Source organism: Mastigoproctus giganteus, chromosome 3 (genome assembly GCF_048544385.1).
Source record: "Mastigoproctus giganteus isolate SK-2022 chromosome 3, ASM4854438v1, whole genome shotgun sequence".
Taxonomy (NCBI): domain Eukaryota; kingdom Metazoa; phylum Arthropoda; class Arachnida; order Uropygi; family Thelyphonidae; genus Mastigoproctus; species Mastigoproctus giganteus.
Window position 1 is genome coordinate 82,892,028 of NC_143577.1, and position 70,008 is coordinate 82,962,035.

General features: G+C 36.4%; 1 protein-coding gene across 1 annotated transcript; it reads right to left on the reverse strand.

The window, feature by feature from the left end:
* Positions 1-2,879: 2,879 nt before the first annotated feature.
* Positions 2,880-50,584, reverse strand: mad2 (mitotic arrest deficient 2). The gene is made up of 5 exons (XM_090370028.1): positions 50,333-50,584; positions 34,874-35,020; positions 29,255-29,369; positions 18,929-19,032; positions 2,880-3,046 (listed from the first exon to the last, which is right to left on the reverse strand). Exons 1-5 carry the CDS (start codon positions 50,406-50,408, stop codon positions 2,880-2,882), a joined length of 609 nt encoding a protein of 202 aa, XP_090226154.1. The 5' UTR covers positions 50,409-50,584.
* Between the last annotated feature and the right edge of the window lie 19,424 nt (positions 50,585-70,008).

Sequence of the window (70,008 nt, forward strand, 5' to 3'; positions counted from 1 at the left end):
AAAACCAGAGCTGCAACAACATGAGTGCCTTCAGGATACCATATTCATGCAAGATGGTGGTGCCACCCCACATCCACCGCTGTATCCAAAGATTGCTAAGGCAACACTTTACAGACGAACAGGTCATCAGCAGTTGTTTCCAGACATCTTGGCCACCCCAATCACTGAACCTCACCCCATGCTACTTCTGGTTGCAGGGTTTTTGAAGAACCAGGTGTATCGGGAAGGATGTCAAACTCTGGCAGATCTGAAGGACAGCATTAGATGTCATGTGCTGGCTATTCCAGTTGACATGTTATGTTCTGCTGTAGGAAATGCTGTTCTTCGAATGGAAACTGTTGTTGACCAAAATGGAGGACACACTGAACAATTGTAGTGCTGTTCAAGTGATTTGTATTGCCACAGCACCATATAGTAACAAATTTTGTAACTAATTTTTTTTTTCCAATAAATGGCGAGCGCATTCTTTATTTGTATCTGTTGTCCAAATTTCTCTTCAGTATGAGCCTTAGAACTCACTCCAGAGCCCTCTACATAGGGATACTTTAATTTTAACAACCCTGTACTAATAATGTAGAAGTTGTTGCATTTGTGGATTTTTTGATGATTCAACTACTTTGATTGTGATCATAGTAAATCAAACTTACAAGCAGAAACTTGTTTAGCTGAATTTTTCATAGTGGGTAGGTAATAAGGCTTAATCATTGACCTCATTACATTCAATGAATTTTCCTAAATAGGGATTTCATAAACAGAGGACAGCAAATTTTCTCAATTTTTAACGTTATATATGAGAGTAAATGTCAGAAGGTAATTTGGTATATGAATATTTGCTTCCTTTTTGCATATGTCCTATTCTATGGTTTCCTGCATATGATCTTTTGCCTGTAAAGCTGTTAAAAACATATCACTATACTATTTTTATACATATGTTTTGCCCTTGCCATGGGTAAATTTAGGTTTTCTTAAAAGTTAGAAACACTGCATTAATCTTCCAGCAGGTACATAAATCTTTTACACAAAACAGTTACACACTTCAAAAAAGGGATATTATATTTTATAATCTTAAAAATTGGCGAGAAACATTTCAAAATTGTTTACATTTTTCATGACATCTTTATTTTTATTCTATTAAGAACACATGTGAAAAATCCAATTTCTTATATTGAAAATGTACATTTTAATTAATTAAAAAAAAAAAAACACAGGGATGCCAGGGGTCCGGTTTTAACCTGGACAGTTTGGCATTTTCCAATCTCTTTCCAATCTGCCTGGAAAGCAAGGTGTCAAGGATTTCAGGCCCTGCTGTGGGTTTTCATGGAACAAATGAATATATGTGCTGTGTAAGGGTAACTAAGAGTAAGAATACGTGCAGGTATACTCGCATATACACTAATATATGCAATTTTATATATTTGTTTTAATTTTATATATTTGTTAGTTTAATTTTAATTACATCCAGTTTGTATTACAGCTGTGTTCTCAACTTTTAATAAAATTTTGCAATCAAGGTTGCTGTATATGTAGAATTGTATTCTACAATATTTATTATTCTCACATTGCTAAAATAATAAAGATTCAACTGTTTCAATGAAATTTTAATTTCTATGGTTGGATAGATGAGCAAAATAGTTTCTGCAATGAATCTGCATGAAGTAACATTCCATTTTTTATATTTCTCTCAATTGTCTGGATGTGAAAGATGTTCCTTCTCTTAAAAAAAATTGATAAATGCTGCACAATCAAATTTAAATCATGTTGTGCCTAATTATTTTAGTGTATACATAGTTTCAGTTCAGTTCCATTATATGTTAGATTAGTATTTCTTATTATTATCTACTTCCCTTTGAATGAGAATTTGTGTGTGACACACACACACACACACACACACACACACACACACACACACACACACACACACCCCTTTCCCAGTGTCTGCCCAGTATTTTTATGGAAACCATCAGACAAGTCTACCTACTATGAAGTAACTGATGCCCATGCATGAAACCAGATTACTTCACTCTATTAAAATTAATGTTTATTGAATATATTAAATATATTGCTAGTTTCATGATTTCCACCAGAAAGGGTAAACAGCAATGGAAATAATCATCAATGGAAATTCTCCCTTGATTCTGAATGCAGTGACTCAAGGGAGAATTTCCACTGGTGATCCTACAGTGAGCCATGGTATTATCATGTGCATTGGCTGTGGCAATAATGTGGGGGCATCTCTAATGGTAATGTATTTCTGCAAATGTGCTGGGCCTCTCCAGTTAGTGTCCAACGCTCATATATCAGAAGGTTACTGTAGTAAAGGATAACACTTGAAGAAAATAAAAATTGCACATGTTTAACCTGGTATTTATTCATATAATATATTTTAATATGTTTTTCTAAAAGGAAAGAGTCTTGCAATATGGCTATAAAACAAAATTTAAATCTCTTGGCTTTATAATCTATTCATAAATTAAGGAAAAGTTTTGTTTTCACACACAGCGATGGTGATTTCTTTTGCAGTATACATATTATATTTTTGGTTCATGATTTGTACTGATAAGTTTTCTGGTGACAGCCTTAGAATTGTCAATGAAATGTCAGATCATCAGTAATTCACATCCACATAAACTGCAATACATTGAAGGTATACAGACATGTCCTTAAAAAAACATTAAGTTAAAAATAGCTTTTATTCTCAAAATATACATAGGCACCAATTGCAAGAGTTTTTTTACTTTAAAAATGATAAATACTAAAAACAAAAAAATAATAAAAATTTGTACAAAAAAAAATGGAGACCTTATTACAATAGTTGCTCACAGATCTTCTATTAGCATCTTCAAAATATAAAACTTTACAAAATTATAACACAAATGTCCTCAATCTCCTGCTCGATAGTGAACTGCTGTATTTACTTTATGAACTGAAGTTGAAAAGCTCCGTAACTGTACCTGCTCACAATTTGGAATTAAGCAAGCTGATGACTCTGCCCATTCCTTAGGAATTTGTACGTTTTTGCTTGTATAAAGCAGTACATCAAAAGAACCTAACAAAAACAAAGTAAATATTAGCGAATATCATATTAAGATAATCCACAATTAACTTGAAAACATTTTCACTTGAATGGAATGCATGATAACGGAGTAATCAACTTAAACCTGCCTCAACTTAAGCTTCATATCAAAACATTGAACATAATAAGTTAGCAATTATGCATTAAATAAAACTGCATTTTTTTTTTTAACTCTTGGCTATCAATCTCTTTAATATAGCTAAATCAAACAGCAACACACAGTAGTAATAATGCTCAGAGTCTCATTTTATTAATGAGAGTGATATTTATTTGGAAATGTCCAATGGCTAATTCAGGTAATGAAATGTAATAAAATAGATATTACAATAAAGAGTTGATGGGTCAAAATTAGGATTAAAAGTTTTGTTTTTATACTATATTGCATTTTATATTATAAAAGCAATTTGAAAAGTACCCAAATGGGAATTATACATTTGCTAGGATAACTGTCTCATCTGCCAACCAAATGCATTCAAAGGCTGCAAACATTTCTGTTTCTTCATAATTTTGGCATCTATGGATGCACTCAGCCAGTAGAGGAGAAAAGGTCTTGGTAAGCACAGTATATTATCTCTTCAAAAACTTTTCATAATATGGTATACCATGTAGTACAAAAATTACTAAGTAAAACTGTTATATAAATAATTATTTGCAGGCATACAAAGATCATACAGAAAGTATCGTTATAAAAATTTAGTGATAAACATGGTGCTTTGTGGTAGCTACACCTAAATTCCACAATACCACTGATCATTTCAAATCTTCTAATGTCAACGTTTGCTCAGATCATGTTATTCAACCCCTTTATCCTTTATTCCACACTCCACCTTAAAATCTCGTCTTTTATCCAAACCTTGGTTTTACAATAAATGTGCTACAAGATAAGAATGTTGCATACTGCAATTGGCTTGAATTCAAATCTTCAGGTTCATTTTCTGCCTACACCAAAGCTCACAACAATTGTAAAGCAGTTATTAATCGGTCTAAACTAACTAGTATATAATGATCTTGGTAAACTGCCTCCTAACATTCTCAGTGCACTCCATTCAATGCCTTCTGTGGTCTTCCATCAAAAGGACGACCAAAGAATTCTGAACAAATTTCATGTCAAGAAAACTGCAGGTCTTGATGGCATTTTGCCAATTGTTCTCAAACCTGTGCTCCTCAACTTATTTCTGTTCTGTGTCACCTTTTTACACTTTCTTATTCCACAGTTGTTTTCCCTTGTGCTTGGAAATTTGCACATATCACTGACCACCAGTATGGATTCTGTCAGTGTCAATCCACTGGTGATATACTGGCTTATGTTACCCATTTATAGACAAATTCAATCAAAAATTTTGGTGAAACTTAAGCAGTTGCTCTTCACATACAAAGGCTTTTGATCATGTTTGACATAAAGGTCTTCTAAATAAGTTTCCATCTAATGGTTTGCCAACTGTTTTTTGTAATTGGCTATCCAGTTTTCTCTCTAACTGCTCACTGCTGGTGTTCCCCAAGGTTTGGTTCTTTCTTTCTTCCACTCTTTTCCTCTTGTATATTAATAACCTTCTTCTATTAACCGGAAATCGTGTACATAGTTTTGCTGACATTAGCACATTACATTCCAACCTTTCAGTTTCACAAACTTGTCCTGCACAAACAGCTCCAACTTCTCAAATATCCACCAATTCCTTAAATGCTGATAACTAGTTAATTCTCCAGTAGGGCAAAGATAACTTAGTTGATTTAAATCCTTCTAAAACTCAGTCCTGTCTTATCTCTCACAAAAGTGATTCTTCTGCTCCTATGCTTATCTTCTATGACATCCAGATTTCTAGACAAGATCAGATTTCTATTAGGGATAACCCTAAGTTCTAATCTCTCTTGGCATAAGCACATTACAAATATTGCTTCCTATGCATCTAAAAAACTGAGTTTTCTCTTTCATTCTCAGCATCATTTTTTCCCTTAAACAGCTGTTCATTCTGTACAAATAGCAAATCCACCCTACCATGGAATATTGTTCCCACATCTGGGGCAGCACCCCTAAAACCTCTCCCAGGCTTCTAGATTCCATTCAAAAGAGGGCAGTTAGGTTAATATATGACTCATCTCTAAAAGAGTCTCTCTACTCTGTCTCATAGATGCTCGGTTTCTGCTGCATGACTTTTCTATAGATACTTCCATGGGCACTGTTCTTCTGAATTGGCTTTTGTAATTCCCCCTCTCACTTCCAATGCAGTCTGAACACAAGCCACAACCAATCAACACCCTTTACTGTCCAACTTCAAACTCACAAAACCAACTTGTCTTCTTCCTCATTTATTCACTCAACTTCTGTTTTCTGGAACAACCTTCCTTCATAAGTAATTCCAGAAAATTGCGATCTAGAGAAATTGAAGTCAATGAGTATCTTCTTTTGTCTTCTTAACCTTCAATCCATGCATGGTACTAAGTAGTATAGGTTCTCATACCTCTTGTGCTTGGGATTTTCGTAAAAAAAAAAAATAATGTATAATTAGTGGTGGTTTTAGTAATAATACATTATAATATGCTGTTGTGTTATTTTTAAATTCAGAAAATTGTTTATATAAAACATTCAAGGTATTTGCAAAGTCACAGAATATTGGCACTAATGACATTAAGAATAGGAGATCTGACATTTACTTAACAAGTTTAGGGCAATGTTGGGTAAAAGTTGCAAGTTCAGATTGAATTTGGAAGTGTCTGAAATTCTGCACAGACACGATAGGAGGGAGTAGATGCCGAGAGTCTTGTCAATCAATTCACCCCTGAAGAGAATTTGCAAGGCTCATGGTGTAGAATTTTTCTTGGTGTTATATGCTTGTTAACAGGAGAGACTGTTTTTACTGGGATGGGACACACTTAAATAGAAGGAATGCAAGAATATTTGCTGATGCTGTCAAGGCAGTGATAGGTAGGTTGGAAAATTTCTAGCTTGGGAGGGGGCGAGATACAGACTAATAGATTAACCAGACCACATGCAGAGGCGAAGATGACCCTTGCACTGCTTCTATTGGAAAATTCAGCCGCCTGGAAAGCAAGGTGTCAAGGATTTCAGGCCCTGCTGTGGGTTTTCATGGAACAAATGAATATATGTGCTGTGTAAGGGTAACTAAGAGTAAGAATACGTGCAGTTATACTTGCATATACACTAATACTAGGAGCACTGTGAATAAACTTGATGAATTTGAAGTACTGATTAAGTAATCAAATGCAGACATTGTAGGGATAACAGACAAAAATGGTGCCATTCAGATATAAGTGATGCTGAATTTCAATATGGGGAGTACAATGTACACAGGAAGTACAGACAGGGCAGGAGGGGTGATGCTCTTAGTTAAGAAGTATGTCAAATCTAAGGGAGTAAATCCAGTCGACATGGGTGACCAGGCAATGTTGAGTCAGTTTGGTGTAATATAAGTACAGGTAACCCTCATATAACATGGTAGTTAGATTCCTGTAAAATCTCATATAGTTTTTATAGCTTTTTTACTACAGGAATCCCTTGATTAGCACAAGACTCGGATTAGCGCGGTTTATATTTAGCTATCAATTTTCAATTAGCACGAATCAAAATTTCGATTAGCACAGTATTTTGGCTTGGCCTAAAGAAACTGAAGCAGGTAATGCTATAAAAGTCAGTACTAAGCTACGAATGTAAATACACTGCTAAAGTATGCATAACATTAGAGAACATTATAGAAACACATCGCTTGTTTTCTTAGTGAGTTACGGCTCTGTTCACAAAAGGAAGTTACTGTTTATCACATCGCTTGTTTTCTTAGTGAGCACGCAGCTCTGTTCACAAAAGGGAGTTACTGTTTATTTCACGTCACGTCATACCTTCTCCATCGAGAAATAAGCAAAAATGAACGCAAGATACAGTAAGAAGCTAGTTTGTTTTTCTACCATAAGAAAATAAAAAGGAAATGGATTATTTCAAATGTGTATTATTACAACAATTGAAATATTTTCTAACATTATGCACTCTGAAGGACAACACTGGCTGCACTCCATTTATTACGTACATGCAGATCAGTTACTTTCAGTTGTTCCTGCCTTGTTAACATGCAGACTCCTGTGTATCTCCCGCCATTAATTACTGTGCATACTAATTAATTACATTAATTTGTATTAAATTCTTTATATATTACGTAATTATTAACTATGGATAAAAGGAAAAGTGTATCTGACAGTGTCTCTGGTAAAAAGAAAAGTGATAACGTTAGATGAAAAAATTGAAGATGGCGATAGCAAAATACAAATTTCTCGACATCTTGAAATGTCTGAATCAACTGTTTGGACGATTTTAAGTAAACCAGTGCATATAAGGAAAAAGGTAAGCTTGCTTCATCGTCAGCACGCACACAAACCACAAGAAATAAAAGTGTTACGATGATTGAGATGGAACGTCTTTTAGCCATTTGGATAGAAGATTGCAGTCAAAAAAGAATTCCAATCTGCACAATGACCATAAAAACAAAAGTATTGATTATTTTTGCAATGTTAAAGGAAAAGTCAACAACAGAAAACTTGGGTAGAGCGGTAACTGAAGAAAATGTTCAAGCAAGTTCTTCAAAAGAAAAATTGCTTGAAGTGGAACCGGAAGAAAATTTCACTGCCAGTAAAGGCTGGTTTGAAAAGAACAGGATTGCATAACGTTGCATTGACTGGGGAAGTGGAAAGTGCAGAAAAAGATGCAGCCACGAAATACCGCGAAATTTTAAAGAAAATTGTTGATGACAGCGGCTATGCAGATCAACAAATATTTAATGTTGATGAAACAGGCCTTTTTTGTAAACGAATGCCAAAAAAAAACAAAGGTACAACCAGGCTATAAAGTTTCCAAAGATAGAATAACACTTTTATTGGGAGGCAATGCAGAAGGCGATTTGAAATTAAAACCCATGGTTATTTATAGAAATGAAACTCTTAGATCTTTCAGTAAAGGTTTTAATAAAGCAAGCCTACCTGTTGTTTCACGCTCTAATAGAAAAGCTTGGGTCACGAAAGCTTTATTTGAAGAGTAGTTCACTAGCTATTTTTGTCCGAAAGTTAAGGCCTACTGTGAAGAAAATAATCTTGCATTCAAAATTTTATTAATTTTAGACAATGCCCCGGGCCACCCGCCAGCACTTTCTGATTTGTGTGAAAATGTGAAAGTTATTTTTTTACCTCCAAATACGACAAGTCTTTTACAGCCTATGGATCAAGGCATAATCACTACTTTTAAGGTCTATTATTTACCAGAATATTTGCGCAAGCAATTGAAGCAACAACTGGAGATGGTGCAGTTTCTTTAGTTGAATTTTGCAGAAATTACATCAGGAAAGCAATAGGCAATATTAATGAGTCATAGTCTGAAGTAACATCCAGCAATATGAAAGAAGTTTGAAAGCATATTTTGTCACATTGTGCAAATGATTTCCGCAGTTTCACTCATGTCAACACTGTTATTGATGAAATAGCAAATATTGGAAGAGATCTAGGCTTTGATGAAATTGACAACAGTGATGTTTGCAAATTGCTGGAATCACATTCAGAACAATTAAATGATTCTGACCTCCTTAATACTGATGAACAACGAGCATATGACGAGGTGGAAATTTGTGAGGAAGAAAATGTTCAAGAAAAGAAGTTGACATTAAAAGAACTTGAAGGAATATTTCATGCAGCTGAAAATTTGAAACAACTAATCATGGATGCAGACCCAGATATCGAGTGCAGTATGCAAATTCACAGGAACATTGAAAAAGATGTGTATCCATACAAGCAAATTTATGATGAAAGGAAGAAAGAAAAGTCTGTGCAAATCAGAATAGTCTGTAAAAAGACACTGTTTCAATGGTAGAGTATGTTTTAAAAGAGAATAATGAAGGCGTGCAATAGCAGTTATTTCACTTTTGCAGTTAGGCTGCACTTGAAAAAAAATCAACGTACAATCTTAATGAGCATCTTTCACTGAGACTTCTTGTTCAAGCACAGTAGGTTCCTCATCTTCATCACTACAAATTTCAGAAGATTCCATTACATCTGCAATGAGTTCCTTTCATTTGTGCATATCCTGAAACATTCAATGTCTGCATCCACTTCTGCTTGATCTTTGAAGCATAAATTTCCCTGTAATTTCCCTATAGGCAATGACACACACGCTCAAATATTTCTTCCCTATTATTGGACTGCTCTTTGCAATTAAAAGAGGAAGGAGCATGCGAAACTTCCCACATTGCATCATTCAAGGCAGTAAATCCAGTATGTTTGAAGCAGCTGGCAATTTATTTTATCATCAACTTCATCCCACACAGAAACAAATTCATTGCCTGCAGGATGTCAATTTCGTATTGATTTTTGCTTTCAAGACAGCACAATTTTGTTTAATAGCATTCCTCGATAGTTTTTCTTGAAACATTGGATTACACCTTGATCAAGTGGCTGAAGGACCAATGTCATATTTGGTGGTAGATACTCAATAGTGATTACAACATACACTGTGCTGCCACTTTATTAGGTACATCTACTTAGTAGCGTGTTGAGCCTCCTTTATCCTTCAAAACAGCCTGAATTCGTCTAGGCATGGATTGAACAAGATGCTGAAAACGTTGTGCAGGAATGGAGTACCATGCAGACATGAGTGTGTCACGCAGTTCCTCGAGATTTGACAGAGGTGTAGGCCTGCAGCAAACAGCTCTTTCCAGCTCATCCCAAATATGTTCAATAGGATTGAGATCTGCAGAATGAGCAGGCCACTGTAGCAAAAAAAAAGTCATTGTCATGTTCCTGGAACCATTTCATGGTGATTCAGGCTTTGTGCACCGGCGCATTATCCTGCTGGAAGTAACCATCTGACTGAGGATGAATTGTCAACATGAACGGATGCACTTGGTCAGCAACAATTTTTAGGTACAATGTGGCATTCAGATGTGAATCTATGGGTAACAATGGACCCGACGCGTACCAAGAAAACATTCCCCACACCATAACACTGCCTCCACCACCTTGCACAGTAGTCGTCAGACATAATGGGTCCATGAATTTATGTTGTTTTCGCCACATTTTGAGCCTTCCATCAACGCGATGCACCAGAAACTTCGACTCGTCAGACCAAGCAAATGTTTTCCAATCCTTGATAGTCCAGTGCTGGTGTTGCTGTGCCCACAGGAGGCATGGTTTCATGTTCTTCATTGATAACAAAGGTATGCGATGTGGCCGTCGGCTGTTGTAACCCATTCACAACAAAATGCGACTAGTGGTCCATTGCGATATTTTGTTCTGCGCATCAAGGTTGTATTCTGATGTGATGTGCGACATTGTGGCCCGTCTGTTTGCTTGCACAATTCTAGCCATCCTCCTCTGACCTCTCTCATCAACAAGTGATTTTCTTCCAAAGGAGTGCCGTTGAGAGGATGTTTTCTGTTCGTTGCACCATTCTCGATACACCCTTGAAATGGTTGTGCGTGAAAATTTCAGAACTGCCATTTCAGCGATGCTTGGTCCAGTACGTCTTGCATCTACTACCACGGCACGGCACGTTCGAAGTCCATTAGATCACTCCTTTTCCCCATTCTTGGTACAGTTTGTATGCTTAACTGATGCTAGAAAGGTTGTTCTGCTGCATTTATATTCCCAACTGCAGCCACATGACTTGCAACATTGTGGGACAAACCATTTCTGTGCACAGCAGGGGCATATCTAATAAAGTGGCAGCACAGTGTAGGTCGTTTACTTGGCAATGAGGGGTACAGTTATCCACAAACAGCAAAATTTTTCTATTCTTCTCACTCATCCTGTGATCTAAGTCTGATTCATTCTTCGTAGATTTGTGATGTCATCCACGCTTTTTGGTTTGCTCGATATATAGTCAGTAACATCTTCAAAACTTTAAAGCACCAAGGTTTCTGGGCTTTCCCAATGATTAAAAGAGGAAGCTTCTCTGTGCCAGACACATTTGCTGCTAGAAGAACAGCAATCCTTTTTTTTCTACCACTACATTTCTTGCCTTTAAATGTAAATGTTTTATCCGGTAGAAATTTAAAAAAACAAAAAAAAAAAAAAAAAAAAAAGAAGAAAAGAAAAGAAGAGTCCAGTTTCATTGCCATTGAAGATGTCATTTCGGTCATAAGTCAGCAAAACATGATGAGTCTTAAAATTTCTGGAACCATCCATCTGAACTTTTAAATTCTTCAATTTCCATTAGATGTGCAAATAATTCAGCCTTTTTACCATTCACGGGAAAGTAATTTTGCATGCATCAGAATTCCTAAGAGTACTCTGCTCACTATTCGGAAAGAATAGTGAACAGAGTACTCTTAGGAATGCTGAACTGTTTGGCGATGTCAATCTTAGAATGCACACCATTATCTGCAGCATGTAAAAATCATACTTTTATCTGCAATTGGCAAAGTTTTCCGCTTTCTTGGAAGCATACCAATAAACATACTCTAACTAATGAAATGAACTTCTAGCTAATGTTCGCTTCATTACTGCATTGCGAGAAAAGAGCGCAGGAAATCTTAACAAATGATTTCTCGCAGTGAGGCTGCAAGCCTGTCAATTACTTCAATATATTTGAAACATTGTCATTTTTAAAACACAAATACTGTAATAAAAAAGTAAAAATTCAGATTAACAGATAGGAATTTATCGCTGTTAAAGAGAAATCTTTTTATTTTCAATGTCATTATACTGAATGTAAAATAGAATTAGGTTAATGAGAAATTGGCCAGGACCAACCACGTAGGATGTTGTGTTGGGACATTAAAAAGAGGGTTTCTATAAAGAGCTTCGACTATATTAACACTTCATCGTGACATTTATTTCTGAGAAAGAATGACTGAAATGATCCAAAGGAAGCCAGAATAATCAATTCTGAACACAGGTAATACAGAACAAGTGACTGGAGTAGTTATTTTTTATTTTTTTATTTATTTATTTATTTTTTTTTAGTTGTTGGCGCATCAGCTTTTGTGGCCATAATGCACCTCCCAAGGTTTTTTTTTTGCAGTACTCTGATCCAAGCCCAAGGCGGGATTCGAACCCGCGACCTTTGGGTTGCCAGGCAGGCACTTTACCAACCAGCTAGCCCGGTCGGCTTATTTTTTAATATATGAAAACTGTAATGCATTAGAGAAGGTAGAATCAACATGTATCCAATTATGGAGGATACAATTAGAGCTTACAATACCGGTCAAAATCTTAATACCAGTATTTTGGTATTTTTAACTTATGAAACCAGGATATCGGTATTCCAAAAAGAAATGTTTTTCTCAATAAATTTTGATGACAGTTAGGTGCAATAAAGTAAGGAAAAAACAAGTACTTTAATTACTTGAATTCAAGTTTTAAATAAACATTTATTGCAATAATAAATATTCTGAAAAAAATCCTTAAAAATAGTTATTCTAAAAACAAAAAAAGCACATATTGTTACTGCAAAGTTTAGTTATGTTTAAGCATCCACACTACCTGTCCGAATAAAGTGAGCTCTTAAGAAACATAAGCAATCAATAGTATGATCATTTAAAATGGATCTAATTTTGGTACATACAGTATTTGATTAGCAGCAGAAAACGCCCTTTCAGATTCTATTCTGGTACTGAGATAATCGTAGACAATCTCAGTCCATATTTTCTAGGCTTTGAACTTTTTTAGAAAAAATAGTTAAAAGTATTTCATTAATTTCCGACTCAAGTTCATCTTTTAAAATCTCATTGGAGTCAGGCAATTTCTTATTTTGGAAAGAATTTGCGGAACACTGATGTTCTGTTCCATGTTGGTCTTCCACATGGTTGAATTATGTTCATCACTTTCTGAATAAGAAAGACGTTTTATTCAGCGAAGTATAATTTTCACTATAGTATCTTTACTGAGTCTGGGAGAGAGCAAAGAGTGGGGATAAAGAATAAAGAGGAAAGAGTGCAGTTAAGGAATTCTTCACATATACAAATGCAAATAAGAGAAGAACAAATCAGATAGGATGCATATGTAATTGCGTGGGATAGTATTAGATACCCCAACTGATGTTGCAGGTGAACTCGACAGTCAATTTGCATCGATATTTACAGAAGAAAAACCCTTCACGTCAATGAGAAATTAGGGGAGTGAATTTGAAAAAAAATTTAATTAATGATGTTGAAATTTCACATGTTGATTTAATGAGAAAACTTTCGCACCCATAGGCGAGTAAGACTCCTGTGGTTGATGGCATATACCCTATAATCTTAAAGGAGGCGGCAAGTGAGTGCATTGAACCATTAAGGCTAGTTATGAGTGTCACTGGACTCAGGTAAGATTCCGTTGGATTGGTGTAAATTGGAACACAAAGGCGGTTCTAGGAGTGTAAAGGGAAATTACCGACCGGCCAGTCTACTTCAGTAGTAGGGAAAATCATGGAGGCAATGATCAAGGGTGGAATTCAGGATCATTTAGATGGAAATGGAATTCTATAGAATACACAGCATGGTTTTGTAAAGGGAAAATAATGTTTAACAAATCTGGTTAGCCATTTTGACAGATCACTTGTGAGCTGGATTTAGAGAATTTCGACATTTTTTATTTAGATATCAGCAAAGCATTTGACTCAGTCCCACTTTAGCGGTTACTTTATAAGTTGGACCAGGCTGGAATCATAGGGAAAATCCTTAGATGGATAGCACGATGGCTTGAGGGCATCAGGCAGGGGGTTGTGATAAATTCTTCAAACAGGCCTCTGAGGTTGGGTATATTCATACTGTAGTATTTTAGTGTTTTGCACCAACCTTGCGTAGAAATAAAAGCACAAAGGAAACTAGACTTTTAATAACTGTGTTTATAATAAATTATAATAACCTGTATTTACAATAAATTTAACTTTACGATAAACTATACATATAAAATATTAAAATCTGCTACATTATGAACAATAAAATGCATTAAAATATACTAAGTTAAAAGCGATAAAAAACCATAGCTTTCAAAGACTCCAGCCTTCTTCTTCAGCGGTATTTTCTTATTCTGCAGTACATCTTTAAATATCAGCAGGTTCATGGTACTCATCACGTGTTTCATTCTCACGTGTTCCGTTCTCTTGCGTTGTGGAACCGGAAGTGGCTCGAGCGGAGTCATACGGAACCGTTCATCCCTTCTGAGGATAGTGGCCTCAAAGAGGGGATGAATCCGCGTACCTCTATCTCTATTAATGTTGATTGTAGAACAGATCCGCAAACTCTCGAGCCACTTACGGTCCCAGAACTCATGCGCCTGATCGGTGATGATAGCATCGTCCGGGGAGATCTGGTGCTGCTTCTCCCAAAAATGCTCGGCCACGGCGGACTTGCCATACTCCGCATTTCTTATTGCCTTAGTGTGTTCCCCCAGACGATCTTTGAGACGGTGTTTTGTTTCCCCTACATAACACTCCCCACGATCCGGGCATCTAATGCTATATACGACCCCACTTGTGTTCTCTTTTTGAATGGGGTCCTTAACCTGAGACACGATTGTGTGCAGCCTCCGCCCCGGAAGCTGCACATAACGTGTCTGGTACTTTCTTAGTATTCTAGCTATATGATCAGTCAGACCCGGATAATAGGGAATGTATGCAGTGGATGTTGGTGTAAAAGACTCGCCTCTCCTCTGGTTTCCTTTAACATATTTTTCTATAATCCTCTGGGGGTAGCCACATTTTGCAAGATCCGTCGTGACACGTTCATACTCTAACCTCCTATCATCGGAGGTACTGCAATGTGATTTTGCTCTATCAACTAATGTTCTTATCACACTGTTCCTATGATCGTTGGTCTGAGCTGAGCTGTAGTGCGAATACTGCCCTTTACACATGGATTTCCTATATACCTTAGTCTTTAGCTGTCGGTCTTCCCTACAGACCAACACATCTAGGAACGGCAAAACTCCTCCTTCTTCTGCCTCCGATGTAAATTGTATGAATGGGGAGAAGCCATTTAAGATGTTCAACACCTGATCTTCACTCCCCTTCCGAATAATTGAAAACGTATCATCTACGTACCTTTTCCAGGGGCGCATAGGGAGAACACTAACATTAAATATTCTGGCCTCGAGCTCCTCCATAGCTAAATTAGCTATAATTGCGCTAATGGGAGAGCCCATGGCTGTACCATTAACCTGCTTATACATAGTATTGTCAAACACCATAGTGGTGCTTGAGAGGCATAACTCTATTCCTTCCCCAATATCCTCTAGCTTTAGCTGTGTCCCTCCGTAATGCCATGAGTGCACACCACACCCCATGGTCAATCGGAATACATGTAAATAGCGATTTCACGTCGAAAGATATCATGATTTCATTCTCTTCTATGCGTTGGCTTCTAATAAAATGCACAAAGTCTTTACTATCTTTAATACTATATTTGGAAAGTCCCACTTGTGGAGATAATAATTTGGCTAAGAAACCAGAAAGTGCATAGGTTGGACTGCCTATAAATGAGACAATGGGTCTAAGTGGCACATCTGTTTTATGAATTTTGGGCAAGCCATAAAACCTTGGCATTTGGCTACCTGTAGCATGCAGCATCCAATATTGCTCCTTAGAAATTTTGTTAGACTTAAGCCAACCCTGTACCAATCTGTTCACTTGTCGTTCCAAACTAAGAAGTGGACTTTTCTTAATAACTTTATAGGTTGTCTGATCTTCCAACAAATCTAACGCTTTATTTCTATATGCTTCCTTATCAAGAACCACAGTCGCTCTGCCTTTGTCCGCGGGTAGGACTACAATGCTATCATCTTGTTTAAGGCTTCTTAGCGCTAATTTTTGCTTCACATTAAGATTGGAGGGGGCATTTTTAGCTTGACTGAGGATAGCTGCTACTTTTACTCGAATTTCATTAGCTGTAACTTCAGGAAATTTGTTTATAGCCCTTTCCACGCCCATTGCTATTTCCGCAACGGGTAATCTGGGCGGCACCACGGCAAATTTCGGTCCTAAATTTAGAACTTCCAACTGCTCTTTAGTTAGTTGTTTATCACCCATATTCACCACAAAACCACTTATTATCTCCACTAGTGGGACTTTCCGAATATAGTATTAAAGATAGTAAAGACTTTGTGCATTTTATTAGAAGCCAACGCATAGAAGAGAATGAAATCATGATATCTTTCGACGTGAAATCGCTATTTACATGTATTCCGATTGACCATATGGTGTGGTGTGCACTTGTGGCATTACGGAGGGACACCACCCTAAATACTAGAACACAGCTAAAGCTAGAGGATATTGGGGAAGGAATAGAGTTATGCCTCTCAAGCACCACTATGGTGTTTGACAATACTATGTATAAGCAGGTTAATGGTACAGCCATGGGCTCCCCCATTAGCGCAATTATAGCTAATTTAGCTATGGAGGAGCTCGAGGCCAGAATATTTAATGTTAGTGTTCTCCCTATGCGCCCCTGGAAAAGGTACGTAGATGATACGTTTTCAATTATTCGGAAGGGGAGTGAAGATCAGGTGTTGAACATCTTAAATGGCTTCTCCCCATTCATACAATTTACATCGGAGGCAGAAGAAGGAGGAGTTTTGCCGTTCCTAGATGTGTTGGTCTGTAGGGAAGACCGACAGCTAAAGACTAAGGTATATAGGAAATCCATGTGTAAAGGGCAGTATTCGCACTACAGCTCAGCTCAGACCAACGATCATAGGAACAGTGTGATAAGAACATTAGTTGATAGAGCAAAATCACATTGCAGTACCTCCGATGATAGGAGGTTAGAGTATGAACGTGTCACGACGGATCTTGCAAAATGTGGCTACCCCCAGAGGATTATAGAAAAATATGTTAAAGGAAACCAGAGGAGAGGCGAGTCTTTTACACCAACATCCACTGCATACATTCCCTATTATCCGGGTCTGACTGATCATATAGCTAGAATACTAAGAAAGTACCAGACACGTTGTGTGCAGCTTCCGGGGCGGAGGCTGCACACAATCGTGTCTCAGGTTAAGGACCCCATTCAAAAAGAGAACACAAGTGGGGTCGTATATAGCATTAGATGCCCGGATTGTGGGGAGTGTTATGTAGGGGAAACAAAACACCGTCTCAAAGATCGTCTGGGGGAACACACTAAGGCAATAAGAAATGCGGAGTATGGCAAGTCCGCCGTGGCCGAGCATTTTTGGGAGAAGCAGCACCAGATCTCCCCGGACGATGCTATCATCACCGATCGGGCGCATAAGTTCTGGGACCGTAAGTGGCTCGAGAGTTTGCGGATCTGTTCTACAATCAACATTAATAGAGATAGAGGTACGCGGATTCATCCCCTCTTTGAGGCCACTATCCTCAGAAGGGATGAACGGTTCCGTATGACTCCCGCTCGAGCCACTTCCGGTTCCACAACGCAAGAGAACGGAACACGTGAGAATGAAACACGTGATGAGTACCATGAACCTGCTGATATTTAAAGATGTACTGCAGAATAAGAAAATACCGCTGAAGAAGAAGGCTGGAGTCTTTGAAAGCTATGGTTTTTTATCGCTTTTAACTTAGTATATTTTAATGCATTTTATTGTTCATAATGTAGCAGATTTTAATATTTTATATGTATAGTTTATCGTAAAGTTAAATTTATTGTAAATACAGGTTATTATAATTTATTATAAACACAGTTATTAAAAGTCTAGTTTCCTTTGTGCTTTTATTTCTACGCAAGGTTGGTGCAAAACACTAAAATACTACAGGTTGTGATAAATGATTATTCCTCAGATTGGGTTAATGTAAGAAGTGGGGTTCCCCAAGGATCAGCATTGGGACCACTGTTGTTTTTGATTATCTTAAATGACATCTATGAAGGGATATAGGGTGTGATGTCTAAACTTGCAGATGATGTAAAGATCAGTAGAGTGGTTAATGATCGCCACCAAGCAGAGCTTCTTCAGAGTGACGTAGATAGACTTCCGGGATGGTCAGAAAAGTGGCAGCTATATGCTTTAATTCAGCAAAATGCAAGGTCTTAACACCTGGGGAACAGCAACCCCAAAATAACTTATACACTTGGTGGAGTGGATAGCATTTAATATATGCATTAAATATCACAAATTTAGGAACTAAAGTCAATAGTGGAGGAACGGGACTTGGGAGTTACGATACGGTCAGACATGAAGTTGTCCGAGAATTGTGGACAGGTTGCAATGTTGTATGGTGTCCTATCGATGATTTATCGAACATTTGCTAGTAGAGATAAGGACGTCATAATCACATAAAGGTGATTTTATAACCTTTATGTGATTAAATTATAAACTATTTTTTTTAAATTAATACCGGAAAACTGGTATTTCTGTATCAATACCGGAAAAAAATGACCGAGATCCCGGTAACGTAAGCCCTAGATGCAATACTATGATGATATTGATGACAGTGTGCTATTCCCTTTTCTGGTACCTATTGAGGAAAGCAATTTAGCACAAAAACCACATTTTTGTGCTAAATGGTGTTGATATTAATATCTGATTATTCATAATTTATGCAAGTCCATTGAGAAAGCAGCGAGTATTCACAAAATGTAGTTGTGTATGTGTGTGCGCGCGCTATGAATTTTAGCATAGTTTTATTGCTTGTCATTTTTAAGTAAGAGACGCTTAGTTTTCGGCACTTTGTTAACGAACAAGCAAGAATTATGGAAGTCTTCATTAATTGCAATGGTGTCTTTTTCGCATATTTATGCTACTAGCTTATAAAACCAAGAGAACTGTGACAAGCTTTTTAAACATTGTATAAATGGTTCATACACATTTTGAACTGCTACAGATTTAATGATTTTCAATAAATATAAACAATTCAAAATTAATAGTCCAAAATTCATAACTGCTGCAAATTGAATAGTGGCAAAATATAAAACTTACATGCATCCTCTAAGAGTGGCAAAAATGTGACACTACTAGTAATTTGTCGTATTACATCCCTTATTTCCTTCTGAATAGTCTTTATATCTTTTTCCTTGGTTATTCTATTCAATGGAATAACAAATTTGGTAAATTACAAAAAAAATTTATTTACATAATTATACATGGTAATTATAGTCTCACAATCAATACTAACAACCTACTATATTCACAAAAAAACTAATGAATTTATATATGACATTTGTGAAGGCTTTGCCATATATGGCAATGGCAAAATAAATATGATAATAGTTGGTTGGTTATTTGGTTTTTAGGAGCATTAACAACTAAGGCCATATTGCTCCGGGAATATGCGGTGGTCATTCCCTGACCTTTCCGCATCCTCCGTATTTGGTGGTGACGGGCTCGAACCCTAGTCTAATCAAGAAGTGTGTGCTACGCACTGCTGCTCCTTCCCACCTGGCTACGGAGGCGCCATATATATGATAATAGCAATGCCAAGTAGAGAATATGAAACGACACAAATACACACTTTGCCATATCATTCTAACAAGCAACATTATGTGTATAAACTTGAATTTCCACCATTGTGTTGATTGTATATGATACTTTACATAAAAAATTATCCCCTTGTATAAGGCAATGGTCAGGTCACACCTTGAGTACTATACAAGTCAGGAGGCCTCATTTTAGGAAGGATGTAGAGCTGCTGGAATGAGTACAGAGAAGGGCAACAAGATCAGTGAATAGAACAAAGGGTTGCTCTTACAAAGAAAGGCTTTAAGTTTTGCAAATTACAGTGTCTGGAGACTAGGAGCCTGAGAGGTGACTTGACTGAGGTGTATAATGCCTTGAATGGTTTGAGCAAGCTCAATGCTGATGGGATCCTTCCTCTTGTCCAGATTAATTGCCTGAGGGGACATAAATTCAAATTGAGGAAAGACAGTTGTAGAACAGATTTGTGGAAATTTGCCTTTAGCCAGCGGGTGGTTGATTGTTGGAACAAACTTCCATCTGTAGTTGTAAAAGTTGACAGCTTAAATAAATTCAAGGCAGAACTAGACAAACATTTGTAATGAATGGATGGGTGAAATGGGAAGGGTTTTTTTTTTTTTTTTTTGGCTGATGCTGTATAAGCTTGCTTTCTTGAATCATATGCCTCTACTAAGGCTAATGCTAAAATGAGTTATTCACATATACAATTCATGTTAATTTCTAAGCATTACTTTATGCAACATTTTTGTGCAGATTTTTAGAATAAATCAATATGCTATTTCTATAGTCACTTTCATGACAGGCAATATCAATGATATAACTTATTTGCTTAACCTAATCGTCTTAATCATTGGTACACAGTCATGAAATATTGGCTAACAGTCATCTTTGTTTGCAATTTTCATGTTAGCAAATTTGTTGCAATTGTCAGGACACTTTCCCAGAAAACCAAATTATCCCATGGAAATGCACAGTGTACAGAATAACCAATGTTTCATTCTAATTACAGCCAAAAAGTAGCATACAATCAGTGAATTTTAGCATATATACATTTGAAGTAATGTCGATAACTTGGACACAGTTTTTTCACAAAATCTGTTGGTCCCATTTAAATGAATATATGCAACAGCAAAAAAGCACATTTTGTGTGAAGCACAATTACACTCTGAAAAAATTAGATTATGCTGTGCTGTTTCACATGGGCATTTGGTTGGCCTTCTTTCCTTTACCAAGCTGTAATTAAATGTTGTCAAGAACATACTACAGAGATCATCTCATTACTGAATGAAAATGAACTGCACTGCTGGTTGTCCTGTATGGTAACAGAGTGGACATGATACATCACCATCTGTCACTCATTTGGAGCATATACTGGGTTTGATTCCCATCAGCAAGCAGAAGAATTCCTAAAGTTTACTTCAATCAAGGTTGCAATTAGTTAGTCTCAGGTGTGTGTAATGCTAATCTCAGCTGGTATAACTTATGGGTTTTCACCCCATAAGTTATTCCAGGTTTATTAGCCCACACTTTCAATGGCAGTCAGTATTGATGATAAAATATACCTGCTTAAACATCAAGTACAAAGCGATGAAATATTGGATAATAGTCATCATCTATGTTTGCTGCAATTCACAGGAGAACATCTCTCAGAAAATAAGATTATCTCATGGAAGTGCACACAACAAGCAAACTGCCGGTGAAAACACTTCTGCAGACAAAACACACCTATCAATACAAGTGACAGCTCTAGTGTCATTAAAGAATAATTTGAATTATCATATTTCATCAACATATATATTTGTATTGCTCAGTCATTCTCCATGGCAGCTTAGTTGTCATGATACAGCACTGTCCATCACTCATTTTGAGAGGTCTGAGTAAAATTCCTGTCAATAACTGGAGGAAGCAGGATTTCACTCATGAGTTATTCCATGGTTTTCAGCCCACACAAACAAATTACTTGGTGAATATACACTTTCTAGAGACAAATAAAAATTACAGATACAAGCAACAAGCTCCAGTGCCACTAAAATGATAATATAAATTAGAAATTTTCAATGCTGGTAACACCAAGATGGAACAATGTACAAATGCATGTGTAACAAATGTCAATCCTGAAAGATACTTTTGGTGTCCACCCAATTTTCAAGAATTTATGGCCACCATGATGCCTGGCCAAGTCTACACCTGAGCTTTTTTTTTGGAAATATTTTAAATAGAATGTTTATTGCAAATGACCCTCCTACATTAGAGAAATTCTAACAAAATACTGATATAGTCATTTCAAATATAACTGAGGCAACTTGGTCATGTTTTGAAAAATAGGATGAAGAGTGGATTTGTGTTGCACAGGAGTAGGTCATGTATAACATTTATGTTTATGAAAAATGTATGTAGTAGTAGTAGTAGTACAGGCATGTGATGCAAGAAAGCAAGCTTATGTAGCAACAGCCAAACAAGCAAAAAAAAAAAAAAAAACCACTCGCACATCCATTCCCTCTAAAAGTTTGCCCAGTTCCTCCTTGAATTTATTTAGGCTATCAACTTTGACAACAGATGGAAGTTTGTTCCAGCAATCAACTACCTGCTGGCTAAAGGCAAATTGCCGCACATCTCTTCTACAACTGTCTTTCCCCAATTTGAATTTATGCTCCCTCAGGTTTATCATCTGAGCAAGAGGAAAATCCCATCAGAATTGAGCCTGCTCAACCCATTCAAGGCCTTATACACCTCAAACAGATCACCTTGCAGTGCCTAGTCCCAAACGCTGCAATTTGCAGAACTTAAGCCTTTCTTCATAAGAGGACCACTTCATCCCCCTCACCAATCTTGTTGCTCTTCTCTGTACTTGCTCAAGCAACTCAACATCCTTCCTAAAATGAGGCCTCCCGATCTGTATGCAGTACAAGGCCTGGCCTGACTACTGCCTTATACAAAGGGATAATCATTTCCTTTTCTCTACTAGCAAAATTCCCATATATCATTGACAATACCCCATGACCTGCTCTGGCAGCCTGTCTGCACTGCTCAGAAAACTTCATATCTGACTGCACAATTACTCCTAGATCTTTTTTACTTTCTACCACCCTAAATGTAGTACAACACAGTTGGTATGTTTCTCTGGGGTTACTTCTACCCACATGCAGTACTTTGCAATTGTCAATGTTAAACTTCAGTTGCCACTTCTCAGCTCATCTGCCCAACTTTTCTAGATCCTGTTGCAGTGGCACACTGACATTACTGTCATTAACAAGCCTGCCAACCTTTGTATCATCTGTATACTTGGACATTAAGCCAGATATACCTTCATCAATAAATATACAAAATAACAGTGGGCCCAACACCAAACCCTGGGGGACTCCAGTAATAACATTAGTTCATGAAGAGTAGTGTCCATTGATTACCACTCTGTCTTTTCCCACTCAATCAACTTGCCCTTAATATGTAAAAAACCTATAACATCTAAATGCTTTATGACTTCATCATAGTAATTAAAACAAGTTTGTCAAGCAAAACTTTTACTTTGCAAAGCCATGGTGTGATCACTTTAGAATTGCACTCTTATCAAGTTATATTTGTAATGCATCCTTAATCACCAATTCCATTATCTTGCCCACCATAGAAATCAAACTGAGCAGTCTATAATTACTCAATGCAACTTAGCCCTCTCCCTTATGAATTGGTAAGGTTTACACTTCTACAGTCCCAAGGAATGATCTTAGTAGCAACCCTAATGGTATGATAATTCCCTTTCTACATTCTTTAACTTGATCAACTCATCTATTCCTGAAATCTTACTTGCTTTCAGCCTGTTTTTTGACAGGGGGCTTGGGCTTCTCCTGAGATCACCATGTCACTAATCTTACTGAAATCTGGCTCTCTTTCTCTAATCCCCCCTCCATTCAAATGTGCTTTCATGCATATTGGCAAATATTAACAATTCATGATTTATAACAAAGAAATGAGCAGTGCTTCAGCTACAATATACAGTATACAGACTGTCTGTGATATGTATGCAAAAGAAATAATAATTGCTGGATTTTCATTGGTCCAATTTTAATGAAATTTGGAAAGACTCAATCTTTCTAAAGGATCCAAATATAAAATTTCATGAAAATCCATTCACTGGGTGTTGAGTTATTACATGAAAATGAAAAGACAAAGAGATAATAACTGCCTGATTTCGAGGCAAGATCATATATCCCGAATGGGGCTAACCCTGACTTCTAATCTCTCTTAGCATAAGCACATTACAAATATTGCTTCCTCTGCATTTAAAAAAACTGGGTTTTCTCTTTTGCTCTCGGCATTACTTTTCTTCCAAACAGCTTCACTTTGTACAAATTGCAAATGTGCCCTACCATGGAATATTGTTCTCACATCTGGGGCAGTGCCCCTAAAACCTCTCTCAGGCTTCTAGATTCAATTCAAAAGAGGGCAGTTAGGTTAATTAATAACATCTCTAAAAGAGTCTCTCCACTCTGTCTCATAGATGTTCTGTTTCTGCTGCATGCCTTTTCTATAGATACTTCCATGGGCACTGTTCATCTGAATTTCTATGATTCTCCCCCTCTCTCTTCCACCAATGCAGTCTGAACACGTGCCACAACCAGTCAACATCCTTTTACTGTCCAACTTCAAACTCAAAGAACCAACTTTTCTTCTTCCTCATTTATTCGTTCAACTTCCATTTTCTGGAACAACCTTTCTTCATACATATTTCCTGAAAATTACAATCTACAGAAGTTCAAGCCTAATGTCAAGTATCTTCTTTCATCTTCTCAACTTTCAACTAAGTATATGCATGGTACTAAGTATTATAGGTTCTAATACCTCTCATGTTTGGGGTTTTCATAAAAAGAAAAAAAAAAAAAAATTCACTGCCTCTACTCTGCCAAACAGTGACTGGAGGAGTCCGAATAGTGTGTATGTTGGGGAAAGGCACCATTGAGGCTATAATGCCAAATTAAGTACATTCTTGCTGTGTGTGTGTCATATACAAACACTTCACTACTTCATAAATGTTCCCCTCCTACTTTACTACCGCACACATCAAGAATAGTCAAACTAATAGAACAATCTTAACTGCAAAATGATCTAAACCTCTGAAACACTTTCTCATTCATTTCACACGGCGCCTCCGTAGCCAGGTGGGAAGGAGCAGCAGTGCGTAGCACATGCTTCTTGATTAGACCGGGGTTCGAGCCCGTCACCACCAAATACGGAGGATGCGGAAAGGTCAAGGAATGACCACCGCATATCCTGGAGCAATATGGCCTTAGTTGCTAATGCTCCTAAAAACCAAACAACAACAACAACATCATTCATTTCACAAGTATACATGGTATCAGTTTCAATCTCAATGATGTCCATTTCTACCTGGAGTCCACCAAGCCCTATTTACTTTTCTGAAAGGATCCCAATTATTGGTTGCATCAGAAACTGGTAACGTCAGTTGTCCTAATTATCCACTGTACAATTCCTTTCACTTTAAAGGTGGTACTTGAACATATGTCTGCTCTGATATTCCCTGTCAGACAGTAATTTGAAATCTTCTCTTTGATCTTCTCTGCTTAAAATCTCTTTCCCCCATTCTGTCAAATTCATCTGCTGCCTATATCATTCTAATCACTTGGAACTCTGATCACGTGGAACTAATCACTTGGAACCCTGATATCGTTTTCTTAAAATTTGACTTTCTCCAGTCCAACTTTCCTAACAGTGAGGTAATTTTCCATGATGATTTTAATATTCACAACTGCAGCTGGCTTCCATTTTCTAGTCACATGGACCCAACCAGTCGAGATGCTGAAGATTTTGCAATTACTAATGACTGCTCAGATTGTTCATTTACCTACCAGAATACCAGACAATCCTAAAAAGATATCCAATACCTCAGATCACAACTTGGTCTCTTCTCCAATGGGCCCTTCTGTTGTGGCCATATTCAGCTTCGTGTTGTTTGGTACAACAAGAATGTGAAATGGAATGATTTGCGAGATCTCTATTCTTCTTATTCTTGGTTGGTTTACTGTTTTAAATCTTCTGATGTAAATGTTTGCTCAAGTTGTGTCAGTAAAATTATTCTTGTAGGCATGAAATTCTTTATTCCACACTGGACCTTAAAATCCTGTTCTTTATCTAAACCTTGGTTTTCCAACAATTGCACTAAGGTTGTTCAAGGTAGATCAGCAAGGGTGTTCAGGTGTACATTGAGTCCCCAGCACTGAAATCTGGTATTGTGATGCATTTTACAAAAAATAATACCATGACATATATTCTACAACTTAAGTATTTATTCAATGTTTTTAAAAATATTAACTTTTATATCTATAATTCATAGTTTATATATCACTTTGAGTTTATTTTGTTTTGTGTGTTTATTTTTGCAATTACATAGGTATTGTTTATAGTTTATAAATATGATATCATATGTATGTAAGGAATGAAAAAAACTTAAACACGCACATAAAAAAATAAAATCATTTATAAAATAGTTCGTTGTTGTTATTTACACATTTAACATATTTTTGTAATACAGACATATACAAATATTCAGGCACCTCTTAATTTAAAACCAAAAATAACACATGGTTTATTTTTAATTTTTGTGCCAATTACTTTTTAATTGGCACAAAAAAGGTGCCAATTGCATTAGGTGATTGACACCTTTTTTGTGAATGTACCTGCTGACAAAAAATCCTGGCTTATGCTACTGCATAAATGTCTTCTTAACAAGCTTTCATCTTATGGATTGCCAACTGCTTTTTGAAAGTGGGTATCCACTGCTCTCTCTGGCAGATCTCTGCAAGCAATAGTAGATGGCTGTCTTCTAACTTCTCTACTAATGCTTGCATTCCCTACAGTTCAGTACTTTCTCCTATTCCTTTCCTCTTGTATATTAATAACCTACTCCCACTGACTGGAAATCCTATTCATAGTTTAGCTGATGACAGCACATTGCAATCCACCTTCCAGTTTCAGAAACTCTGCCCTGCAAAAAGAACTTCAACTTCACAAATATCCATCATCAATTCCTTAAATGTTAATCTCTAGGTAATTCTCCAGTGGGGCAAAGATAACTTAATTGATTTCAATCCTTCTAAAACTCAATCCTGTCTTGTATTTCACAAAAGTGATTCTTCTGCTCCTAAGTTTATCTTCAACAACATCCAGATTTCAAGACAAGGTCTATTAGGGGTTACCCTGACTCTTAATTTCAATCTTGGCATAAGCACATCAAAAATATTGATTCCTCTGCATTTAAAAAAAAAATTTTCTTCTACTCTTGACATTACTTTCCTTCTAAACAACTGCTCACTCTTTTCAATTTTCAAATCCACGCTACCATGGAATACTGTTCTCACATCTGGGGGTGGTACCCCTAAAACTTCTCTCAAGTTTCTAGACTCTATTCAAAAGAGGGTAGTCAGGTTAATTAATGGCCTGTCTCTTGCAATGTCTGTCCACTCTGTCTGATAGACATTCTGTTTCTGCTGTATGCCTTTTATTCAGATACTTCCATGAGCACTGTTCTTCTGTGTTTCCCCCCTCTCTCTTCCAAACATATACATACCACAACCAGTCAACATCCATTTACCATGTAACTTCAAACTCACAGAATCAACTTTTTTTATTCCTCATTTATCCCTTCAACTGGAACAAATGGATCTTCAGTTTTCTGGAACAACCTTCCTTCACATTTATTTCCTGAAAATTACAATCTACAGAAGTTCAAGTCTAATGTCAACAAATATCTTCTGTCTTCCCAACCTACACCCACACACATGGTACTAAGTACTGTTGGTTCTAATTTCTTTCATGTTTGTGGTTTTCACAAAAAAATAAAATAATATTCCAACTATAGCTGACAATGCTAATGAGGCACAGGGTGATTCAATATTAAAATAATTATAAGTGTTATCTCTGACAACTTGATGGAATTTGATTCTAAGTACTACAGTAGCAGAACTGGTCATCCCCAGATGTCCAACAGTTATATGTTGACTTTCAGTCCCTAACCAATAGTGTTTTCCTTACAAGAAAGGCAGAACATCATTTTCCCAGAAATGGCATTGTTTGTTGCTGAAACCCCCATGATCCCCAGATTTTTATGTTTTGGATTAATAAAAAGGAGTAGTCCTGCTTACTGCAACAACACTCAGATATTGGAAGAATAAAAAGTCAACAATGAATCAGAAATTTCAATGATAACTGTTCAAACACTGTGCCAAGTCTTATCGAACAGGGCAAAAAGAGTTTGTGCTTACATTTGGGAAGGAGTACACTTTCAATATTTATTATAAACTCTTACATTTATAATAATAGCTGAAATAAAACTGAAAATATATTATGGGTTGCATGTATTTTGAAAAATAATAATAACGATTATTAGTATAGAATTCACATTCAGTAGTTAGTAACAGTGTGTGGAGATCCAAGATGGTCAGGTGTGATAAGCATAGGCATGGTTAACTGCAAGGTTAACTATAGTTTTTAATCATTACAAACAGCTACTTTTGCATTTCTGGAGGTACACATTAATGAGGCACAGGAGTAAATATTTTGTCTTGGAGGTATGGTGGGGAAAAGCTCCAGAAACATAGCTCATATTTTCCAATAAAGTTTAACTCTAGTTAATGACATTTTATTTAATGGTACAGAGTTCAAAGAATGGAACCATGATTTTAAACAAGGATCCCTGATAACTGTCCCTGATGGTTCAAAAGATTCATCAGTAATCTATAGAGGAGAATAGAGGAATTTTATTCTCCTGTACAAATCAATCTCTCATATGATTGAAATTCTTGTCTTTGGAGTGCTCTAAGTTTCAGAAAGAGGAATTCAGTCACTAAGAGCCGGGTCTGAGGAATGAGGTTTTGGGTAATTGATGATTTTGAACTCTGTATCTGTGATAAGACACTGCAATAGTAGACTTGTGTGATAGTGTTATTCCTGTGGAAAAGAATAACATTATGCAACTTCAGTTGCACCTCTTGATGGTTTCACACAGTTTCACTATTAGGTTTTCCACTATCTCATAATATTGCCTTATGACTGTTTGCATGCCTAGGTATGCAATCCAAAACAGCAATCCATAACAGAACCAATCAATGATGCCTCATGCTATTTGAGGAGCAGCTTACTGGAACAATGTTGTCAATTACGATGTTACCCACTTCTTCAATGCTGAAACCACTCAAAATGTATTGTATCAGTGCCATTTACCCATATTGTATTATTAATAACAAACCAGTAGTTGTCTCTGCATAGAATTTCAATAATTCATTTTTGTTTGCTTCTTAAAATTATACTTTAACCTATCTTTAAGTCTCTTCACTGAATCACCATTTCAAGTTTTCTTCATAATCTGACTTTTCATCTTTAATTGAATCTTTACTGAGAGTTATGTTTACATTTCAGAACACTATGTACAGAGAAGTTTTCTGCTTTTAAAGCTGCAAAGTAAAATATAAGAACTGCTACGAATATAAATGCCTAACCAAATACTTCTTTTTCAAAATGTGCACTAATGCTTCGAGCCACTCAAAGAAAAACTCAAAGCACAGGATATGCAAAATAATTACCAGACTGGAAATTTTAAATTAAAAATATTATACTGACTGTTTTTAAAATATATTATAATTGTTTTTATTTTGAATGCAAATTGAATCACAAAGGTTTTGAAGGTCTATGCAAAATTGTAAAAATATTTCTAAATTTATATGAAACTGAGGTAAGTTTTCTTAATAAAAGCAAAAGTAAAGTCTTGTAAAAGTAGAGACAAAATGCAAAATATTAAATATAGGAAAAAATTTCAAATTTGCTTACCCATCTTTGGAATCCTCACATTCTATTCTAAATTCCCATCTTTCTAGAGTTTGCTTTGTTTCGGTACTACTTATTACTAGCACTAAACGATGAACTTGTTTAGTTAACAGCAATTCTATAAAGGGGAAAAAAAAAAAAAAAAAACAAGAAATATAAAATTTTCATCTTCAAGTCTTTTCAAAATAAGTTGTTTCTCTAATTTATCAGTTATTTACCTTTTATTAAATGGTTAATATTTTATCCTGATAGGGTTTGGAGAAAAAAAAAGTAACACTATTAAATCTATTTTTAATGCACAGAAGTCACCAACACAGAAGTCACCAGCTACCAACAGCTCTGATTCATCTGTTTCTTCATATTAATTATTTTGCCATCAAATTTTGATGTATGTATTACTTTTAACAGTAAATCACTGTATTATAATTAGGTTTACTGAATATATTATAATATTCTTTGTAATTTCAATTTAATTTTTTCCAGCAGTAAATATGGTTTCTACTAGAAATGGTAAGCATAGCATGACTAAGGGAATTTCTACTGTTGATTCACCTGTGAATCACAATATTACTGCTCTTGTACAGACTGCAGATGTATGTAATGCTATTTATAACTAAAGATGATGCATTTTTGTGCACTTTGATGTGCAATTTTTTGTGCACTTTGTGCAATCCAGTCTAAACATCTCTCTCCATAACTTGAATATGACCTCTAGTTCTAGAATCATTTATAACCAGGAAAATTTCATTTTATTCATTCTACTTATGCCTCTCAGAGCCTTAAACACTTCAATGAAGTCTCCTCTAGTTTCCAAGCTCTCAACCCACATATTCGAACACTCGTTATATGGACACCATTTTACTGATCTCACCAGGCATGTTACTTGCCTTTGAATCCTTTCAAGAAGCACAATGTCTTTCTTTAGGTGCAGTCTCCATACTTGAACATAGTATTCCAAGAGTGGTCTTACAATAGTTATATAATGGGATTATGATGTAGTTATCGCTACTAGCAATTGTTAGATAAATCATCGATAGGACACCATGGGCCTTCCTTGCAACCTGTCTACAATGCTCGGAGAACTTCATGTCTGACTGTATCATAACACACAAGTCCCTTTCCTCCACTACCAGCTTTAGTTCAACTCCATCAAGCATATAAGTTATTTTGGAGTTACTGTTCCCCAGGTGTAATACCTTACACTTTGCTGGATTAAAGCATAGCTGCCATTTTTCTGACCATCCCTGAAGTCTATCTAGGAAGAAGAAGCTCTTCCTAGGCTCTGCTTGGCAGTGATCATTAACTACTCTACCAATAATTACATCACGCCCTCTATCCCTTCATCAATGTCATTTATGAATATCAAAAACAATGGTGGTCCTAACACTGATCCTTGGGAACCCCACTTCTTATATCAACCCAATCTGAAGAATAACCGTTTATCACAACCATCTGCCTCCTGCCCAGAAGCCACCCTGCTATCAATCTAAGGATTTTCCCTGTAATTCCAACCTGTTCCAGCTTACAAAGTAACTGCTCATGTGGGACTGAGTCAAATGCTTTGCTAAAATTCAAATAAACTATGTTGAAATTATTCCCTAAGTCCAGCTCTTGAGTGACCCCGTCAAAACAGCTGACCAGATTAGTTAAATATGATTTTCCCTTTACAAAACCATGCTGAACGTCCTTCTGAATTCCATTTCTATCTAAATGACCCTGAATTCCACCCTTGATCACTGTCTCCATGATTTTCCCTACTACCCTCTTAGAACCACCCTATGTATTAGAGATACATTGGCACTTTTCCAATCCAATGGAATTACTCCTGAGTCCAGTGATGCTCTCATAATTAGCCTCAATGGTTCAATGCGTTCAGTTGCTGCTTCCCTTGAGATTATAGAATACATGCCTTCAACTCCAGGAGCCTTACTGGCCTGTAGGCTTGAAGGTTTTTTCATTAAATAAATGTGAAATTTCAACACCATTAATTACATTTTTTTAAACTTCACATATTTTCTCAATGACACAAAGGGTTTTTCATCCGTAAATATCGATGGAAAATAACTGTTGAGTTAATCTGCAACTTCAGTTGGGATATCTAATACTATCCCATGTCTATTACATAAGGATCCGATCTGGTTTGTCTATCTCTTCTTTTCATTTATATATGTGAAGAATTTCTTATCTCCACTCTTTGCTCTCTCTGCCAGCGATTTCTTATAATCTGCCTTTGCCAGCCTGTGGCAATATTACAGATCAATTTGTAGTTGTTATAAGCTTCAGTACTTTTTAATTGCTCCGTAACTTTTCCATGCCGTCTTTTTCTGCTCGAGTAATCTGGCAACTTTCTTATCCATCCAACTTGGAATCTTCCTCGTGGAGCATTTTTTTAATGGTATATAAGCATTCAAGGCTTCTGTGATTAATGTTTTAAAGGTATATCATAATTCAATTGTATTCACTCTCTGTGAGATATCTACCCAGATAGAGGCCATGTAGCATCTTAAGCTGTTGAAATTTCTTTTCTTGAAATTATAACCCATTCCTTTGCCTTTAACTACTGCTACCTCTCTCTCTTCATTGTCCACCGTAGAACTCTGTAATCACTTTCTACTAGTGGTTCCTGTACTGTCAGCCCTACCATGTCATCTGGTTCATGAGTGATAATGAGGTCTAGAATAAATATTCTTATCCCTTGTACTTTCCCTGACATGTTAATACAAATAACAATCATCTAGTTGGTTTAAAAATTTTGTCCGTCATATGGAGTTTCCTTCCCATTTGCTCCAATTTAATTATAGGCAAATTAAAATCACTCATAATAAGACACTGATGCTTACTTGCCCATTTCATTTGCATGTAGCAGCTCTCATCATAATCTTCACAATCACCTGGCCTGTAGATTATTCCAACTCTCATTATATCTTTGCTTCCAACTATCTCACACCATACAGATTCTATACTTGCATACAAAATGTCTGAATCCAGGAAAGCCTTCGTTGTGCCCAGGATGCTTTTGATAAGAAGCATGACCCCATCATTCCTTCTATCTTCCCTAAATACGCTATACATACTGTACTGAAAATCAACACCCCCTACCTCCAGGTGGCACCATGTTTCCGTAATCCCTATTATGTCAGTGTATACTTGTCCTAACCAGCAGTTCAAATTCACTCATTTTATTGATGACATCTCTGACATTACTGTATAAATAATTAAGACTTAGTGTTCTCATATAGTTAACTACCCTGACACACTCCTTAACGTTATTTAAGCTCGCTTCCCTGGCATTAACTACCTGCTCATTTGAAACATTTCTGCCCTCAGAACATTTTGCTAATATGTTCTGGTAATATATTACCCTTGTCCCCTCAAACTAGCAGTTTCCCTGAACCTTTAAGGTATCCTCAATAATACTGGCAAAAACTTTTGCACCACCTCTATTTAAATGTATCCCATCTCTACAAAACAGATTCCTTTTACCTACAAGTGCAGGCCAAGCTGAGAGAAATTTCCCCCCCAAAAGCCTTGCAGAGTTCTTCAAGTCTTGAGTTAATCTACAAGGCTTTCGGCATGTAATCCCTCCTATCATACATGGGCAGAATTGCAGACACATAGCCATTGTGATCTAACTTGCAGCATTTCTTCTGCATGATCCTATATTTGTCTAACAAAGCATCAAATCATGTATGCTTAATGTCATTAGTCCCCACATGAATAATAATATTCTCTTTTTATCCCCCCTTAAATTTGACAGTCTGAAACTTTATAGGAAACTTTAAGAATGCCATTCTAAAAATCAGGAATTCAATGCACTATTTATTTATTATTATTTGGTTTTTTTTTAGGAACATTAGCAACTAAGGCCATATTGCTCCAGGGGATATGCGGTGGTCATTCCTTGACCTTTCCGCATCCTCCGTATTTGGTGGTGACGGGCAATTCAGTGTACTATGAAAATCCTTCAAAAACACTCATGATTGAAGCGAAGGAAGTATGAGACTATATAAGTGTTAACATAGGTGAGAGATATTCTTTTACAAAGCATTTAATTGCTGCTAAATTGTTTAACAAGCAGAACTTTGTTATTTTTTGTACAAAAATGTCCGTGGAAAAGGTATGGGAGACTACTGAGGCATATCCCATGACTGACAGAGAAAAACGTCTTATGGAATTACAAGTTTTCTATAGCAGACATGATCTACACAATTATTTCAAATTAACTGACTTGCCGAAATTTATTTCAAAAAATAATCTAACTGAAGTTCTTGGTGAACTTACAAAACTCATAAAAGTTCTTTTGGCCATTCCAATGACTACTTCAAAGCCCAAACACTACCATTTGAGATTAAAAAGAATAAAAACATTTTTAAGGAGCACTAAGAATCAGGAAAGGCTAAATGCTCAAGCAATGCTTTCAATAGAGAAAAGCTTGGTCAACAGTGCACCAAACTTGAATGAAAAAGTTATTAATCTATTTTCGACAAATAAAAACCAAAGAATGGATTTTGTTTTTAAATAAAAGTTTGAGTCTGTTAATGGTAAATGTCTAGTTAATGTTTTGTAGTATTTTTAACTTGCTTATTATTATTACTGTGTATGTCTATGTCTTATAACCAAGGCAATTTAATGTAACTAAGATACAGCATCCCCCAGACATCAGAGTCACGAGCCACCACTGATTTTGTCATGTAGTGAAATATTGTTTTTCAGTGCAGCATACTTCCACTATTAAAAAGCTTCTCAAAGTTCACCACTGGCATTCTCATGGTAAATAAGTGACATTTCAGTAGAGTTTGTGCCATGAACAGTAAATCAGCTACCTCCAGGGCATTTTTGTGTAGTAGTAAAAATAACCTTGACGGGGGAGGGGGAAGATATGAATGATTTAATATTATTATTTCTTGTTTATAATATGTTACATATACATAGGCAGCACTAAGAGAAATTTATTTTCTCATCGAAATACATTAATTTCAAAGTGTTTTTTCATAAATATTGGCTTAATTTGTTGTGCTGGAACATTTTTCCAAAGTTTTGTGCAATTTATCCCCCCCCCCAAAATTTAAATTTCGCAGATATTAACTGGTTCGTGTTTCTATTTTATTATATGAATATATTTCTGAAAAATTAAGATTAATAAACTTTTCATTAAAACTATGAGTATTTTTATTGGCCAAAAAACACAGCTTTGCAAAATTTGATTATTATTAAAAAAAAAAAAGTAAGTATTGCAATCTACTGGTAAAATGTCATGCATTAATGATAAAATATATGTACAATTCAAAAAACTCAATACTTTTTTTCAAATATTAAAGTTAAAATCTGGGGAATGACAGATGATGTGATATCACTTGTGTTAAAAAAGGGGCAATATTACTGTTGGTTATGTTCATCTGAATCTGTTACTGAAAAATGCCCATAAAGGTTCTGTTGTGGCACTTGAACTTACACTTTTCCAACACAGCCTGGAAGGTCAATAATCATAATCACTATGCTAGTGGAGAGGACGATTCAATTAGGAAATGATTAGAATAACTGCATTAAGATTGCAGGTGTAAAACAAAAATAAAGAAGCAAACTTCTTTAAATTTAAATCATAAAAGTATACATAATATTTACCATGTAATCTTGTCAATATTTCTTTAATAAAGGACTTCAGTTTTTCATCCACAGTAATCAGAACACTTAAACCATATTTTTCCATACGTGTAAAATTTTCAGAAGGATAAATGCCTCTTTGATATAAAATACTGTTGATACCAAATTCTAAGAGGATAAAGGAAAAATGTATATTAAAATTTAGCTTTATTGTAACTAACACATTAAATGCAGACAACACTTCAAAAGCAATTCTTATTTTCTTAATAAAATCCAGTACATCAGCTTATTACATCAGTACACCAGCTGAATGAAAAACCACACTATCCTTGCCCGAGACCAACTAACTCATGCACTTTGTGAAAAAAGACCATTAAATTTTGCACATAACTGACAGGTTTTGAACTCTGGTCTTTCCAACTGGTGTGGGGAGGGCAGCAATTATACCAACTGTGCTACCCACGAGGACAATAAATTAAGATTTCTCTTCTCAAGAATATATGCAAACTATGGACAAGAAATTGGTGTGTTATATGTCAATTCTGAAAGTTTGTTATGTGTGTCATTTACTCCTTAATACTAAGTTCTATGTAAATCTCCCCCCCCCATGTTGTCATCCAAGGTGTTCTTGCTTTATAATGGAATTTTCTTTATGTGACACGTGTGCGTAATAATTATTCAACATGAGTGACCAATATTTATTTATTTATTTATTATTTAATGTAGTTTAAATACAAGACAGACAGAACTAGCATTCCACTTGAAACATACTATTCATATTAATATAGCTTCAAATAGGCACTCGCTATATATATTATTATAAACAAAATTAAATTCAAAAGGGTGGTCCAAAAGTAGATGTGGGTATTAAAGGGGCCTATAGTTAAAAGTATTGTGCAAGACTACATGGAAAGTAATAAAATAAGTGAATAACATCATGGGATTGTAAAAGGAAGGTCTTATTAGTCATTATGAAGAATTCTTAATAAGGCTAATTGAAGATATAGGGCAGACTTAATTCAAAGCAGGGAAAATGTAAATTTACATTTTCTTAATGTAGAAAGTAATCTTTAACTGGAACTAAGTGTAAAGAGTCTAAAATTCAGTGATTTCATGATCTTTGTCTACTGAAACTCCTAATACTTTCACAACAAAAGTGTTTTTGTCGATTTTTCCAATGAAAATTCCAGAAATTTCTGCTAACTATCACACAAGCAGGAAAAATTCTGGATCATGTTAAGCCAATTCTCAAGAATTATATAGGAATCCCTGGTCAAACACAAAATTTGAGACAATGGCAGTTTTACAATTGCATACCAAAATTTTACAATCTATGTTATATATATATAATTTAATCTATTATGAAATAATGGAAAGTTAGTAAAAGGAAGAGTGAAAAATATATATCAGATCAGGTTAATGCCATCAAATTATTGATTAAACATTACATCAGTCTGTAATCTATTTACTACTGTAAGAGTGTATATGTACAATATAAGGGTGCTCTCACGTAGAATGCAGGTGACCGCTTACTTGGAACCAGCAGCGACATGCAGCTGAAGCTTCTCACTGGGTATGAACACATAGAAAGCAGTGACCAGTGCAACTTCTTAATATGTGATGGGGTAGGTTTTACAGGTGCCACAGTATTGCGGAAAGTTAATCCCTTTAGCTCTCGGGTAAAGTGGTACCGTAAAATTGCCGATGGACCCCTCCTGCAATTCAGCGGGTGTCCCGAAATTTTCAGGCAAAACAAAATATAAATAATTAGGGGGAAAAGAGAGGGAGCGGGTTGTTTACTAATGCCCATCGCAGGTATTTCTATAAAATACTCGTTGGAATGAGCACTGAAAAAATTGAAAGAAGGGAATAATATTTTTGCAGGTGAAGAATTTAAAATTTATCAAAGGGAAAAAAAAAAAAAACCTTTAAAGTTGCGAAGTGTTCAGAAGCTATATATAAATAAGTGTTAGGTATTGATATACAGTATACCTAAAGAAGGGAAAAGAAAAAAAAAAACTGGAAAGATGAGAGGAGGTAGCATAACTACAAATCGAAAGAAAAATTAAAAAACATAATAATAAAAGACAAAATATAATACATTTTCAATCTAAGATAGAATTATATACATAAGTATATTGTACCATGTCGAACAATTCTGGCGTCTCTTCCAGCGTCAACCACCAGAACTGCACAAAAAAAAAACCGCCCGATATTCTCGGGGTTTTTTTTTGTGCCATCTTTCTTTTTAAAGACTAATCTCCACCATATACAGGGTTACCAGACATCCTCATTTCTGAGGACATGTCCTAGTTTTTTGGGCATCCTTGGATGTCCCACGGATTTACACTTGCATCCTAGATTTTATAAATAAAAAAAAAAATCATATCATCATAAAATTAATTTTCATTAAATATTCTGTGCTCTTGTACCTTTGGTCAATACAACAGAATAAATAAAATCAATGCACTGGTTGCATTAAGTGGACTGTATTATCTCAAAATTACACAAATCAAATTATGGCTCCACTACGTCTCTCGAACTCAGTGACACTCGGACGAGATCAGAAACCTCTGCCCTCTCTCTTGAACCCAACTTTTGTAATTACTTACTTTGTAATCCAAACTTACTGAAAATGATTAGCAGTAACAATAAATAACATATCGTAATTTTTAGTAATAAATATAATTTTTTAAATTTCCTTGTTTTTAAAAGTAAAAATGTCCTAGTTTTTTTCTATTTTGTCCTAGTTTTTGAATTTTAAATCTGGTAACCCCATCATATACTAAGACAAACATGCTAACAAATAATATATTACATTGTGGTCATATTGTATATATTGCCACAGCAAATGGCACAGTCCATAAACACGGTACACAAATATTAATAAAAAACAGCATAATACAAATATTAACTCCGTTATATACTTCTATGTACCTCATATCATATATAAGTGCACTATGGCCACAGAAGCCGATGCACTAACTAACAAAAAAAAAAAAAAAAAAATATATATATATATATATATATATATATATATATTAGTAAAATAATAAGAGGAGTTTACGTCAATATAGTGCGTAGAACACTTCCGTATGATACCCTCCAGAAATTAAAAAGGAAAAAACGAAAAAAATTGATAACTTACCTGTAAGTTATCGTTTTTTCTGTTTTAATTTCTGGAGGGTATCATACGGAAGTGTTCTACGCACTATATTGAGGTAAACTCCTCTTATTATTTTACTAATATTATTATCAACGTAGAACATATTGAGTAGTACAGCTCTGATTCATACTATATATATATATATATATATATATATATATATATATATAAAGACTTCACTACTTTCACTTTTAAAGCAGGTTGTCTTAACAAAAGTTTGTATCCTTTGCTTTTTCATTAGGAATGTGAATATCCTAATGAATTAAGCAAAATTATAGGCTGAATTGAATAGCCAATTAGAGAGAAGTGATTAAATTAATATACGGACTAATAGCCAGCATCAAATATGGGTGGGCAATTTTTATCCGAGAAATGGGTAGAGAAATTATAAAATTAAAATCTGATGTTAGCTAACACCAGATTATCTTTAGCTAACATCAGATTTTAATTTTATAATTTCTCTACCCCTTTCTCGGACCAAAATTGCCCACCCATATTTGATGCTGGCTATTACTCCATACATTAATTTCATCATTTTTGCTTTACAGGTCCCTTCTCTCTAATTGGCTATTCAATTCAGCCTATAATTTTGCTTAATTCATTATTTCATTATGATATTCACATTCTTTCTCACGCCTTCAACATCTCCAATTTCTACTATCCTTCTCCTATTAGTTTTGGCATTTTGTGTAATTTATATGCATCCAGCTTCGCACACTTTTTAACAGACTTATTAATTCTACCTCACACACATAAATATATATTTAATATAAAACAGATTATATATATATATATATATATCAATGATAGGAATATTTATAAAAATTTTATATATAATATAATCCAGATCGGATTAATGCAATCTATAATCAACTGTACATCACATCCGTTGGTATACTATTTGTTATAGCCTAAGTAAAATAAGTATGTACTATTTAATAGGTCAATAAGTTAGTTATTGTAGTAAAGGCCAAAAATTAAAAAAAAACCGAATCTACTCGTGTATATGAATACAAAAATATGTATATCAACATGCAGACCACAATAGACCTGTAGATCAAAACTACTTAAGGTTATTTATTTTGTTATTTGGTTTTCAGGAGCATTAGCAACTAAGGCCATATTGCTCTGGGAATATGCGGTGGTCATTCCCTGACCTTTCCGTATCCTCCGTATTTGGTGGTGACGGGCTCGAACCCCGGTCTAATCAAGAAGCATGTGCTACGCACTACTGCTCCTTCCCACCTGGCTACGGAGGCGCGCCACTTAAGGAACTATATAATCGCCTATGCCAGCTCCCATAGCCAAACCTTGGAAAGAATTCTAATTAGCAATACAATGTAAAGATAAATTGTTAATTATAGGTACATAGATACATTGAAAGGGACTTTTTCAAGGGCTAACCCTCTCATTATATCCTACCAATAATTAACAGAGCTATCTGTTTCTGTTGTCATCTGCCTGTTTAACAAGGTCCAATATATTAATAAAATAGTATAAGTTATAATTTAGTAGTTAACAGGCAAGATGACATTATATATGTAACGCACTGCTTACATAAATCAATAAATTGTTATAGAATTATATATAGTAGTTTTTTTTTTTTTTTTTTATTATTTTGAATTGTAATTGTGAGTTTCTGTTATAAATTTTTAACATTCCTGTCCGAATGTAGTTTTCTGTTTTATCCCATATTAATCGTCGAATATAAACCTCTGAAATCAAAGTTTCTAAGTCCATGTTGAAATAAATGTGCGGCAAAACAACCAACCAGCGAGCTTAAATAAAAATTCTTTTAAGCAGGAGGGGGGGGATTAGCACAACCAGCACTAACCAATTCCGATACGTTTTTGCAGACACCACAGTCTATACGTGACTTGGTGGAGAGGGAGGTGAATCAATTTTTCTGTTAATGGATTAATTTTGGATGATTATCAGTGATTTTTAGGTATAGCGTAGTAATAGAAATCATACAATGCATGATTTCTATTGCTAAATACAATATGTATTTTTCAAAATAATGAAGTTTCATTTAATGTTAACTGCAGATGGAAAACCTAGTTAATTAGGAGGTAGGATATACGAAACTGATGGGTGTTAGAAGTTATATTTTTAAATCATGGCCTAAAAAAAAGCCTAATGCATATGCATATCTTATGCACCGTGCAGGCTGAAGTTTGTTGTACAAAGCAAAACGATAAGAAACTTTTAAAAAAATATATTTACATATTCCAAAACCATTTCTTTGTTATCATACTGATTATTTTTTATTTTTTATTTTTTTTTTCAAGATTTGAAAACTATAAGGAACTGATGGGTATACCCAAACCCCGTACATTATAGTGGACAAAATGTTGAATATCATAATTTATGTAACGAACTGGATGGTTATAAAGGGCAATTTTTAAATATATCAGAAAACGTTTCAAATTTGAATAATAAATGGTATTAATATTTTTTCTGGATTACAGGTTTTCTTCACTTCACCACGAATTCTTGCGTCTTACATTCCATAGTATTCCTTTTTATATACAATGTGTATCCAGTTAATTGACACTTTTGTTCCATATTGCTCATTTTACATAAATGCGCAATTTTTATTTCTAAACCTGTAATCCAGAAGTATTTTATTTATGTAAATAAAACTTCTGGATTACATGTTTTCTTTACTTCACCACGAATTCTTGCGTTTTACAGCAACAGTAGTGCTAATAATTGCCTAAAGGTCAGAGGTGCGAACAATGCATACCCAGTTGAGTGTTATCTGTAGTTCCCTGGGAATCAGCAAGCTTAATTTGTTGAGGTAAGGGGGATTAGCACAAGAAGAGATGCTGCTGTCCACACGCTGTTATTGTATGCACTCTCATTGACTTATGTTGTTCATTTAGGCTACCTGTAGCTGCTGGTCCCAAGTAAGCATGCCACCTGAATTCTACGTGAGAGCACCCTAAGAGCTCAAAGTGAGTACAGACCCAAAAGAGCAGATGTATGATAAAATTTAGCATAAAAGTATAAGAGTACAAAAAGAACTGAGCCTGAGCTGGTTTACTTTGTTATACCCTATAAATAAACATATAATTAGCAATAAAATAATAAAAATATAAAATAAAATGATTATGAGGCAAATTATTGATAATAGGATACCTTGAATGGTATGTCTGAGGGCTAGCACCATTCAATATATTCTTTCTTCCAACCAGAAGGAAGAATAAAAGAATAAATAAATAATAATAATAAATAAATACATGTCGATTTATTTATTTGTTTGTTTGCCGATTTTACTTTTTTGAATAAATGATTTATTCAAAATTAATATGATTTATTGATTTATTTATTTGCTGATTTTTATTTTTATTTTTTAAAGTTTATTTATTCTTTTATTCTAAATTCTGGTCTCTGTCGGGTCAGTTATGATGTATACATATACTTTTTAAGAGTACATCATAACAGAAACAGAAACCTGGCTTACTGCGGTGACCCCCAGACGAAGGGGTCGCCACAATAAGTACTTCGTCTGGTGACCCCAGACGAAGTAGTTAAAGTCCCATGACCCACAGCTTTAGATACTTACCATAATTATGCTTAATATTAATTGCATTTTATTTCAGGTAATTTGTTTTTTTTAGCATACAGGTTCTCTCAATTCTTCCATGGTTATTACACCTGATAGCTCAACTCCCCTAAAAAATACACAAATACACTGATAATTACCTTTTTGTCTATTTTTCATTATGGTTGCCGGTTTTTTCTACGTTTACCGTAGTACCCTTGATCCAGTCTTATGTATATTTTATTTTTATATATTTTAATTTCTCATTCCTATTTTCTAAGACTTTCAGTAATTTCATTGCATCTTTATATATATATATATATATATATATATATATATATATACATACACAGAGTGATTCACTACCAGTGCAACAAACTTGCAGGAGGTGTAGGGGGCACAAAGACGAATCGGAATCACATAGCATTGCAGGGTTCGAAATGCCTTCGTCATGCGGTAGAGGACGTTGAATGGGAGGTCACGTGAACAGCAATCCCACTGGAAGTCAGCATTTGCGAACCGTTTCTGTTGAAGAAACCAAGTAGCAAAAGTCCTCCGGGGTGGATAATCCGCAGGCTCCAATGACTGGACGCATTGCAGATGGTATGAACTCATTTGGTTTGTTGACAGTATCCTCCATACAGTGGATTGGGAAATACTCAATCGTTGGCCTATCGCTCGAGTACTCGTACTCGGATTGCCTTCTGCAAGACGTAGGACATTCTCCTCATTGTCTGACGTCCTTCTCGTTCGCTCTCGGTTCATGGTACCTCTCGTGAAACAACCAGTCTCACGTAACCTTCTGTGCACATGTGCAAAAATCGTATGATGAGGAGCACGACTGTGCGGGAAACATTCCTGGTACAAGCGCAGAGCGGCGCTCCCGTTACAGTCCGCAGCTCCATACGCGAGGTGCATGTCGGCCAATTCAACATTTGAATACTCGTCCATCCTACTGCCTCGGGAACCGGTTCGCTGTTCACGCGACCTCCCGTTCAACGTCCTCTACCGCATGATGAAGGCATTTCAGACCCTGCAATGCTATGTGATTCCGATTTGTCTTTGTGCCCCCTACACCTCCTGCAAGTTTGTCGCACTGGTAGTGAATCACCCTGTATATATAAAAATGCATACATATATATATTAGTCAATTTTATTTAATGGTATCAACTGACGGGTACCTAATACGGTAAACTTTACCAAATATCATTTTTATAGTCTTCGGTAAGAACGCTATATATATATATAAACAAGACTGGACTGCATATATATATGCAGTCCAGTCTTGTTCCCACCTCCCACAGATTATTATTATTATTATAAGCCATATGGTGCAAGGAAGCCTAAGGCTTATGCTGCACCAGCCAAAAAAAAAAAAAAATTCAAGTTACCCTGAGTGTGTGTGTGTGAGAGAGAGAGAGAGAGAGAGAGAGAGAGAGAGAGAGAGAGAGAGAGAGAGAGAGAGAGAGAGAGAGAGAGAGTCAGAAGTAGAAAGGAATCACCAAGAAAGGGAAGAATGATGATATCCAGCTCAGGACCCTGGGTGTGCCAAGCCCATACTCACCAGATGTGAAACCCTAGGGTTGAACACATGGTCATGTGTTCAACCCTAGGTGTGTGTTTAGGTGTGTGTTTAGCACCAAAGCAACTAAAGCTATGAGGCATAAAAGACTTGTCTTAGTGGTAGAATTCAAACTAAGCCTTTTCTACTAACTGCTGGAGGATGGTGATTATAACCACTGTACCAGAGGGCTTGGTGTGCAATAAGGAATTTTAGTAGTCTGGGGAGCCCCGGTGCATTAGAGGCCCTAAAAATCAGGCCGCAGGAACCCTGGACCAACAACTAATTGCATTGTTCCACAGTTTTTGCCTGTGGCCTTGATGCAATTGCACCACTCCACCTCGGTAAATTCACCTGTTGATGCATAGAACCAGGTGGGGATTTGTTCATATTCTAACCTCTCAGTGACATACTCGGCATTACCACACATACTAAAATATAACCAATTAATTTTATCTGCAGCCCGTATTATTAAAAATGTAATTCTTCAAAGTCTGGATCAATTTTTTGATATAAAAGAATAAAACATCAAGTAAATATTATGAAAACATTTTTATTTCCTTTTATTATAAAACAAAAAAGGATGTTGCATTCAATATAACATACAATCGATTTTTTTTAAAATATGACATATAAGATTTAAAGGAACTAACAAAAATGCAAAAATAAAATAAATTCATTTATTCAAAAAAAATTATATTATATATAATTAAATTATATATCTGGAGACTAAACCCATGTTTAGTCTCCAGAGAAAAGTTTCAAGCATCCCCGCCTTCCCCATCTCCTTTAAACCCATGCATAGTACTAAGTACTACAGGTTTTGATATCTTTTGTGTTTGGGGTTTTGATAAAAAAAAAATTCTCTGAACACAGCCCAATCACAGACTGTGTAGAGAAAAAAAAATGAACTGTGGTAAAAGCTATCAGTTGTAACATTTCGGAGTAATTTATCTAATATAGTTCTAGTATGAAATAACAATAAAGTGAAATATGGCTATGCCATATAAAAATATTCCTGATATTCTAAAACTATAAAGTGAAAGCAGTATTCCTAACACACTCAGAGAGGTTCATTCAAATTTTTATAATAAATCTGACTCCCATTTCATACATATATTAACAAACAAGGTTAGTCCACATAAATGGGGAAAGGAGGGATTTTGAAAACAAACAGTTAGTAAAAGTAATAGTGGCATGTGATGCAAGAAAGCAAGTGTATGAGCTCATGCAGCATCAGACAAAAAAAAAGTAAACTAGCTAAAACTAGTTTACTTTTATTAACTTGTTAGTTTGGTCCTTATACACCTAATTCCCTACAGATAGATACCATAAAATAAATTTGACTAATATAATTTCATGCATGTATAATGCCTAATTGCCCCACGTACAATAGCATTATCTCTCTACGGTAAACTTTACCAAATATAATTTTTATAGTCTCTTCAGTAAGAACACAATATATATATATATCTCGAAAAAAATAAACTATTTTGAAATATAACAAAAATCTTTCATACCAACCTGAATCTGTTGCCACTTCAACCAGATGATTATAGCAAACCTCTGGGTGTGTAGTCTCTATGGCTAACAATACCAGGATCCCAAGATACCGGTCATTTTTTTCAGGTATTCAAATACCGGTATTGAAACAAAAATAATGGTTTTTCGGTACTAATTTTAAAAAAAAAAAGAGTTTATAATCTAATCACATAAAGGTTATAAAATCACCTTTATGTGATTATGACGTCCTTATCTCTACTAGCAAATGTTCGATAAATCATCGATAGGACACCATGCAACATTGCAACCTGTCCACAATTCTCGGACAACTTCATGTCTGACCGTATCGTAACTCCCAAGTCCCTTTCCACCACTACTGGCTTTAGTTCAACTCCACCAAGTGTATAAGTTATTTTGGGGTTGCTGTTCCCCAGGTGTAAGACTTTACATTTTGCTGAATTAAAGCATAGCTGCCACTTTTCTGACCATCCCAGAAGTCTATCTAGGTCACTGTGAAGAAACTCTGCTTGGCGGCAATCATTAACTACTCTACTGATCTTTACACCATCTGCAAGTTTAGACATCACACCCTATATCCCTTCATAGATGTCATTTAAGATAATCAAAAACAACAGTGGTCCCAATACTGATCCTTGGGGAACCCCGCTTCTTACATTAACCCAATCTGAGGAATAATCATTTATCACAACCCCCTGCCTGTCCCCTCAAGCCATCGTGCTATTCATCTAAGAATTTTCCCTATGATTCCAGCCTGCTCGAACTTATAAAGCAACCACTCATGTGAGACTGAGTCAAATGTTTTGCTGATATCTAAATAAACAATTTTGAAATTATTCTCAAAATCCAGCTCACGAGTGACCTGTCAAAATAGCTAACCAGATTTGTTAAACATGATTTTCCCTTTACAAAACCATTAACCTGTAATGATTTTGTAAAGGGAAACCATTAATCAGCATGTATCCTACAGAATTCGATTTCCATCTAAATGATCCTGAATTCCACCCTTGACCTTTGCCTCCATGATTTTCCCTACTACTGAAGTTAGGTTGGCCGGTCAGTAATTTCCCATTACACTCCTAGAACCGCCTTTATGTTCCAATTTACACCAATCCAACGGAATCTCTCCTGAGTCCAGTGACACTTTCATAACTAGCTTTAATGGTTTAATGCACTCACTTGCCGCCTCCTTTAAGATTATAGGGTATACGCCATCAACCACAGGAGCCTTACTCGCCTGTGGGCGCAAAAGTTTTCTGATTAAATCAACATTTGAAATTTCAACATCATTAATTAAATTTTTTTTCAACTTCACTCCCATAATTTCTCATTGATGTGAAGGGTTTTTTTCTGTAAATATCAATGCAAAATAACTGTCGAGTTCACCTGCAACATCAGTTAGGGTATCTAATACTATTCCACGCAATTACATATGCGTCCTATCTGATTTGTCCTTCTCTTCTTTGCATTTATATATGTGAAGAATTCCTTAACTGCACTCTTTGCTCTCTTTATTCCTTATCCTCACTCTTTGCTCTCTCCCAGACTCAGTAAAGATACTATAGTGAAAATTATACTTCGCTGAATAAAACGTCTTTCTCCTTCAGAAAGTGATGAACATAATTCAACCATGGAAGACCAACATGGAACAGAACATCAGTTTTCCGCAAATTATTTCCAAAATAAGAAATTGCTTGACTCCAATGAGATTTTAAAAGATGAACCTGAGTTGGAAATTAATGAAATACTTTTAACTATTTTTGCTAAAAAAAGTTCAAAGCCTAGAAAATATGGACTGAGATCGTCTACGATTATCTCAGTACCAGAATAGAATCCGAAAGGGTGTTTTCTGCCGCTAATCAAATACTGTACGTACCAAAATTAGATCCATTTTAAACAATCATACTATTCATTGTTTATGTTTCTTAAGAGCTCACTTTATTTGGACAGGCAGTGTGGATAACTAAACTTTGCAGTAACAATATGTATTTTTTTTGTTTTTAGAATAACTGTATTTTAATTTTTTTTAGAATATTTATTATTGCAATAAATGTTTATTTAAAACTTGAATTCAGTACTTGTTTTTTCATTACTTTATTGCACCTCAATTTATTGAGAAAAACTTTTTTTTATTATTTTGGAATACCGGTATTAATATAGGTATCCCGGTTTCATAAATTAAAAATACCGGTATTAAGATTTTGACCGGTATTGTAAGCCTTAGTAGTCTCTTCTGACCAGTAATTCTGGGTTTCATGTTTTTAACCCTTTAGTCATCATATAGATGATAATGGTCACTCATGATAATTAAAATTGTTATCCATGATTGGTACTTGCACCTGTAAGGATGAAATTCTTAGTATCTCCCCTTCTTACCCTAATTCATTGATTCCGTGATTTGCAAACAGCCATGGATCAGTAGTCTAAAGCGATTTGGGTGCAACTGAACTGGATGACAACAGTCATCCATGCAACTACTCCAGTTGCAATTGCAGTTTTGATTTTGGGGTGTAGCATTCTTTCTTACTGTGTAATCATGCCATTATTTTATTCCAATCTCATTATTATTTCGGTATCAGTCTTGATTCTAGAGGCCATCATTCCTGTTCATTGTGTAATTGCACAATTATTTGTGTTAAAAGATGTTGCCATGTTGTATTGTAGAAGAATTAGTGTATATGAATTTTAGTGCTGGGAATGAAACAGAACTGGTAGAGTAGATTAACAAATGCACAGATTATAAAATAAACAGAGGCACTGAGGGACACGGGAATGGGCTGTACTCTTGGCCAACAGATACTGAGTATGGACCTAGACAACAACATTGAGTTACAGAAACAAGAAACTGGAGGTGAAAGACAAGCTCAGTGGGACTGTTTGTCCTAGGGTCCATGCTAGCTTTTAACACCCCCTGAAACTAAATTCTGAATATGGAAACAACAATTTTAAAGGTGACACAGTATTGGAAGTAGTGCCCATGATTCTTCTACAAACCAGATAACAGATTTTTAGTGAATTTTCTCTAATCATGCTAATGATGTATATGTAAACTGTTTAAACAATCACAAAGTGAATCAAAATGTTTATACCCTCAATGCTGAATAAAATTTAAATGAAAAATTGTATGCATCATTTAGTGGTTAAATGTTTTACCGATCAGAATATGGTATGTAATAATAACAGTATTTCATAAGATAGTATTTGAACAAAAATTAGCATCTTTCTAGGTTTCTTGTTTAACTTACAAATACTTTTCTGTAGTTTTACCATAATAAAGTACAACGCAACTATTTCAGATTTAAAGCTACCTTTAATTTTTAGAATACAGATAACACTTAGATGTTTTGGGGTAATTCTCGAACAACTTCGGTGGCTGGACTGCTGTCTATGTTATAGTGGATGTGTGTGAAATTAAAATATAATATGGCTCACAATTCATTCACTGACGATGTGGCACTGGAAGTACCACAAAATGTCAAAGAACCATTTGTATTCTTTCAAGAAATTATAAACAGATTTCATTCTACTCACAATGCAGTGCTCAGATTTTCACTATTTTCCATTTTTATTTATTTGTGCACTGTACTGCTAAAAGAAAAACTTAGTTACTAATTTTCAAAAGAAATCTTTCTTTAAAATGTATAACCTAACAGACATATTCTAGAAACCAAAATCTATTTCTTGTTCAATATGTGTAATTCTAGTGAACTACCAACATATTTCTGTGATACTGAGCATCAGATAAATTTTTTAAGGCAGTGCTTTTTTGCCAAGAAACTTAAAATTTGCATATCATGTCTGAACAGGGCCATCTTTCAGTGTTCAAGCCCCTGGGTAATCTTCATTCCAAAGCTTCATTATAGGGCTATAGTTAAATGGCCTTTTGAGTTATATCAAATTTTTCTTTTTTTGTTTTTAAAGAAATTTGAAAGTGTTTCTATAAATTTAGTTCCAAAGTTATTTCCACAACACTTGAGTATTAAACTTACATTTATACATCAGCCAAAAAAAAAAAAAAATCTTCCCATTTCACCTATCTATTTACTCCAAAAGTTTATCCAGTTCTTCCTTGATTTTATTTAAGCTATCAACTTGCACAATGACAAATGGAAGTTTGTTCCGGCAATCAACTACCCCGCTGGCTAAAAGCAAATTTCCACACATTTATTCTACAATTGCCTTTCTTCAATTTAAGTTTATGCTCCCTCAGGTTCATAATCTGAGCAAGAGGCAGAATCCCATCAGCATTGAGATTGCTCAAACCATTTAAGGCCTTATACACCTCAATCAGATCACCTTGCATGTGCCTAGTCTCAGGATGCTGCAATTTGCAGACCTTAAGCATTTGGTGAAGGGAATGAAGGGATCCTCTTACCAAGAGAGGCTTAAGTTCTGCAAATTGCAGTGGCTGCAGACTAGGCACCTGCACAGTGATCTGATTGAGGTATATAAGGCCTTGAATGTGTTGAGCACGCTGAATTCTGATGGGATCCTTCCACTTGTTCAGATTACGAACCTAAGGGGGCATAAATTCAAATTAAGAAAGGACAGATGTAGAATAGATGTGCGGAAATTTGCCTTTAGCCGGTGGGCGGTTAATTGCTGGAAAACTTCCATCTGTCGTTGTGGAAGTTGATAGGTTGAATAAATTTAAGGAGGAACTGGACAGGCATTTGGAGGGAATGGTGCGATTTTTTTTTTGGCTGATGCTGCATAAACTTATACACTTGCTTTCTTGCATCACATGCCACCACTACTACTATTTCTTGGTAAGAGGTTCTTGTTGCCCTTCCCTATACTCATTCTAGAAACTCTACATCCTTCCTAAAATGAGGCTCCCAGACCTGTAAACAGTACTCAAGGTGTGGCCTGACCATTGCCTTATACAAGGGAATAATCACCTCCTTATCCCTGCTAGCAAAATTCCTGTATATCATTGACAAGACTCCATGATCTGCACTGTTCAGAAAACTTCATATCTGACTGCACAATTACCACAAGGTCTTTTTATTCTCCACTACCCTGAGTGTAGTACCACACAGTTGGTACATTTCTCTGGGATTACTGCTACCCATATGCATTTGTCAATGTTAAACTTCAGTTGTCACTTCTCAGCCCATTTGCCCAACTTTTCTAAATACTGTTGCAGTAGCATACTGTTATTAACAACCCCACCAACATTTGTGTCATCTGCAAACTTGCAGGGATTGTTGGAAAAAATCATTGAATTCCATTTTTTCGCAAGCCCCTGGCACAGCGCCTAATGGAAAGACCACCAAAAACACATAGTCACGAGTTTATAAAGAAAAAAAATCACACAAGCGCAAAAATGAATTGAGTGACAATAGTCACCCATGTGATTAATACTGTCAAGAATGGGAGTGTTAATGTTTGTTGATTTATTAAACGTCAGACAGACATCTACAAAGGAACTAAATTACCTTAATCTGATATTTTTTAAATTTAATTTAATGCTGTTTTTTAAAAATTTTAATACTGTTCCCGAGTGTGGTTGATTTTACAGTGCGCACTACATTTCATTCAAAAGATGCAACGAATTTTAACTATCACCACATTCAAGAGGCGGCTTCTTTTTTTTTTTTTTTTTTTTTTTTGCATCCATATTAAGCGATAAATTCATCGAACAAAACGTCAAACAGATACAACTCATTACAGACCTACCGAAAAATTCAGCAACAATTTCCGCTGATCCTTTTAAAGTGATTGAATTTTGCACAGAACTACGCGTTCCCTCCATGTTAAAATGAGCGCTGTTTTGTAATTCAAAGTTCACACCGCCATCTATTATACTCCTGTCGAGTGCCTACCACTATATTTATTTCGCATTACTCTCGTGTTATTTAACAACACAGAACATTCTAATTCAGAACACAGATTATTATATTTCGCAATATGGATACTATACATTTTCTACTTGCTTACTTAAAACTAAATGAAAGCACATGTAAGGGTAATTCATCATATAATTCTACTGAAAGTGACCCTCTAGCGACAATGATGTTTTTTACCTACTCATTCAAATTCCGAATGTACTGCCGAATGATGGCGTAAGGAAAACGACAACATATAGGAAATTTAACTTCTAATTATTATGATTTTGGATTGGCTCCAGTAAAAGTTTAAACATTAGTAATATTAATAAGATATCAACATCTAGAACAATAATTATCACTATTTGCCATCTTGTCTCTCTCTCTCTTTCGCTTATTTATATTATAGAAAACGTAAATACTAGTTTCGACTATTTACGTTGATTGTCTGCTATACGTTACCAATGGTATGCCATTTGCCAGCAGGGTGATCACAAATAGGGACTAAAGCGGTTACAGCCCCGCAATGATCAGAATAATGTGGATTTTATGAATGTTACATAATAACCAAAGATTAATGGTTTTAAGGAATAGGAAAGCTTGATGATTCTCTGGAACTTTTTAATGATTTTATAGAACAGTTAACCAGTGCCATAACTCCCCCCAATATGAAAATTCGGGGCACCTCCCCTGGTTGCCAGCACTTGAGTGACACAAAGATAATATAATCACCATCTTCCTTTTTAACACTTGGTGGAAAAAAGCAAGTATAAGAAAATTTTTTTTTCAAATCCGTCTATGACGAGATGAATTTTTTCACAACATGGCTGAATTAGTTCGTTTCAGGCAAGAGTTGCATGGTGTTTTTTCCCAGAAACTCCGTTTTTTCCAGCAAAACAGGCCAATCGACCACAGAATATCAGAAATTTACAAACACACTATACTTGGTGCTTCACAGACTTAGTTGTTTTGGTGCCTAACACACACACACTGAAATAAAGTGCGTACCGATTACTCCTCATTTGAAGGCGATTAATCGTCACCCAATCAAGAAACTTTAAAAATATCTTTTGAATGGGTGCGATTAAAATGTCAATTTTTATTCTTTTGATTCTCATCATAATATAATCAATTATCCTCTGTAATGTAGAAAAATTCTATAGGCTATTGAAGGTCATTCGTTAGCTAACCTCTTCCCTCTCATTCCGTGTGCATTTCACCTATATAATTCGTGATACTGACTGCTTGCGCAAGTAGTGTGTTTCTTAGATCAACAGTTTCTAAGAAATTTAATCGTATCCTGCAACGGAGTAGTGGCCCCGATAGCACCGGAGTAGTTTGCTTAGTGGGTTTTGATCAGTGGCCTGTTGTTGGGATTTTGGGGCTTCAGCGTATTGAGTGAGCAGTATTTGGGGCTACACCATATTGAGCCGTATAATAGGTGAGGCAACTTTATTGCCTCACCTAATATACGCGTCCTCCCCACACCGGTTGGAAAAGGCCTGGGTTCGAATCCCGTCGATGACGCGAGGAACTTTAATGGGCTTTTTTCACTCCGTGGCTGAGGTAGTCGGTCTCAGGCGTATATAGCAAGGTTTTTCCCCCCAGTAACTGGGGTTTTTTCGTCCAGCAAAACAGGCAAATCGACCATAGAACATACGCAATTTACAGACACAAATACGGGTTAATGTATTTAATTACGGGCAACCCTAAAATAATATTTCTTTTTATTCACCTAATATACGGCTCAATATGGTGTAAGTCGATGATGGATTGGTGCAATAAAAGGAACGCTGGCCAAAGAAGGTCAGGAATGTTTATATTTTTGAGCTTCTTCAATAAGTTCAAAAATTATTTTATTCAAAGTAGTCACCACCTGATTAAATGCACTTATTACACCGCTCTTAAAATTTCTGAAAAGAGTCAGAGAAGGGGTCCAAAGAGATGACGTTCGATTCTGAAGTTACGTTTTTCTTTATGTCCTCAACATCCTGAAACCTCGTTCTTTGAGGGCAGCAATTTTCACCTTGAGACAGAGGAGTAAGCCGCTGCTGGTAGATCCGGAGAGTAGGTTGGATGGCTGAGCTGCACATTTGCCAAGTTTCATCACAAATGTCTTCACAACAAGTGTAAAATGGTAGGGGGGGTCCTTGTTGTACAAAAGTGTTGTGCCTTTCTCTCTAAATTGCGACCTCACCAAGGAAACGAGCTTCAATAGTCTTTGAAGCACTGCGCATGAAATGAAGCAATGACATTCTCTCCCCTTCACGTACAAATTCCTCGTCAATCCCATCCTGTTTGTCAAAAATGTGATCAGTATCGTCTTAATCTTAGACTTCGGTAAACGAAACGTTTTTGGTCATGGTGATGATTTTCAAGTCCACTGCATGCTCTGGTACAACACTCATCTCCAATGAAAATACAGTAAAAGAAATTAGAATTGTCTTGACAAGTCTGGATGAAGACTTTGCTGTTGATCCTTAACGTCCAAGAGGCCGTGTGGCACAAATTTTGCACAGGCATTTTCCCTAAATCTTGCACCACTTATGGACCACTTAACATTGATGGGTTGACTATCGATGATCATGCTCAGTTAGCTGATAAAGTGAATCAGTATTTTGCAGCAACATTCACACATAAGGAGTTATTCAATGAGGGAGTGCCAGAAGTTTATCAAACGCTAACAGGGAGCTAAGTGATTTTGTAATAACTGAGAACAAGGGGGAGGAGAAATTGTTGAAGTTGAATATAAAGAAGGCACAAGGGTTGGACGGGATCTATCCAGTTATATTAAAAGAGGCAGCAAAGGAAGTAAGTAAACCCTTAGCCATATTTATGACAGCTTCCTTGGACTCAGCGGAGGTCCCCATGGACTGGAGGTGGGCAAATGTATCACCAATTCACAAAGGAGGTTGAAAATGTGACACAAGTAACTACAGACCTGTTAGGTTAGTTTAACTTCTCTCCCCGAGAAAATAATGGAATCATTGGTTAAAGAAGCATTGCAGGATCATCTAGACAAGACTGCAGTAATAGTTAAGACACAGCATGGGTTCGATAAAGGGAGGTCTTGTCTGACCAGTTTGATTGGATACTATGACGAGGTCACAAAGGAACTGAATTCCACAAATAATTTTGATATCATATACTTGTATTTTAGGAAAGCTTTTGACACTGTTACACATGGAAGACTCCTGTACAAATTGGAAGGGTATGCCATTAAGGATAAATTGCTACAATGGATAAAGGGATGGTTGACTGGGAGACGACAGAGAGTGGTAATCAATGGACACTGATCTTCGTGGACAAATGTTATTAGTGGAGTCCTCCAGGGTTCGGTGTTGGCCCATGGTTGTTTTGTATATTTATCAATGATATTGATGAAGGGATATCAGGTTTAATGTCCAAGTTTGCAGATGATACAAAGGTTGGCAGGGTTGTTAACGACAGTAAAGACAGTATGCTACTCCAAATGGATCTACAAGTTGGGCAAATGGGCTGGGAAGTGGCAACGGAAGTTTAAAATTGACAAATGCAAAGTACGGCATATGGGTAGCAATAACTGAAGAGAAACGTACCAACTGTGTGGTACTACGCTCAGGGAAGTGGAAAGTGAAAAAGAACTGGGGGTAATTGTGCAGTCAAATATGAAGTTCGCTGAGCAGTGCAGGCGGGCTGCCAGGACAGGTCATGGAGTCTTGTCAATGATATATAGGAATTTTGCTAGCAGGGACATTTAGGAAGGATGTAGAGTTGCTAGAACGAGTACAAAGAAGGGCAACAAGATTGGTGAGGGGAAGAAAAGGGTGCTCTTACCAAAAAATGCTTAAGTTCTGCAAATTGCAGCGCCTGGATAGTAAGCACCTGCGAGATGATCTGATTGAGGTGTATATGGCCTTGAATGGGTTGAGCAAGCTGAATGGTGCTAGGATTCTTCTTCTTGCTCAGACTAAGAACCTGAGGGGGCACAGTTTCAAATTGAGGAAAGATAGCTGTAGAATAGATGTGCGGAAATTTGTCTTTAGCCAGCGGGTAATTGATTGGTGGAACAGGCTTCCATCTTTTGTTGTGGAAGCTAATAGCCTAAATAAATTTAAGGCTGAGCTGGACAGGCATTTGGAACGAATGGAGGGGTTTTTTTGTTTGTTTTTGGCTGATGCTGCATAAGCTTGCTTTCTTGCATCGTATGCCTCTACTAATTCTAATACTGACGCTATACTTCATGCAGAATTTGATGAATTATCTCTTTATTCATATGCAACTTATTAGCCATCATGCTGATCGTGAAACGACGATCTCTTGTCATAATTTCCGAACTTTTACAAATTTGTCCTCATTTCGCGAATCTGACAGACGCTCACTTTTTGGGTGATCGCGAATATTCTCAAGTCCGTCTTTCAACCGTTTATACCATTCAAAAACAGTGGTACACGACTCAACGTTTCATCACCATTAACAGTTTTTAACGTTTCATACGTTGCAGATTTTCCTAGTTTAAAACAAAATTCATTCATGGCTGCATTGCAAAATCGTGACATGGAAATTATTATTATTATTATTATTTGCTGTATGGTGCAAGAAGACGGGGATTATGCTGCACCAACAAAAGAAAAAAAAAAAAAAAAAAAAAAAAAATATATATATATATATATATATATATATATATACAGGGTGTTTCAGTTAAACGTTTCAGAACTTCTAAGAGGGGTAGGGTACATCCTGACAACTCGAAATCATATAGCAATGTGAGGTCGGAAATGTTTTCCTGAAGCGGTGTTGTACACAGAAGCACCATAAAGAAAAGAGACCGTAAGTGAGAAATCGTTTTAATAATACATGAAAAGAAGCAAAAGGTACATGGATTAAAGTAAGTGTTCGAAGTTTCTTCCACGGGCTACAATGCACGCCTCACATCTCCGACGCATGGACATCCGAACATTCTGGAATACTCCAGGCGAATTTCGAATTTCTTCGGCAGCTACTGCGATTCTTGCAGCCAGCTCCTCAGCATTGTCAACAGGGGTGTCATAAACTAGCGATTTCATATGACCCCAGAAATAAAAATCAAGACATGATAGGTCGGGTGACCGAGCAGGCCAACGCACGGGACCACCACGTCCGATACACTGTTGACCAAATGTGACATCCAGGTAGTTACGAACATCTCCGCTATAATATGGGCAGGGGCTCCATCGCGTTGGAACCACATTGTCTGTTGCGTCGATGCAGAAATCTGTTCATCTCTCAAAAGTTGTGGCAATACTTGCTGCAGAAAGATCAAGTAGATAGGTCCGGTTAGACGACACGGTAACAGGTAAGGTCCGATGAGGTGATCTCCCATAATACCGGCCCATACATTGACCGAAAATCGAATCTGTGCTGCACGACGTCGTATTGCATGCGGGTTCTCGACCGCCCAGATATGGTCGTTATGCGTGTTGAAAATTCCTTCCCTTGTGAAGGAATTTTCACGGTCATATGAAATCGCTAGTTTATGGCACCCCTGTTGACAATGCTGAGGAGCTGGTTGCAAGAATCGCAGTAGCTGTCGAAGAAATTCGAAATTCGCCTGGAGTATTCCAGAATGTTCGGATGTCCATGCGTCGGAGATGTGAGGCATGCATTGTAGCCCGTGGAAGAAACTTCGAACACTTACTTTAATCCATGTACCTTTTGCTTCTTTTCATGTATTATTAAAACGATTTCTCACTTACGGTCTCTTTTCTTTATGGTGCTTCTGTGTACAACACCGCTTCAGGAAAGCATTTCCGACCCCACATTGCTATATGATTTCGAGTTGTCAGGATGTACCCTACCCCTCTTAGAAGTTCTGAAACGTTTAACTGAAACACCCTGTATATATATTCCCGAGTTACCCTGAGAGAGAGAGAGTGTGTGTGTGTGTGTGTCAGTCAAAAGGGAATCACCAAGAAAAAGAAGAATGATGATATCCAGTTCAGGACCCTGGGTGTGACAAGCTCATACTCACCAGATGTGAGCCCCTGAGGTTATATTAACGATACTCCCATAGCTCGCTAAGGGAACGTCTGAGCCAGCTCGAAGATTATTAACGAAAGTCCTTGAGCCTACTACAAGGTCTCTTGCCTGTGAACACTAGGCTCCCTTGTCCGGGCCCACTGGAACGCCCATCTCCCACACATGAGTCATCCCTACTACCCGAAACGGATATAGTTACACTCTCTAAAGACAGCGCCTATAGCGCCATGCTAAAATCAACGAAAAGGAACTCTGACAATGCAGGCATGAATGGAGCACAGCAAGGCCAGATGCCCGGACCTCAACCTCAACCGCCGCAAGCATCCCCACGCCAACGGTATTCCAGAAACAGCAAAACCACCTTGATTGGCACGAGAGTAGTTAACACTAGCCTCAGAATACGAGATCGCCAAGCCACCAGCAATACTCATGCAAATATCTTCATTAGCAGGCTGGATCCGTTGACAAAAGTTGAAGAAATTCAGGCACTGTTGATGGAACTAGGCATACCCGGTAAGCCTTTCAAAATCAATACCAAGCATCCGTCTTATGCTTCCTTCAGGATTCAGATTGATGGGCCTAATTACCAACAATACCTGAATGCCGAATACTGGCCCAGAGGGCTGCTGGTAATGCCGTACTATGGGACACCAAAGACCAAGAACTTATCAAGCCCGAACCCCATTCCACAACAAGGCATAACTACAACAGCATAGCTACCTGTCCTCGCTAGCGGAGTCTCCCAAATTATATCTGAGAGCGAGTGCAACTTACGGATGTCTAACGTGGAGATGACGAGCGAACATCGGACCGATCGCATTCCAGTCAGAATATCCAGTAAGAGGGCTCATCGAACGCGACATCGATCCCGGGATGAGATTTCAGATCATTATGTGAAAAGCAAATACGGTTCCAAGAGTAATCTCATCATAGTACAACCTTCTGTCGAAATAAAAATTCGATGTTTCCTACAAAACATCAGGAGTGTCAAAAACAAATTACATGGCCTACTTGATTTGCTTTCCTGCTCAGACTACGACTTCGTCATTCTGATTGAAACCTGGCTCAGAGATGAAATGGAAATTTCCGCCTTCACCTCAAATCTTGGCTATCATACGCTGGCTGCTAATAGAATTGGGAGACGTGGACAATCTGTCAAAGGAGTTCACTACCCCTGATTAAGGCATACACTTATCCAGGAAGTGACATAGAAGCTGTTCTTGGAATCTACCGAATTGCTGGTTTGTCGATCTCTGTGTGTGCCGTGTATTTACCCCCACCAGTTTCTGAGGATTCTGTCCTTAATCTGACAGCATGGCTGTCAATCATCGGCAAAAGCTCATCATCCTCGGAGACTTTAACCTTCCACTGCCAGCCACAAAGAAGCTCCTAGATACTCTGTCATCGAACATGTCGGATATGGGCATTGGTCTTATTCATGTTCCTCCCTCACACGGCGATGCCACCCTGCAGCGCATCTTCGCAAACTGTTTAGTAAAGGAAACCCTGACCATAACTGAGAATTTCCTCCCGTCCGATCATGTTCCAATTGCTGCGATGATATCTATGCAGGCACCTATGGATGAACGTAGAAAAGTACAAACTACAAACACTGTCAGGAGAATATACAATCCCAAATACATCAACATTGGAAAAGTTACTACCCTTTTCTAACTTTACCCATGGAACATACTGGCTGAGCTTAACATAAATGAGGCTGCCTACTGGCTTTCGAGATGGATGGAATTCATTACAAGGTCTGCAATGTCCAAAACTTGCATCCTAAGTCCCCACTCAAAAGCCATGGTGGAATGACTTCCTGACCAAGGCCTTTAGGGAAAAACAGGCAGCCCATGCCTCTTACAAGAAGTCGCCTTCACAAGAGTCATACACCAAATTTTCCAAAGCAAGGATGGATTTCCAGAAGAGGAAACAATTTTCTATTGACAATTTCATGAATGGCCGGCTATCCAGGGGAAAACGTGTGTGGTCCACTAGTCATACTTGCACCCCTCTATCTTTTGATGTCCAGGAATGGTGTGAGCATGTGCTCCGTATTAAGCGAGATCACCGTGAGTCCGAAGCATATCCTTGGAACGAAGCGTTTAACATTTCTTCACCTACTAGTAATACAGAAATTTCCGAAGAACAACTAATAAAAATAATAAATTCTCTACCTGACAAGTCCACCATAGGAATTGACGGAATACCTCTTTTTAGTCTAAAAATTGCTTCTTATTTTATCAGCAAAGAGCTCACTCAACTCTACAACAAAGTTCTCAAATTTGCACAGGTACCTTCAAGCTGGTTATCATACAGAGTCGTGGCAGTTCCGAAAAAGCCTCATGCGAAAAGACCGGCTGACTTCAGGCCAATATCAATTGCTTCTCCCTTCCTGAAATGCCTCGAGAAGTGCATCTATAATGATGTAGCACTCGCAATCTTTGCGCATAGGCCAGAACATACCCATTATGCCATGCCTAATAGATCTACCGTAACCTGCATACAGTCATTATCACAGAAAATACTTCAGGCCTGGAATGACAATGAAGATCTTCACACCATTTTTCTGGACATGAAAGCTGCTTTCGACTCAGTCCAGATAACACCCCTTCTTGCCTTACTTGAAAGATTCTACGGGATATCCGGAAATATGCTCGAGATCCTCAATAATTTGCTATCTAGGAGAATGCTTCACTTCAAAGGTGATGGCATTACAGTCACTAAAAGCGTCGAAGTCGGGATCCCACAAGGTGGTTGTTTCTCAGCCTTGTTATTTGCAGCAATATTCGTTCCACTAATGGATCAAATTCCAGCCTTCCTATCGTATGCTGATGATATTGTTTGCTACTTGCCATGCAAACGCCATGTTGGTGATGCACAAGAAAGACAAACCGCCTCTGAATCTGTAAACAGCTACCTAAATACATTCTATAAGTATGCTAAATTTTTTGGCCTGTCAGTCAATCCAGAGAAGTCAAACTATCTCATCTTTACGCCAAGTCGAATGACTTCTACTGATACTGCATCTTCTCTACTTCCGGAATTGGCAGGAAAGGTTCTGACTCCCACAGACAGCGTCAAATTCCTAGGAGTAATCCTTGATGCCAACCTCACATATAAAAAACAAATCCAAGCACAGTATTCCAAAGCCCTAAGAGCGTTCTGGGGAATGAAAATTGATCTGTGCTAAACGCACAATAAGAAAATAATCAAGAAGTACCTTGCAACTTACTTCTGTAGTGTGCTCTCCTATGCCGTGGAAGTTTGGTCGGCGGCACCACCCACCAGCCTCAGGAAACTATGGGGCCTCGAATTCTGGGTGCTGAAGTGGGCCAACTTGTGGTCGCACCAGAACTACACAACATCTAAATCTACTCTCTGCTGCAACCTGCAATATACGCCCATAATCCACAGAGCCCATGTGCTAAAAATAAAGTCATTCCTTCATCTGTGCTCAGCTAAGCAGGATCACATCAACATCTGGAACACGGTTGGTTGGCGTTTGCCAGGCAGCCATCTCCGTAGTACTCCCTCCCTGTGCTCAAGGCTCCAGCGGTTACAGAATTTCAGGAGACACTTCCCTAATGTGACTCTGGACACTCTCAACTCGCTCAACATCGACATCGACCTGTGGACTATAGACAAGGCATATCGCGATGGCATCTTGGCCCATCTTGCTGTTTGTAAAGGACATTTATGTAAGTGCCGATCTTAGCTAGCCGATGTCAGTTCATGTTCTGCTCAACTTGTAGTCCGTTTTCGCTGTAATTACTACTTCATTCATTTTACATTCTGATTATCATCTTTGCTTTGATCTATTAATTATTATATAGTTATTATTATTATTATTATTATATACACATATATATATATATATATATATATATATTTTTTTTTTATATAAAACAAAATCACTTGTATAAACAACAAATTGTAAGATTCCTCTGGATTTCTGTGTACGGAATCATTATTGTATAAAATTTATGTTAATAAAGAATCTTATTATTATTATACTAACAAAACCTGTCGTTACTTTGCAACCTGTCAGTCACCTCGTATGTTAGATTTGCAAATTAAGTGTGTTCTGCGATCGATTTTGTGTTCGCTGACGAAAATCCTGAGTTTCCGGGAGGAAAAACATGTTGTCTTCTCCTAAGACTGACTAATTCAGCCACGTTGTATAAAAGGCCTATAAAAATTCCTCGCATCATTGACGGTATTGGAACTCTGGTCTTCCTCACCGGATGTATGGAGGTCGGTGATTATCTATCTGTCGTACCCACAATGGAACGGAGGCGGCAAAACCTTTGTATATTCTTTCTACCATAGTGAATGAGATATATTGCCCATAATTTCAAGCCATCAACACAGAAGATTAAATGAAGGTTGTACTAAAGAAATTGAAGTGCATAAGAGTAATGTCAAGAACACACCTCTTTAAGGAACACTAGCCAAGTTTGCTTTCAAATTACAATTTTAGAAACATTGTTTTCTTTATGCTGCAGAGATATTCATCTATTGTGTTGAATGGGGTATTTTTTCGTAGATTAAAATATTTGTCGAACCATAGTGTGGATAGTGTTAGGGAAAAGTCGCCCCTAGTGGTTTCCCACATCTGCACCAAAAAAACAAAACAAACTATTATTTTTAGGCCACCCGAATAATGAAATTCATCTGCCGTGCTGTGTACCTTATGTCTGTTAATTGCCTGTGCTCTATGGTCGATTTGTCTGTTTTGCTGGACGAAAAATCACAGTTTCTGGCGGGAAAACCTTGCTATCTACGCCTGAGACCGACTAACTCAGCCATGGAGTGAAAAAAGCCCATTAAAGTTCCTCGCATCATTCACGGGATTCGAACCCGGGCCTTTTCCACCCTGTATGTGGAGGACAGCGATGATACCACTGTGCTACACGCGCGGACCCTACATCTGCACCATATGAACTTTGTGGAGACAAAAATTATCACTGTGAAAGCCAGAAAGTGTTGTGTTCTGGCTTTTGGGCTCTATGGATGGCCTCTGCCAGGATCTCCTGAGCTTCCTGGAAATAGACCAAGTAAAAAAAAAAAAAAAAAAGATAGAGTACAGTGTCTATTGAAGAGAATGAAGGAAAGGGGATATAGAGAGAGCAATGGAGGATGTAAGTCATCCTCCATTGCTCTCTATTAGTCTAAAATTAGTCTAGATGTTATTCCTAAGCAGACTAGTCTGTCGCTGAGTGATAACTGGACCGAGAACTCAAGGAATATGACCACAAGTATATGCATTACTGCGAGTAGCTCTTAATATTACTGAAATCGTGTATTATCACGCTTCAATGATAAAGCATGGTTTCATTGATCCAACTATGTTAGTAGCCAAAATTCTCGCAGCAAGTCTACACACAAATGTAAAGATGCCATTGCGCGATATAAAAAGTAGTATGTAGTGCACTCGCCATGCTATATAGAGAGAGATAGTCGGTTCTATATTTTCTCGAGAGGCATAAATTCAGTAACTGACTGTGATTCCATTATTTTACCACAGTGTATGGAGTTAAAATTAACAGTGCATATTTCCAAAAAGAGTCCCATTGCATATATGTACTAATAATATCTCCATGCAACTATTCTAGGACACATTTTTAGACAGAGAACCCAAAGAACAGTTGATATTGCAGTACTATGATTTTATGCCTCAGGATTTTCTTTTTCTGGGGGAAAACAATTAAAGCCACTGTTTACAGGGATAATTCACATATGTATTTCAAGAGCTGGAGGAAGCTGTTATGAATGTAATTACCTATATGAGTGATAATTGATAATTGTCTTTGCAGAATAATTGATTATTATTTTGCAAAGGCAATTATTTTGGAGGGGGTTGTTGTGTTCTCCACAAATGCCTTCATGATGGAATGTTCACTCTATCTGGACTGCATCCTTCAAAACTGAAAGAATTGAAGGGAACTTTTGTAAACAATATGTTTTAGATGTCTCCCCCAACCAGATGTCTACTGGTGTTAGGCAGGGCAATTTTGCAGGAATGTAGAAAATGGTGACTGATTATTCATTCACTTGTGACTTTTTCATAGGAGCTGTTTGACATTATTGTCAGTAAGGGATGTAGCATTATCTCACATAAAAAGTATGTTTCCATATAAACCATGTTCATTAATATCTGAGATAATTTTAGTCTTCAATAAGCCAAGATGTGTATCGCTAATTGTTCATGTTTCAGACTGCCCTTGATTTCAAAGAAAATGAGATTATGCTGTAACCATTAATGGGTGGAGTAATACCTCAAATTCCACATACGGGCTTTCTCTAGCTGAAATTCGATAATTTGTGACCACAGATCCATCAAAATGAAAGTGCATTTCATCCGTCCATTAGGATGTTAAATAACCATTTTGGATCCTGCAGAATCTAGTTAATCATCCACTGCATGAAATCATGACAGCTTTGATAATCTTGTTGTTTCAATCTAATCAAGTTTATGATTTTACTGATTGACTTTCAGAAGAAATTAATCACAATTATAGAAAGGGACAAATAAATATTTAATTGAATAAAATTATACACTTAAGCTTTGAAATACTTCATGCAATTTTATCTCTTGTAGAATGAAATTTATTAACTTTTAAAAGTGTACACAAACTTGGTTAACCCAAATAAGGGATATTAAATCTTAACTGTATCACAGTAAAATAAAAATAATAGCATCTTTATGGTAGTAGTAATTGTTCTCAATGAACAATTTCCACTACCATAATGGAGTTTTCTACAAAGGTGGGAGGTAGCTCCTACTTGAGTAGAAAGGATTTTGAGTTTGAATCCCATCAGTGACATTCCATTTTTTTTTCCATTTATTTGTACACACAATCATTATATATATATACAATACTTATATGAAGATATATATACAATTTTATATACATTGACATTCTCGTTACACATATATAAGACATATTATATTTGATCTTCTGGTGCATTTTATGAGTTTTAGGAACCATTTTAGCAACAATAGACTGCCCAGAATCTGACTAAATAATACCTAAATCCCCTGTGTATCCCAAACTCAGTATTTGGGTATCACCTTAGATGATAAACTCAGTTTTCTGCCTCATGTGTCAAAACTCAAGGACAAAATTTGTTTTTTCACAGCCTCAGTTATCAGAGTCTCAAGGAAAGAGTGGGGATTATCAAAGAAAACCCTGAACCTTTACTATAAAACCATATTTTTGCCTATTATATCATACACAGCAAGTGTTTGGTACCAAAAAGTATCAAAGGTAAAAGTGAAAGAGAAACTAATTTCCACACAAAGATCAGTTCTTCTGACGATCAATAATATTCCAAGGACTGTTTCAAACAACGCACTTCAAATACTTGGCGGCACGATTCCTGTAGATTTATATATTGCTTTTCAAGGTTTTATTTACTATCTGAAAAAAGGACAGTCTAAAACAATGCTTGGAATTACAACTGACCCAGCCAGCGACTTTAAAAGGGAGCAGAAAAGGCTTTGGAAGGAATTTACAGTTGTCTGGCAAAAAAGATGGGATGAGAGCGAATTTGGGTTTGTAACAAGGAAGTATATTGCGCAAGTGGAATTCTCAACAACCCCTGGAGTTATTTCGTGGTTTATGCCTTCTGTGACAACTTCTTATGTGCTAACAGGGCATGGGTCCCTCCGAGCTAAGTTATTTGAGCGTGGCCTGGAGCCTAATCCATACTGCACATGTGGGGAATATGAAACGTGGATTCATGTACTTCTGAACTGTCCATTTTACTCTCACCCTAGAGGGGATTTAATGTCTGCGGTTCCAAACTTATGGAGAACAATGTAAATATCTTAGTTGAAGACCATAATAACTTTACTACTTTGCAAACCTTCTCAAGAACAGTTTTCATATTGAGAACTCAGCTAAGAACTTCAGCTTTTTCTGGGAATTGACTTCACAAATGACCAAAAGACAAAATGTTTATGTGTAAACAAAAGATTTAAGATAATTGTTATTGTGTTGACTTATATGGATTGTTATTGTGTTAATTTATGTTAATTAATGTTGTGTTGATTTTTGTCAATTGTTATTGACAAGATTTATGTCAATTGTTATTATAAAGATTGGTTTCTGTGAAACATAAGGTTTATGAGAATCATTTAGTAGCTATCTCAATGTGCTTGTCGACACAGGTTTGAAAGTTCCAGCGGACAGACTAGACAGTGTTGTTAATTGTCCATTGTATGTTATATATTGTTTTCTTGGTTCTCAGGAATTCAGAGACTCTGAGCATATATAAAAAATAGTATTGTATACAGTATATCTGTTTAATATAATAATTATTGTTTCTCAGTGGTAGTGAGTATAATTTGTGGAAGTTCTCCACTAGTAATTCACTTGTCGACACCCACTGGTATTGCACTACATCTGGTGGGTGTGAAACTTGTGCATTTGACACATTTGACAAATACATAATGTAAACCTGGGCCTAGAGAAGGGCACCGGGCAGCAGCTGTCTTATATTGGTGGTGGTAAAATACCTTGCACATGTTTTTAGGCTAGATTTGTTGAGGTTCTACGATCCCACACCCACAAACTCAGAGGCAATCAAGCAGTCTGCAACAAATCACCCCGGTCCTTGAAAGGCTTTAACAGTATGTTCCTGCTTAATTCAATGGAAATGTTTAACCGGTTTCAAGTAAGCTGTGAAAAATTATGCTCCAGTAAAATCTACAGATCGACTATCTTCCAACAAACAATTTAGTCACAACAGTACTAATTAGAACTCATAGTCTCTTGCATGTGGTGTAAGTAAAAACTGAGTTGGGAAGCCTGCCTGCCATCGAAGGCGGTCCCAGTGCACAGTTCTCTTGAAATATCTACCGTGGTTTTGGATATTATTTTGGGGGTTGACTACCTAGCAACACAATCTTTTTGCTTCTCAGTGTTATGCTGCCATCAAGCAGTTCGTGCTTGTAGTTTATCAAACTCGACATGTTGTGGATACTCCTCTTTTAGATACCCAGCATGAAGGATCTTTTTTATTTTTAAACTGTCAATTTTTTGTAATTATTCTCCCAGTTATAATTTTTTTATCCCCTCTAGCTTGCATGCTGCACAAGGGGTGATTGTAAATAGAAATCAATTGAATAAATAAATAAATAATTCTAAAATAACATACCATCTGTGTGGTACCAAACTCCAAGGTAGTGGAGTATGAAAACAATCCAGGGATAATACTAGGGATAGTACAGTCCAACATGAAATTCTCTGAGCAGTGGAAACCACTTGCCAGAACAGACCACGGGTTCTGTCAGTGACATACAGGAACTTTACCAGCAGGGACAAAGGTGATTATCCCATTGATTAAGGCAATGGTTAGGCCTCATATTAGGAAGGCCATAGATCTATTGGGAAGGGTGTAGAGAAGAGCAATAAGATTAGTTGCAAGAACTAAATTATATTCTTAAGAAGAAAGACAAGATTTCTGTAAATTGCAGTCTCTGGAAACTAGCCATTTCCATGATGACCTAATTGAAGTGGTAAAGCTTTAAAATGGCTAAGTAAACTAAATGCTGATGGCATCTTTACTGTTTCTCAGATGACACACACAAGAGGGACATAAATTTAAATTAAAGGATGGTTGCACAATAAGCATGTTGAAATTCACATTCAGCAAAAGAGTAATCAATTGTTGGAACAAACTTCCACATAAGTTGTGGTGGAGGTGGGTAGCTTGAATAAATTTAAGAAAGGTTTGGCCAAATTATTGGAAGGAATGGGGAAATTAAGTTTGACTTTTTTTTTTTTTTGACTAGTACTGTATAAGCTTTGCTTCCTTGCACCATGTTGCCATTACTACTAATTAGGGCTTACAATAACGGGATCCTGGCAGTTTTTTCCGGTATTGAAATACTGGTATTGATACAAAAAATATCAGTTTTTCGGTACTAATTTAAAAAAAAATAATTGTTTATAATTTCATCATATAAATGTTATAAAATCACCTTTATGTGATTATGATGTCGTTATCTCTACTAGCAAATGTTCGATAAATCATCGAGAGGACACCATGCAGCGTTGCAACCTGTCCACAATTCTCGGACAACTTCATGTCTGGCTGTATCATAACTCTCAAGTTCCTTTCCTCCACTACTGACTTTAGTTCAACTCCACCAAATATATGTTATTTTGGGGTTGCTGTTCCCCAGGTGTAAGACCTTGCATTTTGCTGAATTAAAGCATAGCTGCCACTTTCTGACCACCCCGGAAGTCTATCTAGGTCACTCTGAAGAAGCTCTGCTTGGCGGCAATCATTAACTACGCTACTGATCTTTACATCATCTGCAAGTTTAGACCTCACGCCATCCATCCCTTCATAGATGTCATTTAAGATAATCAAAAACAACAGTGGTCCCAATACTGATCCTTGGGGAACCCCGCTTCTTACATTAACCCAATCTGAGGAATAATCATTTATCACAACCCCCTGCCTGTCCCCTCAAGCCATTGTGCTATCCATCTAAGGATTTTCCCTATGATTACAGCCTGCTCCAATTTATAAAGTAACCACTCATGTGGGACTGAGTCAAATGCTTAGCTAAAATCCAAATAAACAATGTCGAAATTATTCCCTAAATCCAGCGCACGAGTGACCTGTCAAAATGGCTAACCAGATTTGTTAAACATGATTTTCCCTTTACAAAAATGCTGTGTATCCTACAGAATTCCATTTCCATCTAAATGATCCTAAATTCCACCCTTGATCATTGCCTCCATGATTTTCCCTACTAGTGAAGTTAGATTGGCCAGTCGGTAATTTCCTGTTACACTCCTAGAACTGCCTTTATGTTCCAATTTACACCAATCTAATGGAATCTCTCCTGTCCAGTGATGCCCTCATAACTAGCTTTAATGGTTCAATGTACTCACTTGCCGCCTCCTTTAAGATTATAGAGTATATGCCATCAACCACAGGAGCCTTACTCGCCTGTAGGAACAAAAGATTTCTCATTAAATAATCATTTGAAATTTCAACATCATTAATTACATTTTTTTCAACTTCACTTCCATAATATCTCATTGACACAAAGGTTTTTTTTTATGTAAATATTGATGCAAAGTAACTGTTGAGTTCATCTGCAACTTCAGCTATGGTATCTAATACTATCCCATGCCCATTACATAAGGGTCCAATCTGATTTGTCCTTCTTTTCTTTGCATTTATATATGTGAAGAATTCCTTAACTGCACTCTTTGCTCTCTTTTTTATTCCTTATCCCCACTATTTTCTCTCTCCCAGACTCAGTAAAGATACTATAGTGAAAATTATACTTTGCTTAATAAAACTTCTTTCTCCCTCAGAAAATGATGAACATAATTCAACCATGGAAGACCAACATTGAATAGAACATCAGTGTTCTGCAAATTCTTTCCAAAATAAGAAATTGCCTGACTCCAATGAGATTTTAAAAGATGAACTTGAGTTGGAAATTAATGAAATACTTTTAACTATTTTTGCTAAAAAAAGTTCAAAGCCTAGGAAAATATGGACTGAGATCGTCTTTGATTATCTCAGTACCAGAATAGAATCCGAACGGGCGTTGTCTGCCGCTAATCATACACTGTATGTACCAAAATTAGATCCATTTTAAACGGTCATACTATTGATTGCTTATGTTTCTTAAGAGCTCACTTTATTCGGACAGGTAGTGTGGATGCTTAAACATAATTAAACTTTGCAGTAACAATATGTATTTTTTTGTTTTTAGAATAACTGTATTTTAATGATTTTTTCAGAATATTTATTATTGCAATAAAAGTTTATTTAAAACATGAATTCAAGTAATTACAGTACTTGTTTTTTAGCTTACTTTATTGCACCGAATTGTCATCAAAATTTATTGAGAAAAGTGTTTGTTTTTGGAATACTGGTATCCCAGTTTCATAAATTAAAAATACCGGAATACCGGTATTATGATTTTGACCGGTACTGTAAGCCCTACTACTAATGCTATTAGTAGAATCCCTTAGGATTCAGGAAAATAAATAGGGCCCCTTATTGTTTACAATATTTATTAACAGTATTGATGAAGGCATATCAAGTTTAAGGTCAAAGTTTGCTGGTGTGATACAAAGATTGGTAGGTTTGTTAATGACAGGAATCAGGGTATGCTACTGCAAAAAGACCTAGAGCAGACAGGCCGAAAAGTGGCAGTGGAGGTTTATCCTAGTATATCATGTTGCCTCACTGGAGCTATGTGAAAACATTTAATCCTGGAGGCTTACTGACTGGGGAGTTAGTTGTTACTTTTTATACCTTCATAACAGTTCTTTAGTTTTGTATGTGCTGCTTTGTTTTGTCCATTGATATTTTTTACTTTATGTAAGCTGGGTGGGCCTATGAGACAGTGCTATATTGTTTATGTTACTACTTTGTGTCTGTATAAGTTCATTTCATCATGTAGTGAAATGGTCCTTTTCATCACATTAGTGTGTCTTCTACTGTTGAAAAGCTTCTTAGAGTTCACCACTCTTGTAGGTAGGTATTTTCATGGAAAATGAGAGAAATTCCAGTGGAGTTTGTGGCCACAAAAAATAAATTGGCTACCTGCAGGAAATTTTAAAGAAGTGAAAAGAGAACTTTAAGAAAAACAAAAGAAAGGAGATACGAATGATTTCACATTACTATTTCATGTTTATATTATGTGTTACATAGACAAGCAGCATTAACAGAAATGTATTTATTTCTTTTTTTTTTTCATTTAAATACATTAATTTCAAAGTGATTTTTCATAAACATTGGCTAATTTTGTGTTGGAGTAATACTGAAGTTTCATCCAAGTTATGCTTTTAAAAAGTTAAATTTTTCAAAGATTATTTTGTTACTATTTTATGACAAAACAGTTTGGATTTTGTCACAATGGAATGTTTTTCACTATCCAGAGTTCTCAAAAGTTCATTACTTGCCTATGTGGGTATCATCATGGAACAGAAATTCTGTTATAGTGTGTGGCCATGAACAGTAAATTTGCTAATTTCAGTGTATTTGCATTCCAGATTTCACAATACTGTAATATCCTATACTACCAAAAGGGGGGGGGATTAGGCCACAGATCATCACATTTTATAGTTCTACAAAAGAGAAGAGGGTAATCTTATAGTTGGACAAGATCTCAGCTACATATGATATTAGGTGGAATATTGTATGCCGATCCATGGTGATTTTTCCTTTCCTAATGAATTTAGCAGGAATCACTTTGTACGTGATGTTTCTTAGTAACAATACACATGCTGGTGGTGGTGATATATACAAAGAAGGTTGTTCAGAATAAAATTAAAAATGATCAGATTAAAGATGAGTACACAATTTGATGTACTGATAATTTGATGTAATATGTTAATTTAGAAGTGTTTTTCATAAATTTGGCTTAATTTGTGTTTTGGAGAAATTCAGAATTTTTGTGCAAATTAATGCCTCTACAAACTTAAATTTGGCAGAGATTAATTGTTTCATGTTTCTATTTTATATTACCAATTCTCT

Bases quoted from the DNA above. Each gene is read 5' to 3' on its own strand.
- mad2 (XM_090370028.1), bottom strand. From the start codon at position 50,408: ATGGAGGGAACGCGTAGTTCTGTGCAAAATTCAATCACTTTAAAAGGA. The intron at 35,021-50,332 runs GTAGGTCTGTAA...TTATCCTCTTAG, and splicing joins AATTGTTGCTGAATTTTTCG to AATTTGGTATCAACAGTATT. The intron at 19,033-29,254 runs GTAAGCAAATTT...TCCATTGAATAG, and splicing joins TGTGAGGATTCCAAAGATGG to AATAACCAAGGAAAAAGATA.